This window comes from Salmo salar, chromosome ssa01 (assembly GCF_905237065.1).
Source record: "Salmo salar chromosome ssa01, Ssal_v3.1, whole genome shotgun sequence".
In the NCBI taxonomy this organism is placed as follows: domain Eukaryota; kingdom Metazoa; phylum Chordata; class Actinopteri; order Salmoniformes; family Salmonidae; genus Salmo; species Salmo salar.
This window is the reverse complement of record NC_059442.1, coordinates 59440546-59502332: the sequence shown is the minus strand read 5'-3', so window position 1 is coordinate 59502332 and position 61787 is coordinate 59440546. Positions and strand designations below refer to the sequence as shown.

The window sequence follows — 61787 nt, the reverse complement described above, 5'->3', positions numbered from 1 at the left end:
AACATACTAGGTACTGTCCTTGGAGTTAAATGGTGTGAGTAACTAGACTCTGATAAAGTGCTTTACCATCTCCTTAAGGTGCTGTTTATTCAGAGACGTTAAAGTAAACCTGTATCCATACGTTTACTTTTCAACACAATATATATTTTTATGGCTTGTAATGTCAATAGGGAAAGTGAATTATCTTCTACCTAAACATTGAGTCTTCAGATATGAGTCTTCGTTTTCCACACATTCAAATGGCTTACCAAAAGATATGTACACTTAAAAAAAAGCTAAACATGTTTCCTATGAGCTGTGGTATCATTTACAGTGACAGTCATTTGATTTATTAACTTGTTTTTTGTTTTGATGTGGGCAGTGAAACTGAGGATGGCATTGGAGTGATGGTGTTTTATGTGGTATACCATACAAGCAGTCAACCCAGGACAGTATTGGCTATAACAGCTTCTGGGGTATTGTCCTTTCAGTTCAGGTATTTCCTCAATTTAAAAATCAATCTCAATGTATAATATTTTTTTTTTTGGAATCAATTAAAAAGGACCATTTCAAGGTAAAATGTGGTTTGCCTTGTTAAAGCAGTAAAAAAAAATCTCATTACAAATGTATTGAGTAACTTGTATCTCTGTAATAGGCTACGTTATACTATATATATCTAAATAATTGACCAATTATACTCAACTAATAGAATGACCAACACTAAGCAGTGTTCTCAAAGTACCTTGTTCGAGATGTTGAATCTGACCCTAGGTCAGTTTCTACACAGAAGTAACTCTCTAAGTACATTTGTTTTGTTCGTACTGTTAAGGGCCAATAGGTGAATTATTAGGACAGGTTTGTACTCCTTGCCGACCTACAGTACAGAATTTGGTGATCAACAGTCGTGGCCAAAAGTTTTGAGAATGACATAAATATTAATTTCCACAAAGTTTGCTGCTTCAGTGTCTTTAGATATTTTTGTCAGATGTTACTATGGAATACTGAAGTATAATTACAAGCATTTCATTGGTGTCAAAGGCTTTTATTGACAATTACATGAAGTTGATGCAAAGAGTCAATATTGCCTTTTGCCTTATGGCAAGGTGCTCCATCATGCTGGAAAAGGCATTGTTCGTCACCAAACTGTTCCTGGATGGTTGGGAGGAGTTGCTCTCGGAGGATGTGTTGGTACCATTCTTTATTCATGGCTGTGTTCTTAGGCAAAATTGTGAGTGAGCCCACTCCCTTGGCTGAGAAGCAACCCCACACATGAATGGTCTCAGGATGCTTTACTGTTGGCATGACACAGGACTGATGGTAGCGCTCACCTAGTCTTCTCCGGACAAGGTTTTTTTCCAGATGCCCCAATCCCTGTACCTTTTGCAGAATATCAGTCTGTCCCTGATGTTTTTCCTGGAGAGAATTGGCTTCTTTGCTGCCCTTCTTGACACCAGGCCATCCTCCAAAAGTCTTCGCCTCACTGTGCGTGCAGATGCACTCACACCTGCCTGCTGCCATTCCTGAGCAAGCTCTGTACTGGTGGTGCCCCGATCCCGCAGCTGAATCAACTTAGGAGACGGTCCTGGAGCTTGCTGGACTTTCTTGGGCGCCCTGAAGCCTTCACAACAATTGAACTGCTCTTCTTGAATATCCTTGTCTGTTAAGCCGTTTGTATGCAAAGCAATGATGACGGCACGTGTTTCCTTGCAGGTAACCATGGCTGACAGAGGAAGAACAATGATTCCAAGCACCACTCTCCTTTTGAAGCTTCCAGTCTGTTATTCAAACTCAATCAGCATGACAGAATGATCTCCAGCCTTGTCCTCGTCAACACTCACACCTGTGTTAACGAGAGAATCACTGACATGTCAGCTGGTCCTTTTGTGGCAGGGCTGAAATGCAGTGGAAATGTTTTTTTTGGGGATTCAGTTAATTTGCATGGCAAAGAGGGACTTTGCAATTAATTGCAATTCATCTGATCACTCTTGATAACATTCTGGAGTATATGCAAATTGCCATCATACAAACTGAGGCAGCAGACTGTGAAAATTAATATTTGTGTCATTCTCAAAACTTTTGGCCACGAATGTATAATACCACCCTCATCTGAACTATTCAGTAAATATGACTCACAGCAGTCTGCTATTACGGCCCATGAAAACCCTGTTTTGACACGGCCCCACTTCCATTGGATAAGGCTGTTGGCTCAAAATAAACACAGGGCAATGACAACAACTTTGGTTTGCTCTAGTCGTACAATAACACAGAACAGTGAAGACTGACATTCACAACGAAACAGCTTTGCTGTTAAAAAAGAATAATCATTGTATCTCTGTTTTTGTACAACAAAATAGATCCTCTGGAAGGTAACACACATGTCTGGTGTCCATTAATACTCATCGTACTCTGTCTCCATCTCTTCATACTCTGTGTTCCCCTGTGTTGAGTATGATCGGGTCTTCATCGAGCAGTTAGAGTCCATCAAGATAGCCTGAGAAGATTACAATTGTATAGAGTCAGAATACAACCAACATTTACCAGAAATACTAAAAGAACAAAAATTGGCCACCAGTAATTTGTTATCAAGGATCAAAGTTTCAGAGACAAAAGATGGCTCTTGATTGAACACAAAGAGCTTGTACTGTGGTTACATTGTATACAGTCATGTAGCTTTGATTGAAGAGAACTACCAAGGCAAATTCATCAGCCTGTCTCGAGGCATACAGTGCATTCAGAAAGTATTCATTTTGTTACATTACAGCCTTATTCTAAGATGAATTAAATTGCTTTTTTTTTCTCCTCATCAATCTACAACCAATACCCATGATGACAAACCAAAAACAGGTTTTTAGAAATATCACATTTACATAAGTATTCAGACCCTTTAAATCAGTACTTTGTTGAAGCACCTTTGGCAGCGATTACAGCCTCGAGTCTTCTTGGGTATGACGCTACAAGCTTGGCACACCTGTATTTGGGGAGTTTCTCCCATTCTTCTCTGAAGATCCTCTCAAGCTCTGTCAGGTTAGATGGGGAGTGTCGCTGCACAGCTATTTTCAGGTCTCTAAAGATCTAGATCGGATTCAAGTCTGGGTTCTGGCTGGGCCACTCAAGGACATAGAGACTTGTCCCAAAGCCACTCCTGCATTGTCTTGGCTGTGTGCTTAGGGTCGTTGTCCTGTTGGAACATGAACCTTCACCCCAGTCTGAGGTCCTGATGACTCCGGAGCAAGTTTTCAACAAGGATCTCTCTATACTTTGCTCCATTCATCTTTCCCTCGATCCTGACTAGTCTCCCAGTCCCATGCTTAACCGTAGGGATGGTGCCAGGTTTCCTCCAGACGTGACGCTTGGCATTCAGGCCAAAGAGTTCAATCTTGGTTTCATCAGACCAGAGAATGTTTCCCATTGTCTGCGAGTCCTTTAGGTGCCTTTTGGCAAACTCCAGCGGGCTGTAATGTGCCTTTTACTGAGGAGTGGCTTCCGCCACTCTAGCATAAGGCCTGATTGGTGGAGTGCTGCAGAGTTGGTTGTCCTTCTGGAAGGTTCTCCAATCTCCACAGAGGAACTCTGGAGCTCTGTCATAGTGACCATTGGGTTCTTGGTCATCTCCCTGACCAAGGCCCTTCTCCCTCGATTGCTCAGATTGGCCGGGCGGCCAGCTCTAGGAAGAGTCTTGGGGGTTCCAATCTTCATCCATTTAAGAATGATGAGGCCACTATGTTCTTGGGGACCTTCAATGCTCCAATAAAATGTTTTGGCACCCTTTCCCAGATCTGTGCCTCGACACAATCCTGTCTCGCAGCTCTACGGACAATTCCTTCAACCTCATCAATTAGTTTTTGCTCCGACGTGGACTGTCAACCGTGGGACCTTATATAGACAGGTGTGTGTCTTTCCAAATCATGTCCTATCAATTGAATTTACCACAAGTGGGCTCTAATCAAGTTGTAGAAACATCTCAAGGATGATCAATGAAAACAGGATGCACCTGAGCTCAATTTCAAGTCTCATAGCAAAGGGTTCGAATACTTATGTAAATAAGGTATCTGTTTTTTTATGTTTAATAAATTAGCAAAAATGTCCAGTTTTCGCTTTGCCATTATGGGGTATTGTATTGATAAATACAATAATAAATAATAATTCATATATAGATTGATTGTGTATATATATATATATATATTTCATTTAATCCATTTTAGAATAAGGCTGTAACGTCACGAAATGTGAAAAGTGAAGGGGTCTGAATACACTAATTCTTTGATCCTTTGACCCAATATTTAGTTGCAGACATACGCATGGGCAATTTATAAAAGCATTTCTAACTATGTACAGGTACTGTACAGTGACTTGCAAAAGTATTCACCCCCTTTTCCCTATTTTGTTGCCTTACAACCTGGAATTAAAATATATATTTTTTTGGGGGGGGGGTGTATCATTTTATTTACACAACATGACTACCAGTTTGAAGATGCAAATTTGGTTTTTATTGTGAAACAAACAAGAAATAAGACAAACTGAGAACTTGAGTGTGCATAACTATTCACCCCCCCCAAAGTCAATACTTTGTAGAGCCACCTTTTGCAGCAATTACAGCTGCAAGTCTCTTGGGGGATGTCTCTACAAGCTTGGCACATCTAGCCACTGGGATTGTTGCCCATTCTTCAAGGCAAAACTGCTCCAGCTCCTTCAAGTTAGATGGCTTCCGCTGGTGTATAGCAATCTTTAAGTCATACCACAGATTCTCAATTGGATTGAGGTCTGGGCTTTGACTAGGCCATTCCAAGACATGTAAATGTTTCCCCTTAAACCACTCAAGTGTTGCTTTAGCAGTATGCTTATGGTCATTGTCCTGCTGGAAGGTGAACCTCTGTCCCAGTCTCTAAAACAGGTTTCCCTCAAGAATGTCCCTGTATTTATCGCCATCCATCATTCCTGCAATTCTGACCAGTTTCCCAGTCCCTGCCGATGGAAAAACATGGTTTCTCGGGTGATGGGTTTGCGCCAGACATAGCGTTTTCTTTGATGGCCAAAAAGCTCAATTTTAGTCTCATCTGACCAGAGTACCTTCTTCCATATGTTTGAGGAGTCTCCCAGATGCCTTTTGGCAAAAGTGTTTGCTTATTTGTTCTTTAAGCAATGGATTCTTTTCTGGCCACTCTTCCCTAAAGCCCAGCTCTGTGGAGTGTACGGCTTAAAGTGGTCCTATGGACAGATACTCCAATCTCCGCTGTAGAGCTTTGCAGCTCCTTCAAGGTTATCTTTGGCCTCTTTGTTGACTCTCTGATTAATGCCCTCTTTGCCTGCTCCGCGAGTTTTAGTGGGCGGCCCTCTCTTGGCAGGTTTGTTGTGTTGCCATATTCTTTCCATTTTTAATAATGGATTTAATCGTATTCCGTGGGATGTTCAAAGTTTGATCTTTTTTTATAACCCAATCCTGATCTGTACTTCTCCACAACTTTGTCCCTGACCTGTTTGGAGAGCTCCTTGGTCTTCATGGTGCCGCTTGCGTGGTGGTCCTGCTTGCTTTGTGGTGTTGCAGACTGTAGGATCTTTCAGAACAGGTGTAAATATACTGAGATCGTTTGACAGATCATGTGACACTTAGCACACAGGTGGACTTTGTTTAACTAATTATATGTATTCTGAAGTGTGTCTTCTGGCTGCACCAGATCTTATTTAGGGGCTTCATAGCAAAAGGGGTGAATACATATGCACGCACCCCTTTTATGTATTTCATTTTTTAGAAGTTATTTTTTTCATTTCACTTCACCAATTTGGACTATTTTGTGTATGTCCATTACATGAAATCCAAATAAAAATTGATTTAAATTACAGGTTGTAATGCAACAAAATAGGAAAAACGCCAAGGGGGATGAATACTTTTGCACGGCACTGTAACTGTCAAAATAAAGGAAACACCAAGATAAAGTGTCTTAATAGGGCCACCACGAGCCATCAAAAACAGCTTCAATGCGCCTTGGGATTGTCTGGAACACGATTGTAGGGATGCAACACCATTCTTCTATGACAAATTCCATAATTTGGTGTTTTGTTGATGCTATCTCAGGCGCTGCTCCAGAATCTCCCATAAGGGTTCAATTGGGTTGAGATCTGGTGACTGATACACACACACACACACACACCTTTTAAACCCCCATGCTCCTTTGAGACCCCTCTTTCAATGTCACTGAGATCTCTTTATTCTAGCCATGGTAGCTACAATAATGGGCAACTCGGCATTTTTATACATGACACTAAGCATCGTGGGATATTAATTGCTTAATTAATTTAAGAACCACACCTCTGTGGAAGCACCTGCTTTCAATATTTTGTATCCTCCTTTATTTTGGCAGTTACCTTTAGACTTACCACCATTCACCACCACCATCTAACACCAAAATGTCCAAAAGGGGAAACTTGATATAGTTCAAACACTTTAATCAAGCTGAATACCCTGCTATCTGTTCATGCATGTGGTGTATCTGTTACAGCAAACTGTAAACATTCACACAATCCATCCACCAATCCCGCCACCACAAGAGGCTGGAATGGAGTGAATGGTGTCGAATCATAGCTGTGTTCGAATACTCATACTAACTGCACTAACCGTAATATGTGACGTGAATTGAGTATATAGTATGCTTATTGGTCATAGTATGGATATAGTTAGTATGCCAAAAGTTCCCGGATGTCGTACTAAATTCGGAAAAATACGAAGTATACACGCAGAGGACACCATTTCCGTACTTTTAGTGCCCATAATGCAATTCTTCAGAAAATGGGTGTGGCTTCACAACGTTTTCAGATTTGAAGAAAATGGCGGAGAAAATGCAGCCAAAGTCCAACTAACTAATGACAAATGTTAAAAAAAATGTTGAGCAATGTAATAAAGTAATTACTTTTCAAATAAGTAACAATTTGCTAGCTACGCTATCCTTATGAACCGCATAGCATTACAGCAGTATGTACCGGTACGTTAGCTAGTTACCTAACGTTAGTTGGATACTAATACATCAAACTTTCCAGGCAGTATATTAACTATCTGCTATCTAACTAACTAACTAACCAACGTTTATTGACTTGATTATTCACATCATTCTTAGCTAAGCGGTATAGTCGTTGTGCGTTTCAATAGACATTGTTAATTCTGGCTATCTATTCTAGCGCACAGTTGAATATGGCCGGAGTCAGTAAATGTCGGCAAAAAAAAGCGTAATAAATTGTTGCAAGCAGCACAGTTACAGTCACCAACGCTCTAGATAACATGTAAACAGCCTAACCAGCTCTGCTATGGACGAGTAAAATGGTCAGAGAGAGGTGTTCTCTCATTTGTATCTAGAAGTAGCTAGCCAACGTTAGCCAGTTAGCATGGATGCTTGACTGCCGTTGAACGCTCGGGTCAACCCTTACTCCTTGGCCAGTGTCCAGTGTGCTCTCTGAACGCTCCGAATTTACAATCTGACAACGCTCTGGATTTACAAACGCCCAGAGCGCATTCTGGCACTGCAGATTGAATTTACGAACTCACCCGAAATTATAAAATGTTTAGCTAGTCATTTGTTATGCTAACAGGCTGGCAAGAGGTTGCATAGCAACAGCATCTACTTCCGGTAGACAGGCGAAGCTCTAGTATGCTCAACTGAAACGATACCATTAGTTTACAGTATACTAGAATGAACTAATAGTATGTAGTATATACTCATTAAGTATGCAGTACGTTAGTATGGGTATTTGAACACAGCTCATGTGTTTGATACCATTCCATTTATTCCATTCGCCTATGAGCCTGCCCTCCCCAATTAAGGTGCCACCAGGCACCATGTGCACAATCTATCCACCTATCCCTCCCCCATGTACACAAATAAGCCATCCTCTTCTACCTACCCATACACAGCTTACTCATAGTCTAAATCAATTTAGTCTAGGGAACCAAAAGCAGGTGGAAGGTGGGGTGGGATGGGGGTGGCCAAAAGCAGTAGAATGCATTGCACCGCGATGAGACCTGAACTGGTCAACTTAAACAGACAGCCAATTCAAAGTGTGTCTCATGATCAAAGTGTGTCTCGAGTTCCTCTCTCTCCGTTTCACCTGGTAGTACTGCCTATAAAAGATGGTAATAGTTTGAGCCAGTGGGGACGGCAATGGATAGTTCTCTCTGCATCAGATGCAGCTTTACAAGTAACCAGTATTCAAACGCATACCTCCGTGTAAGTGTGTGTAGTATGTTTGTATGTGTGTGTGTACGTGCGTGCGTGTATGCACGCTTGTGTGTGTGTGTGTATATATAGGTGTGTGCGTGCGTGCACACTTCTGTGCGTGTGTGTACGAGGTGTTCAGTGTCTCACCATTTTCTCTTCCCTCCCAGGAGGACTCCTGAGGAAGTAGCAAAGGGGAGCGAAGAGGATGTCCACGATGCCGATGATGGTCATGAGCCAGGGGAACCCAATGCTCTTCGCTATGGCGCCTCCGGCGGATGGACCTTCATCAGCAAAAGGAAGGTTAGTGAGCTTATAGAGGAGTAGAATATAGATTATTTCCCCCAAGTTGACATATTGTGATGCTACTCTTACCGTGCCACATCTCAAAAGAAAACATACATAAGAACGTGTGACAGAAATGTATTAAAACTATACTATGGGACTGGGTTATTTTCAAGCATCTGATGGTAATTTACCTAAAGCAAAGCCCATACAGAAAGCCACATCAGCAATGGCGTACACAGTGCCATAGACTGACACATGTCTCAGGTCCACCAAATATCCCATGATTGGCATCATAGAGGAATCCACCATGCCTGACAAGACAATGAGAAGTTCACTAATATTTGTTACAAACCAGATGCTAATTTCATCATTTGTTGTTTCTCTATACAATGCAATACAAATTGACTTACCAATTGCAAAACCAACACCAAAATTCGGAAGTATCAGTCCATAGATGTCCTTAGCGAAAGGGACCTATGACACGACATAGTCAAGGTAAAGAGTGGAAGAGGATTTGTATTGATCAAATGTTTACCGTGTAATCCAGAATACTATCTTTATGTGGTCTAAGGACTTGAGGAGCTTTGTTCTTGCACACACACACACACACACACACACACACACACACACAAACACAACCATTGCATAAAGAACTACAATGAAAATGTAATTATCTGTGTCCAGAGAATTCGCTGTTTTCTGACTGGCTTTCGAGTTGACTTCTGATTGAACTCCCCTTCCCTTTGTAGACTCAAAATGTGATTTGGAGACTAATGAGATACAGTAGGACATTAAGACAGTAGGCCTGTTCCAATACTTAGAAAATGAATCCTTACTTCCTCCCTTCTTGTATGTAACCCCTGATCTGACATGACTGGGTTGGTAAAACCCTAGCTTTCACCTACACTACATGACCAAGAGTATGTGGACACTTGCTCGTCCAACATCTCATTCCAAAATCATGGGCATTAATGTAGAGTTCGTCCTCCCTTTGCTGCTATAACAGCCTCCACTCTTCTGGGAAAGCTTTCCACTAGATGTCATGCTGAAACAGGAAAGGGCCTTCCCCAAACTGTTGGCACAAAGTTGGAAGCACATAATTGTCTAGAATGTCATTGTATGAGTGTAGCGTTAAGATTTCCAATCAGTTGAACTAAGGGGCCTAGCCCGAACCATGAAAAACAGCCCCCAACCATTATTCCTTCTCCACCAAACTTTAGAGTTGGCACTATGCATTGGGGTAGGTAGCGTTCTCCTAGCACTCAGGGCTCCCGAGTGTCGCAGCGGTCTATTATAAAAAAAAGAACAGATTCGTCCGTCAGACTGCCCGGTGGTGAAGCGTCATTCATCACTCCATAGAACTCGTTTCCACTGCTCCAGAGTCCAATGGCGGCGAGCTTTATATGACTCCAGCAGACGCTTGGCATTGCGCATGGTGATCTTAGGCTTGTGTGTGGCTGCTCGGCCATGGAAACCCATTTCATGAAGCTCCCGACGAACAATGATTGTGCCGGCACAAGAACTGTTTGAAACTCGGTAGTGAGTGTTGCAACCGAGGACAGATGATTTTTACGTGCTACACACTTCAGCACTCTGCGGTCCCATTCTGTGAGCTTGTGTGACTTCGCAGCCGAGCCGTTGTTGCTCCTAGACATTTCCACTTCACAATAACATTTACAGTTGACCGGGGCAGCTCTAGCTGGGCAGAAATTTGACGAACTGACTTGTTGGAAAGGTGGCATCCTATGACAGTGCCACGTTAAAAGTCACTGAGCTCTTCAGTAAGGCCATTATACTGCCAATGTTGCATGGCCGTGTGATATTATTTTTCTACACCTGTCAGTAACCAGTGTTGCTGAAATAGCCGTATCCACTGATTTGAAGGGGTGTCCACATACCCCTGTATTTATAGTGCCTTGGAAAGTATTCAGAACCCTTGACTTTTTCCACATTTTGTTACATTACTGCCTTATTCTAAAATTGATGAAATTGTTTATTTCCATCATCAATCTACACACAATATCCCATAATTACAAAGCAAAAACAGGTTTTTAGAAATTTGAAATAAAATCTGAAATATCACATTCACATAAGTATTCAGACCCTTTGTTCAAGCACCTTTGGAAGCAATTACAGCATCAAGTCTTCTTGGGTATGACGCCACAAGCTTGACACACCTGTATTTGGGGAGTTTCTTCCATTCTTTGCTGTCAGGTTGGATGGGGAGCATTGCTACACAGCTATTTTCAGGTCTCTCCTGAGATGTTGGATCGGGTTCAAGTCTGGGCTCTGGCTGGGCCACTCAAGGACATTCAGAGACTTGTCCCGAAGCCACTCCTGCGTTGTCTTGGCTTTGTGCTTAGGGTCGTTGTCCTGTTGGAAGGTGAACCTTCACCCCAGTCTGAGGTCCTGATTACTCTTTGAGCAGGTTTTCATCAAGGCCCTTCTCCCCTGATTGTTCAGTATGGCCGGGTGGCCAACTCTAGGAAGAGTCTCGGTGGTTCCAAACTTCCATTTAAGAATGATGGAGGCCACTGTGTTTTTGGGGACCTTCAATGCTGCAGAAATCTTTTGGTACCCTTCCCCAGATCTGTGCCTCGACACATCCTGTCTCGGAGCTCTACGGACAATTCCTTCAACCTCATCACTTAGTTTTTGCTCCGACGTGGACTGTCAACCGTGGGACCTTATATAGACAGGTGTGTGCCTTCAAATCATGTCCAGTCAATTGAATTTACCACAGGTGGACTCCAATCAAATTGTAGAAACATCTCAAGAATGATCAATGGAAACAGGATGCACCTGAGCTCAATATTGAGTCTCATAGTAAAGGGTCTGAATACTTATGTAAATAAGGTACATTTCAAAAAACCATTTTTGCTTTGTCATTATGGGTTATTGTGTGCAGATTGATGAGGAATTTTTATTTAATCAATTTTAGAATAAGGCTATGTAACATAACAAAATGTGGCAAAAGTGAAGGGGTCTGAATACTTTCCGAAGGCACTGTATAATGTATACCCAATAGTGTTACCCAATATCCTTAGATGGACCCCCTGATTCTGATGATGCCACCAGGACAAACAGGTACATTAATGTTAGCATTGTGTTGAGCTGGATGCTAAAAGCTACCTGATAAAGATGTGTCTAGTACTCACACAGAGGATGCTAACCCCCACGAGGACCATCCCGATGAGAGAGCACAGCCATCTGGGAAAAGAGGAAAGAGCAGTTCAGGGTCTGCCAATGACAACAGTCAATGTCCCTCTCCCCTCCCTTCACTGTTGTTTTGTACCGCAAGCCCACGAAATCTGATTTATTACAATAATAAACTTAAAATAAATGAACAGAGGAAGCAAATGGATCACAATCGGTTTTCTTTGAGACAGGATTAGGACATTTTGAGAAACAAATTTTAGATTTTTTTTCAAACTTTCTAAAACAATACTTCCATGACTACAGGCAATATTTGAGCCCTGAAACACATGTATTTTCATAAAGTGTGAGGTAAAAATCTATTGATTTAAAATGTGACTGTGCACACACAACTGTGGTAAACAAACAAACGTTAGCCAAGCGGTTATAAACACACTGTCACACTGTAGACTTCAATAAACAGCAAATACCCAACCTGCCTGAGAAATCTAATTTAGAGTTGCTCAATAGCACAGGAAACAGATACCAACGCAGGAAAAGATAAGGAGACGGAAAAAAACGGGAGTCATTTCCCTCCCTACCTCCCCATCTTGTGCGCGAGGACGCCAAAGATGTTAGTTCCAATAAGGTAGGAGATGCTGGCTGGCACAAAGGCAACGCCTGGCAGAGAGAAAGAGAGACAGAGATCAGTTGAGAGAGAGCAGGTTAGAGAGAGAGAGAGAGATAGCAGGGTAGAGAGCGAGAGATAGCAGGGTAGAGAGCGAGAGATAGCAGGGTAGAGAGGGGCCCAGATAAGCAAGCACATTATCCGTCTCTATCATAAGGCTCCAGCATATCTCCTAGACACAGTAATGAGCACTCCCACTCCCACTCGCCCGCAAATGATATCCTACCCTAATATCCTGTCCCCTGCCCCCCCCCCCATGTCCCGCCATCCTCTCTCTCATCCCCCATTTATCTGTGCGAGTCCTCATAGTCAATGCCACTAATAAAAATAAGTAATAATGGCGGGAAAAGAAAAAGAGTGATTCAGTTTCACTAAAAACGGGAGGTTCAATGAGGTGGAGAACGACTACAGATCAGTTTCAATGAGCATCTAGATACTGTATGAAGTTTTTGTGAATCCACAGTTATCCACAGTTACATTATTCTAAGTACATTCAGCAAGCAGAGTGGTTTCATGTGCAGCATTGTCAATAAGGGAAACAGGGTTGTCAAGAGGGACAAAAAGGAAAAGAAATGTCAAAATACCTAGTTGCCATTTTCTTGGACACATGGTCTCCATCATCCAAATAGGCAACGCTGGTTCTAACATGGCGATGGCCATGTTTGCAAAACAAATGGATCCTGGAAAAGAGAATGTGATTGAGGATAAGTGGACCTTGGGCCTGTTATCCTCCATCTTTACACATTTTGTATGTCCCTGTCAGCAGCAGCAGCCCCCCCCCCAGACATAATACCCAGTATTAGGCCGCCCTGGCCAAAGGGCCTGGTAATTGAAGTGGTGGGGAGTCTCACTGACACATAGATGCCGTTTCCCCAACACTTCAGCATCACACATACTCCAACACACACGAGCAAGTGTGCACGCACGCACACACATACACAGTCTATTCTGATGCGGAGATGACCCCTTCTAACATGCAGTGCTCGCTCCCTCTCAACACTCTTTCTGGCAATAATACTGTTCTTAACCAAGAAATCAATTGGTAGGCACAATGTTTGTCTTTTCCTAGTTCAGGGCACAAATTCAACCACTGGAATACAATTTGATCGAACATCTCAGTCAGTTCTTCTTCCACATCTTTGCTCCCACCTAGTTGCTTTTCGCTTAGTGTGACTGAAATGGGAAATGCCACAGCGGGTACTTCAGAATGAAGTAATAATATGACTAACAATAATAAATGATGAATTCTTACCTGCAGCAATCAGTATGTATGGATCTTTAATAAGGCTCCATAGTGAGGACCCTTTCTGGCTCTGTAGAGAGAAAAGGGGCAGGAAATGTAGAGCTAAACAGACAGCTATCAGTTTCATGTCAAAACTGATTAATACAAAAAGGCAGCCGCGAATAATTATGTGGTACCTAGTTACTACAGTGCTGTCTGTGATTCCACAATGATGTACGGTTACTATCTGTGCTTTCAGTGTGCAAAGTATTTGTTATTTCCTCTCTATTCTGAGGGTCCCTGCTCTTACAGTAATGAATAGGAAATGTCCACACACAGCCATTGAATTCACTAATGACTGGCACATGTGTGACAATAACCTCTTGTTAGTTACTCTGACACCATCTCTAAGCTTAATGATCATGTATTCACATCACTGTTAGAAATCTCAGAAACAGAGATATTTTATTTTAACTAGGCAAGTCACTTAAGAACAAATTCTTATTTTCAATGACGGTCTAGGAGCAGTGGGTTAACTGCCTTGTTCAGGGGGCGGAACCACTGATTTTTATCTTGTCAGCTTGGGGATTTGATCTTGCAACCTTTCGGTTACTAGTCCAACGCTCTAACCACTAGGCTATCTGTCGCCCCACAGTGATGTACTAATAGTGAGGATTATGTCATGTCCCCTTCCTTTTTTAATATTCTTCATCCACAACTAAACAATGTATAAGCGCCATTGGTCTGATAATCACAGCCACCATCTGATTGGGTCTCTGTCCCTACCTCCTTGGTATCCATGGTGACTGATACGCATCAGCCCCATCGATCAAAGTCAGAGGGGCTGTGATAGGAATATCCATCCCAGGCACACGTCTCCTCTAACTGGGATGGTAACCCGTCATACCAGAGACCTACACAGCACACAGCCCAGGCTGCCGCTCTGATATAAAAACCTGGCTGGAAGACGCTTCCAAACAGATCATCACTCATGGCTGTCACTGTGAGCGGCTGAAGTTTATTTCGCTGCTTATCTGTTTGCATAGCAGAAGAGTTCTGACAGAGAAAAGTGTATTTATTCAGTGCACTATTGCCTGTGCACTATTTGTATTCCCTCAACAGTGTAAAGCACTTTAAGCATCTGGAAAGACGCTGTATCAATCCAATCAAATCACTTATAATAATCTATTGTGGTGATTGTGAACACATTCTTACACAATTCCAATGAATTTACATCAATAATCACAAAAAGAGCTGTCAAATCTATAGCCATACACTCACCTCTGGTTCCACCTTTGAGGGCTGGAGGATGAACAGTTGCAGTGCTGTTGGGAGACAGAGGATGAACTTAGTTAGCATCCCTAACAGGTGACTCCTGATTAGAGAAAACAGAATATCTGCATTATGATAGAGAGAAACATGGCCACATTAGTTACCTCCATCCAGCACAGCCAGAACAGCCAGAATGAGGAAAGGCGCCGTTTTCCCCACAAACTCATACATGACACTGCCGAATGGTGGCCCCACTGGGTGGAAGAAAGTAAAGATGGTCAATGATTTTGGCCAACTGTTGCATGTTACAGTAGTCTACAAAGAGCTCAAATACATCATGAATTGTGTACATACCCAGCACACCCATGGCCAGACCACCCAGTGCTATCCCGATGGCATTTCCCCTCTCCTCGTCATCTGTGTACACACTGGCAAGCATCCCCATCCCTAGAAGAAGAACAGAACATGTAAGCTCTTATATACACAGGTACTCTTGACCTGGCCAAATCTATATAGTTGGTTAGAGCAGTCAGGGTAATATACAGTGCCTTGCAAAAGTATTCAGACCCCTTGTATTTCTTCACATTTTCACAGGATTAAAATGGATTTAATTGTCTTTTTTTTTATTTTATTTTTTTAACATACACAGTACCAGTCAAAAGTCTGGACACACCTACTCATTCAAGGGTTTTTCTTTATTTTTACTATTTTCTACATTGTAGAATAATAGTGAAGACATCAAAACTATGAAATAGCACATATGGAATCATGTAGTAACCAAAAAAGTGCTAAACAAATCAAAATATATTTTCTATTTGAGATTCTTCAAAGTAGCCACCCTTTGCCTTGATGACAGCTTGCACACTCTTGGCATTCTCTCAACCAGCTTCATCGGGAATGCTTTTCAACAGTCTTGAAGGAGTTCCCACATATGCTGAGCACTTGTTGGTTGCTTTTCCTTCATTCTGCGGTCCGACTCATCCCAAACCATCTCAGTTGGGTTGAGGTCAGGTGATTGTGGAGGCCAGGTCATCTGATGCAGCACTCCATCACTCTCCTTCTTGGTGAAATAGACCTTACACAGCCTAGAGGTGTGTTGGGTCATTGTCCTGTTGAAAAACAAATGATCGTCGCACTAAGCCCAAACCAGATGGGATGGCATATCGACGGGGCGTATCGATGGGGTGAAGAATCACAAATATAAACTATATTTTGTTTAACAGTTTTTTGGTTACTACATGATTGTGTTATTTCATAGTTTTGATGTCTTCACTAGTATTCTACAATGTAGTAAAATAAAGATAAACCCTTGAATGAGTAGGTGTTCTAAAACTTTTGACCGGTAGTGTCTTTCTTTTACCCTTTTTTCTCTCCAATTTCGTCATATCCAATTGGTAGTTGTCTTGTCCCATCGCTGCAACTCCCGTACGGACTCGGGAGAGGCGAAGGTCAAGAGCCATGCGTCCAGCCAGCTGTGACACAGCCTGGGATCAAACCCGGGTCTGTAGTGATGTCTTTAGCACTGCGATGCAGTGCCTTAGACAGCTGCACTACTCAGGAGGACTAATTGTAATTTTTTTTGTCAACAATCTACACAAAATACTCTAACGTCAATGTGGAAGAAAAAGTATAAAATGTTTAAAAACATTAATAAAAATGTAATAAATAAAATATAGTCGTTGCATAAGTATTCAGCTCCCTGAGTCCATACATGTTAGAAACACCTTTGGCTGCGATTACAGAGGTGAATCTTCTTGGGTAAGTCTCTAAGAGCTTTGCACAGCTGGATTGCGCAACATTGACCTATTATTATTTTCTAAATTCTTCAAGCTCTGTCAAGATGTTGGTGATCATGGCTAGACAGCAATTTTCAAGTCTTGCCATAGTATTTCAAGCAGATTTAACTCCAGTGTAGATTTCTCTCCCAGTGTCTGGTATAAAGCAGACTTGAAGCAGGTTTTGCTCTAGGATTTTGCCTGTGCTTAGCCCTATCCTGTTTTTTTTTTTTTATCTTGAAAAACTCCCCAGTATTTGCTGATGTCAAGCATACCCATACCACAATGCAGCCACCACCACGCTTGAAAATAGGAAGGCAGTTACTCAGTGATGCGTTGTATTGGATTTTCCCCAAACATTAGGATTGCATTTAAGCCAAAAAGTGTATTCCTTTGTCATGTTTTTCTTGCAGTATTACTTTAATGCCTTGTTGTATACAAGATGTATGTTTTGTATATTTGTGTTCTTCTTGTCACGCTGTCATTTAGGTCATTATTGTGCAGTCACTACAATGTTGTTGATCCATCCTCAGTCCTCTCCCATCACAGCCATTGAAACCACTTTTAAGACCACCAATGTCATTAAGGTGACATCCCTGAGCAGTTTCATTCCTGTCCTGCAGCTCAGTTCAGAAGGGCGACTGTATCTTTGAGGTGTCTGGGTGGTTTAATACATAATGCACAGCATAATTATAAATTAGACCATGAGGCAAGAGATATTCAATGTCTGATATTTATTGTTACCTATTTACCAATCACTGCCCTTTTTTTATGAGGCTTTCGAAAAGTTCCCTGGTCTTTGTAGTAGAATCTGTGCTTGAAATTCAATACATGACTGAGGGACTTTACAGATGTATGTATGGGGGACAGAGGAAGGGTTAGCTGTTAAAATCATGTCATGTCCATGTAACTTTTTATGTGATTTCTTAAGCCAAATTTTACTCCTGAACTAATTTAGGCTTGCCTAAACAATGGGGCTGAATACTTATGCAACAACCATATTTTTGTTATTTAAATTTATCTTTAATTCTTCCACTTTGACATTAGAGTATTTTGTGTATATTGTTGACCGAAAAATGACAATTACATCAATTTTAATCCAACTTTGTAACATAACAAAATGTAAATCTGAATAATTTTGCAAGGCACTGTATTTCTTTATAGCATACTACATACATTATTATTAGTTCTTGAAACACTGCTCTTCATTTATCCCAGGGCTGCTTGCACAAAACAAATCCTATGTGACTATTTGAATAGACACTTACCAGCGTTAAATTAGGAGTATTTGTTGTTCCCCTTTCCACAGCACCTTTCAATAACTCAACTAGAGCTGTGTATAATAAATGCCTCATTGTTCAACTCGAGAGACATAAAGATGCATACCAAGGTAGGCCTACTGTAATAAAAAGGGTGAAGGTTCTGGAGAAACTCTATGTGCTTGCTGCAGCTGTCTCAAAGTGAAGCTAATCCTGAAAGCATCTATAAATGTCAGGGGTAATGCCAAGGACCTTACCAGCCACGGAGGAGCAGGAGGAGCCCACACCCTGCAGGGATCTGGCCAGAAACAGCAGAGTGTAGCTCGATGAGAAGGCGAACACTTGACAACAACGACAATAGAAATTCAGACCAAAAAAAAAACCCGAAAGAAAACATCAATCATGAAAAAATATAATTGAAACACGGTGTGAGATCTGGAAACGGGTGTGGATGTGACAGGTGTGGATGTGGGTAATACTTACTAATGGTGGACAGGAACATAATACAGAACCCGGCAAACATGGGGATCTGATATCCTATTCTGTAAGCATATTGAGACATCCTTTCTCAATACTGTAGAATGTAATGCAATACTATATAAAACAGAACACATAACTACAGCTCATCTAACATTAGGCAGTCTAGTAGATGTTGGGCAGAAACACTCTTTGGCCTCGTTCACACTGCGTTTGACACAATGGTTGTGATACAACTGATATTTGGGTGATACACATCTGGGAGTTGGTCTGCACAAAAATGACACGGTGTGGTGTCAATGCTTTTGGAAATATGCATTGTGTGTCCTTAGAGCCTTGTTCCATGTACCTAACATGCATGACTTGCCTTGTGCTGTCCTTTCCCACACGGAAGGTGACTATGGGTAAATAATAGGATTCTATTGTTTGCTTCAATTACAGAATATTGTGGTGCCCGACTGAGATGGTAAATATTAGCCTCGATGCATTCGTCTATAACTGGGCAGTGAGCACTGCTAGAGCTCAAACCTTGACTGACTTTACCCATGTGAGCATTCCATAAGAAAATATTTCACAGTAATATCTCAGACAAATTGGTCTTTCCGAATAAGTGCGCTAACATACAGATATGTCTACAAAAGTATTGATCCATAGTATAATCGACATTGACTCATTTCAGAATACACTAGGTAGTTCAAAACAATAACTACACGTGCTTGTAAAGCACTACAAGCAGGGATCCATACTGAATGCATGCATGCAGAGATGCATAAATCCAACACAAACCACTAAACAGGAATTTAGCTATATGGGAACAGGCTAGATTAGATCTAACTGACATGACATTTGGTCTCAAAATAGCAATATACAAATGGCAGCGTTTGATTTTACTCCCTGTCACTTGAAAAGAGTTTGTTCCTGGTCTTTCTCTCCATGGACCTTTAACTGATTACCCAAACGCCGGGCCAAGCTGAGCCACCATTTAGCTCTGGGCTAGCAGGAAGCCCTGGCAGGCACCCACACTGCATGTGGCTTCACACTGAACTCTGAGGATACACATTGGCCTAACCTGCATGCCATCTCATTTTAGTGTCATTCAAAACTACTTGTCTTAATTATTAGCCAAATCAAGTCATAACTGTATGAAACAACCCCTTTATAACCATAATTAAAACATTTTTGCAACCAGGGAATCATTTTAAATGCTAAAACTCTTCATAAACTAGGGCAACATAAATAGACAGGTTATACAAAACCTGAATTATAGTTGCCAAGCAAGCCAGTTCACAGCTGGCATTTCATTGAAATAATCTAGAAATAAGTATGAAAATAAGATAACAGAAAACACACCAACCAGTGTGATCATGTCATTCACCCACCTGTTGGTGAGAGGCCCAATAAAGGGGTTGGTGATGAGCTGTACGGTGGCCTTGGAGGCAAAAAGTAGTCCCACTTTCACATTCTCATTGAGAAGCTGGTCGTCTGCTTTGGGGCAGTCAGGCTCTGTGGAGTTGTGGGGTGTGAGAGCCGAGGTGGAAGAAGAGACCGCCTGCGTCTGACCCAAGGGTATGGGTGTGGAGTCCATTGGGCCCCCGCTGGTTACCCTGACAGAGTTGTCATAGAGGGACACGATGGTCTGGAAGGTTCCAGAAGGGGTGTGTGGGGAGGCCGTAGTGTGATTCTTGGCCATGTTGGCTGCTGCATCATCAACTGTGTATAGGTAGCTGGGGATGATGGGGACTACCAGGAAGAAAGGAGCAGAAAAACAGATGGTGAAAAGTGTTATATCTACTATAGTATATTCCGATATAACCTCATCATCCAAAGAAGTCTGTGTGGAATTTATTTCATATTTATTCGATTTTTTTTAGCGGGTAGGACATTAGGACACACTCCATTTCTTTCAAAGGTTAAGAAAAGATTGATTTGTTTTAACTCATGGAGCTATAAATGTGCCAGATAACACAAGATGGTTTTAGCTTATTATTTTCATATTATTGTAACGGGTGTCGTAATGATCAAACCAAAACGCAGCGGGAACGTGTATACTCATCTTTTTAATGTGAAGAAGGAAAAACAAACAAATCACGTATACAGAACAAACACCACTAACAGTCCTATCATGTACTCAGACACTAAACAGGAGACAACTACCCACAAATACCATAGAACAAACACCCCTCTTAAATAAGACCTTCAATTAGAAGCAACGAGGAGCAGCTGCTTCCAACTGAAGGTCAACCCCATTAACTAAACATAGACATAGAACTACTAGAACTAACATAGAAATAAACTAACAAGAACATAGCCCAAAAACCCCGGAACACTCTAAACAAAACACCCCTCTTACATAATAACCCAACAAACCCCGAACCACATAAAACAAACACCCCCTGCCACGTCCTGACCAAACTACAATAACAAATAACCCCTTTACTGGTCAGAACATGACAATTATTGTTATTATTATGTTTTTATCATATTAATTGTTATTCATACCTTTGCTGTTTATAGATTTGGCTCCAATCACGTATGAGCATATACAGCTACTCTAGAGTGATTTCTGACTGACATATTCTGACATTCTTCCAATAAGCATCTGTATCCATTGCTCAATGGACATGTCCGGGAGACGTGTCCAGCACTGACGGCACAATCTCACGCAAAATAACAGCATTCATGTGCACGTCAATGTCATCCATAATCTATCTGATACAACTGGGAGATTCATTGGTAATGGCAATGCTGATGCTTTCAAGGAAATCAAGTGAGCTGGGGACCTTGGGACCAAAAATATATAATGGGTGTCGATGGATGAATTCCATGCCCTAATAATCTGTAGCAGGCCCACCATCCCGGTCCACCATAGTTTTCATTTACTAATTACTATTCACTTGGCCACGTGAAAGGCGATATAAATGATGACCAATTATTAACAATTAACCTCCCTGTGAAACTTTACACTAAAGGCTACATTCAGCTTTTGAAAATGCCTAAGGTTGTAAACAACATGAATAATCGACAGAGGAAATGTTTAGGGAAAAACATTGTAGCACATAGGCCACTTACTAATATAGATTATGGGTATATTCACATTTTAATTCACAATCTGTTTGATTTATGACACATTTTATTAATTCATTCTCAACTTAGACTCAGGGGTAGACGTAACATAGTAAAAGTAAATCTGGGACGTTCCAATTATTTATTTAAATTTTATTTCACCTTTATTTAACTAGGCAAGTCAGTTAAGAACAAATTCTTATTTACAATAACGGCCTACCTTGGCCAAACCCGGACGACGCTGGGCCAATTGTGCGCCGCCGTATGGGACTCCCAATCACGTCCGGATGTGATGCAGCCTGGATTAGTATGATATGTTACATTTGGTATGTATGTATTCATTTGTGGATATCCATCATCCATTTCGTATGATATGTTAAGAATCGCAATTCGTACAATATGTAACGAATTTGCAAAATATGTTACGAATTCCAATATGTTGTTGCTAATGTTAGCTAGTTGGCTAACACTAACATGTTAAGTAGTTGCAAAGTAGCTAAAAAGTAGTTGCAATGTTGCTAATTAGTTAAAATGCTAGTTGTCTGTGATGAGATTCAAACACGCAACCTTTGGGTTGCTAGACATTCGCGTTATACACTCACCCACCTTACTTTCGGTTTTGCCTTAAGTAACCTTCTGTTTTATGTATCATACCACACCTAACATATAATACACATTTGTATATCCATGATTTACGTTTACTATGTTTAGTTTAGTCTATGAGACCAGGCTGTCATTCTTACTCATTGTGCGATCTAATATTGGATATCGGATGAAAACCAATGTGTATCTTATTTGAATAAAATTTAACAACTGAAGTAGCTAGTGTCTAATTTCGTATATAATTAAAAAGCTTCATGCAAGGTAAAATTATAACCAAATCATAGGCTTTAGACTAGGCAATGTTTTTTTTGGGGGGGGGTAATAGTCAGGACGGAATAACTTTTGTTCCACACCAAAAATTATAATTGAATTACTGTAAATAAAGAGGAGAATACAACCTTCTTACAAGTGAAACAACAAAACATTGCATGGTTCAAAAGAATATCTGTCAGTTGTCCACATTGTTGATGGGTTAGTTTGGCTAGCAACAGACTCGAACTGTCCTTTAGAAAGGCATTGATACGTTTCAATGGGTGAAACAACAGGTGTGAAAAGAATTTTTCTAAAGTTGCACCTACCGACCACCGTTAATAGCATATTATCCAGCAGCAAGGCGATGAAAACGATGACCAGGGTCAACTTCCTCGATTGTCTTTCCTCTCTCATCCATGACAATAAATTAAATTCTCTCAGAGTGTCTAATCTTCCCATTTTTTGAGTCCACAAAGGAGCGAGCGAAAAAAGATTTGCTCTGGGGAAATAAGAAACGTTATGGACACCAGAGAGTGCCAGTCCTAAAAATGTACTTTAGCACAAGAAGCCTAATGGCAAATTAAGCATTCATACAAGGCAATGTAAAATGACCTGATGTTGATTGGAGAAGACTCAAATAAATCGCATATGTGCCATTAAAATAAAGCAGAAATTGGGACATCTGCTTCAATAAATTGTGACCTGTAATTTGTTAAAAGTGACATAATGGTTGAAATCTTACCTTAGATGCACATTAGCAAAAATCACTTTCTGGCTGCAAACCGTGGTGAAAGAAACGATATGTGCAGGGCGTTTTAGTTGCTTGACTGGTCCTTGACGTCATGCAACTTTTATCATGAACATCCTCACCTAGAGCATAGCAGTGTCTCGAGAAGGGTGCAACTGCAGCCCGCAATTCGGGGGCGTTCCTACATGTGGGCATTTCTGCATCGGCAGGAACCACTCTTTCTACTTCTATTGATCCATTTTAAGCTCTTACTCCAGTACATAGGCAGGGGCGCTCCAGTACAGTAGAATGCAGGAATGCAAGATAATGTTGGATGCCATAAGCTGAGAAACCTCACAAGCAGAAGAGGCGGGGTGACAACGGTAGCTAGCTATAGCTAGTACACACCGATAGTGTCCTTTGCCCCTGTTCTGTTAACGAAGGCGAGGGCAGGAGGGAGTCGTTTCGCTAATGTCATCTGTGTTTATCATGGCTAAAAAGGACAATTTGTTTTCATGAATTTTTATGATATGGCCAATTTTGACTTTGTGGCTGTGGAATACAGTGAAAACCGTTTAGCACTGCCTTCTCCCAATCCTGATTCGTCAAAATAATCAATGATGAAAACCCAAATCCAGGAAATACTGCTGCTCGTAATCACATAATTCTACGTAAGCCTTGACAGATTCTCGCTGTTTCATCTGTCCACGAGAATCTGTCCACTAGAGGTTACGTTGAAGACAAAGTCGAAATAGTGAAAGTCTGTGTTTTGATGATGTTCATGATATGAAATCAACACAATTCCATGTTACATAAAGTTACACTACATGGTCAAAAGTATGTGGACACCCCTTAAAATAAGTGGATTTGGCTATTTCAGCCACACCCGTTGCTGACAGGTGTGTAGCCAAGCAATCTCCATAGACAAACATTGGCAGTAGAATGGCCCGTACTGAAGAGTTCAGTGACTTTCAACGTGGCACAGTGATAGGATCTTTTCATGGCCGTGTAGCCGCACACAAGCGTAGGATCACCATGTGCAATGCCAAGTGTCGGCTGGAGTGGTGTAAAGCTCACCGCCATTGGACTCTGGAGCAGTGGAAACGCGTTCTCTGGAGTGGTGAATCACACTTCACCATCTGTCATTCTGACGGACTAATCTTGGTTTGGTGGATGCCGGAGAACGCTACCTGCCCGAATGCATTGTGCCATCTGTAAAGTTTGATGGAGGACGAATAATGGTCTGGAGCTGTTTTTCAAGGCCCCTTAGTTTCAGTGAAGGGAAATCTTAACACTACATCATACTGGACTATTCTGTGCTTCCAACTTTGTAGCAACAGTTTGGGGAAGGCCCTTTCCTGTTTCAGCATGACAATGCCACCGTGCACAAAGCGAGATTCCTACAGAAATGGTTTGTTAAGATCGGTGTGGAAGAACTTGACTGACCTGCACAGAGCCCTGACCTCAACCCCATCAAACACCTTTGGAATAAATTGGAACGCCGCCTGTGAGCCAGGCTGAATCACCAAACACAGTGCCCGACCTCACTAATGCTCTTGTGCCTGAATGGAAGCAAGTCCCTGCAGCAATGTTCCGACATCTAGTGGAAAACCTTCCCAGAAGAGTGGAGGCTGTTATAGCAGCAGAGGGGGAATCAACTCCATATTAATGCCCATGATTTTGGAATGAGATGTTCAATAAGCAGGTGTCCACAAACCTTTGGCCATGTAGTGTGTTCTTTTTTTTCACTTCTGATGGTCATCATTATAATTTCTTATCAACTACAGTCTATCTGTGTAAGACTGACAATCTAGCCATTTTTTTTTATCAAATTGGGTAGCCCAATAAGAAGGCTACACTCCAATTTATTCATAATCATACATAGGCAACAGCCTATCACAAGGTGTACAGTAGGTGTGTGTATGTGCGTGCTTGTGCTTGTGGAACTCATTTAAAAGAGATTTCTCATGGGGCTGTGAACCAAAAGCTGGAGCATGAACACACACACTCCTTTGTAATTTCCCGTACATGACCGATATACATCCTGTGGGTGCGAGGTAAAACTACTGGAGCTTTTGTAAACTGTCAACTGTCACAAAACCTTTATTTTGATCCACTCATACAGGAGTAATAGGAAAGGGGGGATTCCTAGTCAGTTGTCCAACTTAATGTATTCAACTGAAATGTGTCTTCTACATTTAACCCAACCCCTCTGAATCAGAGAGGTGCGGGTGGCTGCCATAATCGACATCCATGTCTTCGGCGCCCGGGGAACAGTGGATTAACTGCCTTGCACAGGGACAGAACGACAGATTTTTACCTTGTCAGCTTTCGGTTACTGGCCCAACCCTCTAACCACTAGGCAGGCCTAGTTCAATAATGTTGTGTAGAAAAAAAGTATATTTTAATTTTTTTATACATATTTGTTTTCATTTCAATATATCAGAGGTTGCTGCAGCACCCTCAGCACCACTTACTTCCTGTGGCTTTGTAAAAAACTATACTCTTGTCTATTTTGAAAAGGACTCGTCATTAGGCGTACTTCATTTCAGTAAAGGGTGGCAATGGCACCATCTTGTGTTATATGACGTCTCTTGCATCTTCATGAGAATGCGAAACTGACACTTAGTAAGCCTATGTGTTGCCATAAACAGGGAACCACCTACAGTATCTGTGCGAATTCTGTGGCGACGTAAAGATGACGTAGCTGTTATCTGTCTACACTTCACGCGACTGTCAGTGTGATCGCATTGCATTTTATTGTCCCCGGATTTATCCACAACCTTCATCCAGTTAAACTGAAGCAAATCTTAACTATACTGACATATTCAAACTATCATGTCACCCACCAGTTTACAGATCATTTAATCCACATCTGAAGGATGTTGACCAAGAAGGCTCGTATTATAAAGATGGAAAAATATGACCTTCACTCTTTCTGCAACCCATGATGTTTTACCCATTGTGGCCTATTCACCTCCTTGATCTACTGTATGAGATCTCTAGCTCATTGAGTAACCATAGCCTCTTGCCCCTTCGGTTGGACAGCTGACAACAAGTTTATCAATAACTTTTCTTACATTAAGTGCATTTTTTTCATTTTTTGTGATTTATTAGTATGTTGCTGCTGTGGGAGTAGATCAAATATTTTGTTCTATTGGTTACCTCAAGATACACTAAGGGGAAATTGCTTCTGTCTGAAATAACACAGTTGCTTTCCTGAATTGTAGTTGGCCCATGTTGTTGCTACTGGGGTTTTATGAGATGCTGGTACGGTATGTTGGTTGTGGTCTCCTGTGATTGGCCATTGACAACACCCCCCACTTTACAACATTGTTCTTCAGGTTGAGCTGTCAGACATCACTTTCAACCTGTCTTTTTTCTCTCTGCTCTCTGAGAATTTGCTGCCATACTAAAAGGATATAAGCATATCATATTTTGCTGTTCGGAATTTGCTGTTTGAGTCTGATTTAAACAAGTTTTGATGTGTCACGATGTCTCACGTTGTTTCCTTCATGAAAAATGTAGACACCACACATTGAGTTGAACGTGTTTTAATGGTGGCGTAAAAGCAGGATATACAGTTGGCTGGAGACAGCATGAGCTTATACATGCAGGGTGATTAAGATAACATATTCTCTGAAATATGCTGTTCTCTCTTCTCCATTACAATTTTGAACAAACAATTTAAGTAAACTACCGTATACATGTTAGTAGTTACTGCTGGCACATACAATACACACAGTCAAATACTAGCTCAATGAACACAGAAGGCAAGTTAAACATTTTTGATTGGTAGTATTTAATTTTACTTTACCAAGAATTTATACATGATAAATGATAATTACACAATAATAACCATTTGGTACCAGGTACTATAGTTACTAACCTAATTGTGTTAAATTAAGTAAATACCAGAAAAAATACATTGATAATAAATACAAGGTAAATACAACGACCATATGTTTTTTATATATACAGTGAGGGAAAAAAGTATTTGATCCCCTGCTGATTTTGTACGTTTGCCCACTGATAAAGAAAGGATCAGCCTATAATTTTAATGGTAGGTTAATTTGAACAGTGAGAGACAGAATAACAACAAACAAATCCAGAAAAACGCATGTCAAAAATGTTATAAAATGATTTGCATTTTAATGAGGGAAATAAGTATTTGACCCCCTCTCAATCAGAAAGATTTCTGGCTCCCAGGTGTCTTTTATACAGGTAACGAGCTGAGATTAGGAGCACACTCTTAAAGGGAGTGCTCCTAACCGCAGCTTGTTACCTGTAAAAAAGACACCTGTCCACAGAAGCAATCAATCAATCAAATTCCAAACTCTCCACCATGGCCAAGACCAAAGAGCTCTCCAAGGATGTCAGGGACAAGATTGTAGACCTACACAAGGCTGGAATGGGCTACAAGACCATCGCCAAGCAGCTTGGTGAGAAGGTGATAACATTTGGTGAGATTATTCGCAAATGGAAGAAACACAAAAGAACTGTCAATATCCCTCGGCCTGGGGCTCCATGCAAGATCTCACCTCGTGGGGTTACAATGATCATGAGAATGGTGAGGAATCGGCCCAGAACTACACGGGAGGATCTTGTCAATGATTTCAAGGCAGCTGGGACCATAGTCACCAAGAAAACAATTGGTAACACACTACGCCGCGAAGGACTGAAATCCTGCAGCGCCCGCAAGGTCCCCCTTCTCAAGAATACATATACATGCCCGTCTGAAGTTTGCCAATGAACATCTGAATGATTCAGAGGACAACTGGTGAAAGTGTTGTGGTCAAATGAGACCAAAATGGAGCTCTTTGGCATCAACTAAACTCGCCGTGTTTGGAGGAGGAGGAATGCTGCCTATGACCCCAAGAACACCATCTCCACCGTCAAACATGGAGGTGGAAACATTTATGCTTTGGGGGTGTTTTTCTGCTAAGGGGACAGGACAACTTCACCGCATCAAAGGGACGATGGACAGACCTTAATCCCATAGAAAATCTGTGGAGGGAGCTGAAGGTTCGAGTTGCCAAACGTCAGCCTCGAAACCTTAATGACTTGGAGAAGATCTGCAAAGAGGAGTGGGACAAAATCCCTCCTGAGATGTGTGCAAACCTGGTGGCCAACTACCGTAATTTCCGGACTATTGAGTGCACCTGAATATAAGCCGCACCCACTGAATTTTTTTAAATTTTTTATTTTGAACATAAATAAGCCGCACATGTCTATAAGCCGCAGGTGCCTACCGGTACATTGAAACAAATTAACTTTACACAGGCTTTAATGAAACACGGCTTGTAACAAAAATAAATAGGCTTTAACGAAACACGGCTTGTAACAAAAATAAATAAGCTTTAACGAAACACGGCTTGTAACAAAAAATAAAAAATTAGCAGTAAGCTTTAGTTGTCAAGCTTTAGAGTCAATTCCTCACGCTGTTGTTTCCAAAGTCTTATCATCAACTCATTAAGACCAAGCTCCCGTGCAGCAGCTCTATTTCCTTTTCCAACAGCCAGATCAATCACCTTCAACTTGAAAGCTGCCTCATATGCATTTCTCCATGTCTTTGCCATGATGAGGGTGACAAAATGACTACCGTAATCAGAATGATGGGAAGTTTGAGAGCGCTCGATTTAATCTAAACAGTAAACAAAAAAGTTGTTTGACCTTAACCCGTTCGGCAATTTCATTGGTCTAATGAAAACTTCATGCCGCCAAAAAACTGAGCACGTCACAGAATGTGTTTATTTTATTTTTTTAAATTGAAAGCGGGAAAAATCCATATATTAGCCGCGTCATTGTTTAAGCCGCGAGGTTCAAAGCGTGGGAAAAAAGTTGCGGCTTATAGTCCGGAAATTACAGTACAAGAAAAGTCTGACCTCTGTGATTGCCAACAAGGGTTTTGCCACCAAGTATTAAGTCATGTTTTGCAGAGGGGTCAAATACTTATTTCCCTCATTAAAATGCAAATAATTTTATAACATTTTTGACATGTGCTTTTCTGGATTTTGTTGTTGTTATTCTGTCTCTCACTGTTCAAATAAACCTACCATTAAAATTATAGACTGATCATTTCTTTGTAAGTGGGCAAACGTACAAAATTAGCAGGGGATCAAATAGTTTTTTCCCCCCACTGTAAACTGCTACCACATTATTCCCTATAGAGAAGGCACTGAGAAATGCAGATACAAGCTTTATTGTGCACTTATTTCACAACTTCATCAAAGACTCACCAAAGCATGTCATTGCAGCTTCAGTCAAGTCTGGGATGTCCCTATCCTAAATCAAAGATAGAGTAGTGGAACAACAGGTTGAACTGAAGACAACATGCATTCCATTGATAATATAAGTAACTCTTTGGATAAATATATCCATCACAGGAGGTTGGTGGCACCTTAATTGTTGGGGGGGTTACTGCTTGCCATGCTGTAGCAGACAGAACAGTCTATGATTTGGGTGACTGGAGTCTTAGACAATTTTTGGTCCTTCCTCTGACACCGCCTAGTATATAGGTCCTGGATGGCAGGAAGCTTGGCCCCAGTGATGTACTGGGCCGTACACACTACCCTCTGTAGCGCCTTACGGTTGGATGCCAAGCAGTTGCCATACCAGGCGGTGATGCAACCGGTCAGGATGCTCTCAATGGTGCAGCTGTATAACTTTTTGAGGATCTGGGAACCCATGCCAAATCTTTTCAGTCTCCTGAGGGGGAAAGGCGTTGTCGTGCCTACTTCACGACTTTTGGTATGTTTGGACCTTCAATCAGTGTAGATGAAGGGGAGCAGGCATGTTAAAGATTGATTTTTACGCCTAGAGACAATTGAGACATGGATTATGTATGTGTGACATTCAGACGGTGAATGGGCAAGACAATATATTTAAGTGGTAGTAGGTGCCAGGCACGCCGGTTTGAGTGTGTCAAGAACTGCAACCCACCTGGATTTTTTACACTCAACAGTTTCCCGTGTGTATCAAGAATGGTCCACCACCCAAAGGACATCCAGCCAACTTGACACAACTGTGAGAAGCACTGGAGTCAACATGGGCCAGCATCCCTGTGGAATGCTTTTGACACCTTGTAGAGTCCATGTCCCAACGAATTGTGGCTGTTCTGAGGGCAAAAGTGGGTGCAACTCAATATTAGCAAGGCATTCCTAATGTTTTGAACAGTCGTGGCCAAAAGTTTTGAGAATGACACAAATATTAATTTTCACAAAGTTTGCTGCTTCAGTGTCTTTAGATATTTTTGTCAGATGTTATTATGGAATAGTGAAGTATAATTACAAGCATTTCATAAGTGTCAAAGGCTTTTATTGACAATTACATGAAGTTGATGCAAAGAGTCAATATTTGCAGTGTTGACCCTTCTTTTTCAAGACCTCTGCAATCCACCCTGGCATGATGTCAATTAACTTCTGGGCCACATCCTGGCTGATGGCAGCCCATTCTTGCATAATCAACACTTGGAGTTTGTCAGAATTTGTGGGTTTTTGTTTGTCCACCCGCCTCTTGAGGAGTGACCACAAGTTCTCAATGGGATTAAGGTCTGGGGAGTTTCCTGGCCATGGACCCCAAATATCGATGTTTTGTTCCCTAAGCCACTTAGTTATCACTTTTGCCTTATGGCAAGGTGCTCCATCATGCTGGAAAAGGCATTGTTCGTCACCAAACTGTTCCTGGATGGTTGGGAGGAGTTGCTCTCGGAGGATGTGTTGGTACCATTCTTTATTCATGGCTGTGTTCTTAGGCAAAATTGTGAGTGAGCCCACTCCCTTGGCTGAGAAGCAACCTCACACATGAATGGTCTCAGGATGCTTTACTGTTGGCATGACACAGGACTGATGGTAGCGCTCACCTTGTCTTCTCCGGACAAGCTTTTTTTCCGGATGGCCCAAACAATTGGAAAAGGGATTCGTCAGAGAAAATGACTTTACCCCAGTCCTCAGCAGTCCAATCCCTGTACCTTTTGCAGAATATCAGTCTGTCCCTGATGTTTTTCCTGGAGAGAAGTGGCTTCTTTGCTGCCCTTCATGACATCAGCCCATCCTCCAAAAGTCTTCACCTCACTGTGCGTGCAGATGCACTCACACCTGCCTGCTGCCATTCCTGAGCAAGCTCTGTACTGGTGATGCCCCAATCCCACAGCTGAATCAACTTTAGTAGATGGTCCTAGCGCTTGCTAGATTTTCTTGGGCGCCCTGAAGCCTTCTTCACAACAATTGAACCGCTCTCCTTGAAGTTCTTGGCGATCCGATAAATGGTTGATTTAGGGACAATCTTACTGGCAGCAATATCCTTGCGTGTGAAGCCCTTTTTGTGCAAAGCAATAATGACGACACGTGTTTCCTTGCAGGTAACCATGGCTGACAAAGGAAGAACAATGATTCCAAGCATCACCCTCCTTTTGAAGCTTCCAGTCTGTTATTCGAACTCAATCAGCATGACAGAGTGATCTCCAGCGTTGTCCTCGTCAACACTCACACCTGTGTTAACAAGAGAATTACTGACATGATGTCAGCTGGTCCTTTTGTGGCATGGCTGAAATGCAGTGGAAATGTTTTTGGGGGATTCAGTTCATTTGCATGGCAAAGAGGGACTTTGCAATTAATCTGATCACTCTTCATAACATTCCGGAGTATATGCAAATTGCCATCATACAAACTGAGGCAGCAGACTTTGTGAAAATGTATATTTGTGTCATTCTCAAAACATTTGGCCACGTCTGTACACCCAGTGTATATTCAGGCAACAGACATGTAAGATGAATCTCACACAGATAACATCACACAATTTTGCTTAAAGTGGCACTCCAGTCTCATTTTCACCTCATTTAATACCAGATTTACTTAACAAAAGGAACATCTCAATAGGTGGTCGAGGTGAGTCATGACATATCACAAGTGGTGAGGTGAGCCTTTCCACTTTTGTTCTCCTTTGTTCCTCTATTGTTCCTCAGGCAAGCAGGGAGGGTGATGACATCACGACTTCCCATCAGACCAACTCCTTGAATGCCCTATTCCTTGAAGTTTGTAATTGTGTCTAAAAAACACTATTTTTCGCAAAACTTTTTGGTTTTACCCTTGAGTGTGTGTACTTACTGTATTTATACTTGGGATATCACTTTTCAACAGGAACATTTTAAAAATCACTGGAGGATGTCTTTAAGCTTTGGCCACATGCACCTTTTCATTTGCTCATGCTAATGATGAGGGGTCAACTTAAGGGTTATCTTTGCACTGCCCTGAGCTAGACACTGTTCCCAAGTCAGTCGTACAGAACTTCAACTCCACTCTTAGTGCTTTTTGGACCCACAGTGCAGGGCCTTATATCCCTAGAACTCTTGAGCTGCCTGATGGGGGCCAAAACTCTTCGATTCAGTCGCTCCCCAACTCGTCATACCTCTCCACCTTCCCCCCGCTGATAAAGAGCATGCACTGGCGGTAACAGCTGACGATGCGTGACTGGCCAAGCTTGAAGGCCATGGACATGATGGCCATGCCCGTGATGATGAAGATGAAGGTGAGCATGAAGTACTTGGGGTGGTTGGGCACGATGTCACCGAAGCCAATGGTGGTGAGGGTGATGAAGCAAAAGTAGTAGGCGTCAAAGGTGTCGAACTCTGTCTCCCACAGGGGCAGGATGAGGCCTCCAAACAGGATGTAGGCAAACACCACCACCAGGATGAGGAGCAGCGGGACGTTTAGCTTGTCCATACTCTCCCCGATGCCTGTGAAGTCCCAGATGGCAAAGTCCTTGGGCAAGGGAGGCATGCTGTCCAGCTCATGGCAAGAAAGGCTCCTCACCAGTGGGCCCTGCCTGTTGAAGTTCTCCCGTGCAATGATGCAGTCAAAGATCTTTGTGTTGTTCAGCAACTGGTTGGACTTGCGCTTCACAGACTGCTGGCTGTGAAGGACCTGTCGGATGTCGATGGGCTCCCGGACCACCACCTTGTGGCTGAATGTGTAGGTTCCGTCCTGGAGGCCCCCCTGGCCCCCGTCCCCTGGCTTCTCTGTGTGATGGGAGGGGAACCAGCGGCCAAATTGACGCAATCTGCAGAAGAGAGTGTGCAGGTGGATGTAGGCCCTGGACAGGAGCATGGCCATGAGGTCTCCCACATCTGTGATGACCAGGAGCATGAGGGGGATACCCACCATGGCATACAGGATACAGACCACCTTACCATTCAGGGTCACCGGATAGATCTCTCCATAACCTGAGACAAGACGAGCAGCAAGGTATTCATTATTTCTCCCTCATATCCAAATATAATATTTTGTGACAACAACAATTTTGTGTCTAACTTCAAATTATATTGTAAAAATTATATGTACACTACCAACATACAACAAAGATGTGTAGAAGGTTGAAATAATACATTTTTTAAACGATGGTTTGTGATCTACAGTGCCTTGCAAAAGTATTGGCGTTTTCCTATTTTGTTGCATTACAACTTATAATTTAAATAGATTTTTATTTGGATTTCATGTAATGGACATGCACAAAATAGGTCAAATTGGTGAAGTGAATTGAAAAAAATAACTTGTTTAAAAGAAAAGTTAAAATAAAAAAAATGAAAAGTGGTGCGTGCGTATGTATTCACCCCTTTTGCTATGAAGCCTCTAAATAAGATCTGGTGCAACCAATTACAGTCAGAAGTCACATAACTAGTTAAATAAAGTCCACCTGTGTGCAATCTAAGTGTCACATGATCTGTCACATGATCTCAGTATATATACACTTGTTTTGAAAGGCCCCAGTGTCTGCAGCTCCACTAAGCAAGGGGCACCACCAAGCAAGCGACACTATGAAGACCAAGGAGCTCTCCAAACAGGTCAGCGACAAAGTTGTGGAGAAGTACAGATCATGGTTGGCTTATAAAAAAAATATCAGAAACTTTGAACATCCCACGGAGCACCATTAAATCCATTATTAAAAATGGAAAGAATATGGCAACACAACAAACCTGCCAAGAGAGGGCCGCCCACCAAAACTCACGGACCAGGCAAGGAGGGCATTAATCAGAGAGGCAACAAAGAGACCAAAGATAACCCTGAAGGAGCTGCAAAGCTCCACAGCGGAGATTGGAGTATCTGTCCATAGGACCACTTTAAGCCGTACACTCCACAGAGCTGGGCTTTACGGAAGAGTGGCCAGAAAAAAATAAGCAAACATGTTTGGTTTTTGCCAAAAGCCATGTGGGAGACTCCCCAAACATATGGAAGAAGGTACTCTGGTCAGATGAGACTAAAATGTAGCTTTTTGGCCATCAAGGAAAACGCTATGTCTGGTGCAAACCCAACACCTCTCATCACCCCGAGAACAACATCCCTACAGTGAAGAACGGTGGTGGCAGCATCATGCTGTGGGGATGTTTTTCATTGGCAGGGACTGGGAAACTGGTCAAAATTTAAGGAATGATGGATGGCGCTAAATACAGGGAAATCCTTGAGGGAAACCTGTTTCAGTCTTCCAGAGATTTGAGACTGGGACAGAGGTTCACCTTCCAGCCGGACAATGACCATAAGCATACTGCTAAAGCAACACTCAAGTGGTTTAAGGGGAAACATTTAAATGTCTTGAAATGACCTAGTCAAAGCCCAGACCTTAATCCAATTGAGAATCTGTGGTATGACTTAAAGATTGCTGTACACCAGCGGAAGCCATCCAACTTGAAGGAGCTGGAGCAGTTTTGCCTTGAAGAATGGGCAAAAATCCCAGTGGCTAGATGTGCCAAGCTTGTAGAGACATCCCCCAAGAGACTTGCAGCTGTAATTGCTGCAAAAGTTGGCTCTACAAAGTATTGACTTTGGGGGGGTTGAATAATTATGCACGCTCAAGTTCTTTTTTTGTCTTATTTCTTGTTTGCTTCACCCCAAAAAATATTTTGCATCTTCAAAGTGGTAGGCATGTTGTGTAAATTAAATGATGCACTCCCCCCCCAAAATCAATTTTAATTCCAGGTTGTAAGGCAACAAAATAGGAAAAATGCCAAGAGGGTGAATACTTTCGCAAGCCACTGTATTGCTGCCATCTGTTGGTCATATCTATAAGCTGCCTTTGCTGATTCTTCTCTCGGGGCATTCAGGGACATATGCTCATTGCGCAGGTATTGCTATTATTATTATTATTGCCTTATTATTCAGTTCTTTCAATTACAGTCAGTGCAACATTATGCTGAAAAATTACTATTAGTGGTTAAATGGGGGAATCTGCAGTCAAACAATAACCAAGTGGAAACACCGCCACTGTTTTGGTAAAAAGCTGAGGGATAAGGCTGAAGAAATGGAACCACTCTCAAATTCACAGACATATCTATGGAAGCGATGACTGGCCATCCATGATATACAAATATAGTTTTAACCATGCTTTGAGGCTATACAGTGTTTGTTTACAATTACATTATTTACAAGAAATGTAATAATACAAGCTTATATTTTTGGTTCTGGGGGGTACGACAGTTGAAGTAAGCTCAATAGGCATTTATTAGGGGTTCACAGCCTGTTGTTATTCTTAGATGTTTTTTTTCCCCTTGACATGGTCAAATAACTCAAGCATTGATTAGTAACTTTTTTCTAATTTGGCACACAGAAACTAGAGGCCATCAGTAACTTGTTCAAAAAGATGGCACTGCCGTTATGAGCAGTCTCACTTAAATCATCATATTGGACGCCACATTTGACATATCTCTTAACATAGTTCAAGGAAAGTAAAGGGATTAGTTATGAAATGGCTGAGTTATTGGTAAATCAGGAAATCTGATTTTTCATGTCCATTTAAATCCTTTGAAAAATCCACTTCACAACGGACTATCAACTTGAAACCTTTTAGGGTCATCAAATAATTACCATAATGAACCATGTTTTTGCACTGATATCTTAAAAAATAAGGAAACTATTAACAATTCACTTATTTGACTATGTGATGCTAATGCTTAAAATAATCATAACATTTTTTTGTCATGTACTCAAAGTCAGATTCACTACAAATGTTGTTTTTGGGCTCATCACAATGGTCCCTAAAGAGATGGAGAAAATAACGTTGATGCATTCAAAGATGGCCACACTATACCAGTGCTAAAATATGCTTCTCATGAACCATAGGACCAAATTACACCAAATGTGGAATCTAGATCCGTGGTTCATATCTTAAAGATGCACTATGCAGAAATTGTTCCTCCATTTCCTGGTTGCTAAAATTGTAATTGTTTGCCTAATTTCAGTTAATGTGACAAAACAAGCAAATATAGTGTAGAGAATCATTGTACGATCTAAACTGCTGTGAAATATATTTTTCACAACAAAAAATATTGTATGTTCAGCTATGTGAAGCTGGTGTACAAAAACACATGTGAAAGACGCAGAAACAAAACTTAAGAATGGGAAGCATAGAAATAGTGCACATAGAACAGATCTACCGCTTATTAGACTTGAGTTCAATGAGAATGGCAGATCTATAACATAGATTTCAACGTGAATTTGGTCATATGGCAGCTATAACTTAGTTTAAGAAAAGCTAAGGGATTGGTCAAAAGATGGCTGAGAGTAATTGACAAATCCAAAATCAGATTTTACATGTAATTTTAAGCCACTGTAAATCCACTCCACAGTGGCCTGTCAACTTGCAATGTGTCATCGCTGTCATGGAATTTATATCTCAAAACACAAGGAAAATATTAACAACTCATTCTTTGCATATGTAATGCTAATGCTCAAAATTATCCTCATGAACCATATGTCAGATTCACTCCAGATTGTGTATTGAGACTCATGATTGAACATCAAGGAAGATGTTTGCTTTGATAAAATGCTTGCTTTAATATCCAACTGATATGTGGTCCTTTCTGTCATCCTGTGAACTCCGTTAATATATTCTATTAAATGAAAAGTAAACATTTGATGTAGCAATCACAGATTGCCCCTTTTAAAGTACTGTTCAAAAGCAGCTGTTGGCTGACTTTTATGAGAGACAAGAAAATGTATCTCTGACTTATTAAAAGATATGTACTGTCACTGAGGGGGGTGATGCTTATTAGCGTTACTCCCATAACATAGAATGGAAGGCATGCATGGATTACCATGCATTTTCTCTCACTTGAGAGTGTCCCTGGAGATGATGGTGACATGATGTAGCACTAAATTAATAACAGTGAAATCTCTCACTATAGACACACATCATTGCCTCATCGACACATGCACAATAACAATCTCATACAAGCTCAATAATTGACAATTTTGACTACTATGGGATAAAGATGGGAAATGGTTGATGGGATCCGTTGTGGCTTTTTAGTAGCGACATGAGGATACAATTGAAGTCGGAAGTTTACATACACCTTAGCCAAATACATTTAAACTCAGTTTTTCACAATTCCAGACATTTAATCCTAGTAAAAATGTCCTGTCTTAGGTCAGTTAATGTGAAATGTCAGAATAATAGTAGAGGGAATTATTTATTTCAGCTTTTAGTTCTTTCATCACATTCCCAGTGGCTCAGAAGTTTACATACACTCAATTAGTATTTGGTAGCATTGCCTTTAAATTGTTTAACTTGAGTCAAACATTTTGGGTAGCCTTCCACAAGGTTCCCACAATAAGTTGGGTGAATTTTGGCACATTCCTCCTGACAGAGCTATTTCTTTAGTTTTTCCCATGATGTCAAGCAAAGAGGCACTGAGTTTGAAAGTTTGCCTTGAAATACATCCACAGGTACACCTCCGATTGACTCAAATGATGTCAATTAGCCTATCAGAAGCTTCTAAAGCCATGATGGAATTTTCCAAGCTGTTTAAAGCCACAGTCAACTTAGTGTATGTAAACTTCTGACCCACTGGAATTGTGATACAGTGAATTATAAGTGAAATAATCTGCCTGTAAACAATTGTTGGAAAAATGACTTGTGTCATGCACAAAGTAGATGTCCTAACCGACTTGCCAAAACTATAGTTTGTTAACAAGACATTTGTGGAGTGGTTGACAAACGAGTTTTAATGACTCCAACCTAAGTGTATGTAAACTTCCAACTTCAACTGTATATTGTGGTGATCTTGGAGACTAAAACCTAGCAAACAATACTTGTCAATAAAGTGGAAAGACGTATGTCTTAGGACCACTAATCTCATTTGGTGATGGGAAATGCATCTTGCTCTTCGAGGGTATTTTTTCAGTAATTTGTGGCCTTCCTGTTTGCCAACCAAGCTATTATCCATTAGCCACAATAGCCATGGACCACAATAACTATCATATATCAGACCTTAACAGACTTTCTAATTTATTAATGTTAACAGACTTCCCAATGTATTAATGGCTCATTAGACAATCATCCTGTTGAATATTTTATTGCCTGCAAACTGTACAGTGTACACTAAAAGTTGCCAGATTCAGAACAATGCTAAACAAGATTGACATATTATTCATCAGCAGGTAGCCTATCGATTAAGAGCGTTGGTCCACTAACCGAAAGGTTGCTAGTTCGAATCTCCAAGTCGACTAGGTGAAAAATCTGTCGGTGCCCTTGAGCAAAGCACTTAACCCTAATTGCTCCTGTAAGTCGCTCTGGATAAGAGTGTCTACTAAATGATTAAAATGTCAAATCTGCAGTTGATGGGATGGCACATTAACAATCACGTCTAGTCACTTATGCTGTAGCTTACAATGGCTTTTGAGTGAAGTCAAGACTGGTGGTGAAGCCAAGTCAGTGATCTGTGATCTCCACTAGAAGAGAGCTGAAAGAGAAGGCTAACCAATATCTTATCTTATAACTTTAAATACTGGACATACACTACATTGTCCTCACACTCCCTCAATATAGTAGTAGTTGTCGTGTCTATGATCACATCTATCATTGACAGTTACGGTAAATTATTTGACTAACAAAATCAATAGGGGCCATTTGGAGGTCAAGGCCCCTGGGCACGTGCCCTGCATGCCTGGTCGGTATTCGGCCATGATTACTACAAGATTAGATAGCTAGCTAGACTAATTTACCCAATCTAAAAATTGTTAGCTGACATGGCTAATTTAGTGACTCAGTGACTGACATAACAAGAGAAAAACTGCTGATGCACAAACAAATTTCGACCTTGCACCTTGTGTATTCTACTATTCTAACTCTCAACAGTAAGTTGAGACCCTGACTGGTCCCCCCCAAAAACCAACTGTTTAAGTCGCTTATCCCGGCCTTGCTAAACACAATAGAAATGTTTGTTTCCTCTGGGAAATAATTGTTAGGGAGGGGGGTCATTTAGAATGTGGTAATGTCTATGTATGTGCTAGATACAAGTCAATGTCAACCATTTTTTTAACAATTCATTTGAAAAAGCGATATGAGTTGAATGAATATAAATTCATATTACAGTCCAAACTTTTTGGAAAATGTTTACAAATCAGTCGCCCTATAAATAATACTGATAACTTTGTCCATGAAATGATCTAACGTGCACAAATGTGTAACATTTATTATACTGTATTACCATGTAATGACAAACTATGTATCAGAAAGCTAATGTAGAAGTCAAGTTGGCTATGGTAGGAATTACAGAGAGACAAATCACCAAAATGTCACAGATTCAATCCCTGTTGGCCAAACATGTTGTTTCATGGTTGACTGCTGATGGATGGAGAGCAGGTCCTCAATTTTCTACAGCACTGCACATAGCCACTAAGACCAAAGTACATCAAGCCTCAGGCAAACAACATGAGCCAATGTGGTGGAAATCTCAGTGACCAAAGAGATGAGAGAGACAGTCCTATTTGTCTTAAGGTTAATCTTTTTAAAAGATTTACATTGATATTGTACTAACACATCATATATGGTGTTCGAAATCCATGTATATGTCTTTCAAGCATGCTCATTTATTTTTACAGGAAAGCCATTGTTGCTTAGAGGCTGTCAATCTGTGAGTGACAGTAGGCTTGTGCAGATTGTGCAGATTGAAAATGTGCCAGCCTGAATGGCATGATGCGCTGTTCCAAGTTGTCAAATGATATATTAAAAAAGTATATATCAGCCATTATCGGAATGACCCTTCAGTGCATGTCTGTGGTGCTGCGTGTGTGCCATTGCAACACGCCTGTGAGAGTGGGCCATTGCCCAAGGAGAGAGAGCAAGGGCGCAGCCAAGGATTTTGGGCCCCATGAAAAGATATCACATTGGGCCCCACCACCACAGGCCACACCAACCCTGCGCAATTGTTGTAACCACACACCTCCAGAACCCAATCGACCAATTCAAAGCTTTAAATAACTCTACCATTGCAGGCTTGCAAGTCTCTTGTAGTCCAATATATACTGTACGATATTTACTGACAGTGAGCTGTGAAAATATAACACTGTGTGTGTGTGCAGCATTCTGCATACAGTGGAATTCACTATTTGATGCAAGACTGATACCCTCTATAAGAAATGTGCTAAAGGCCATCTTTTACAGTCTAAATGTCATTTTAATGGGAAAATTCTCTTAACATTATTGAATAACTTAAAATAAATAACGTAAATATACATGAACCTCTTCAATTAAAATAAATTAACATTATCATCTATAGAATGATATAACAAACATAATTAGAAAATCAGAAGCAGATTTTTGAACTAAGCATACATACCAACTAGAAAATAAGCAGCTGTAAAAGTGGATATGGGAAATGGAAAACAAAATGGAAATGAAAAGGCCTGATGGTGGCGCTAGAGGAAAGGTCAAGTGGTCACCAAATCAATAGGTTTATTCCACTTGGGGTCTTGATTGTGTACAACACATTTTATGACAATCCAGCCATTACTTTGAGATATATATTTTTCTCAGTCTTGTTCTCAGCCTGTGGGCATCATGCGTGTAGTGATCCAATATCCATAACCATGCCATTTAACAGTTATCACTGGCCCTTGCTCAGTCTTACTCACCAAGAGCCCAGCGCCGAGCCTTCTTGCTAGCAAAGTCACTGATCAAGTCTTTGAAGTCCAGCTTTCTAGCTAACTGACTTTCAGTGGACAGCATGGCAAGACTGCAAAGCCTGTCCTGGGACATAGTGGACCTCAAATAGCTTATCAGTTTTAGCTTACTGAAAGCTCTTTTGCCACCAGCAAGTCACAGGCAGTTTGCAAAATATACATAAAGCTATGCACACTTCTCCAAAAATGCTTTGCAGCTGCATCTTACAAATTGCTTTCAGGAAACAAACAGGGGACAAGTTAGGGGGGAAAGTGGCAGCATATACAGTGTTCAGGTGTCTTACTTCATTATGAAACTCAGGTGTAAGATCTCGGGAGTACTTCATGATCAGTGGTTGGCACACAGAAGGGACTTTATCCTCACTAATCTGCCCAACTTTCAGGACAGCAGACATTTCTTCTACAAGAGCTGGGCTGAAACATCTCCATTTTGGAGCTGCCTTACTCAAGAAAGAGACTATGTTTTTATGTTGTTTAACTCAATGTTTTTGATTCTTTTTACATTGTTTGCAAACTGATATGTGACACGAAATAATGAAAAAATAATTTGCAAAACAGGCACACAAAAAAATTATAGACGGGTTGCAACTGCTGCAATGCAGGACTGTTTAAAATGTTGCTTTAAAAAGGCTTCTGAAGTTTGTAATTTGTACTTTTAAATTTTGTACTTGATATCCGCATATGAAAATTAATCAACCCCTACAAAAATGTCCATTAATTGTAACTATCCACATAATAATTTCCTGCAGTAGCAAATTCAAATCCTACACCTGCACACCAGTATTGTAGTATAGGCCTAAAGTGTTGTCTTTATTGGGAATATTTTGTGTTTGTTTTGCATGTCTTTTGAAATGTAACTTATGTTTGTGCATTAGATGACTTACCCACGGTTGTGAATACAGTACAGCAGAAGAACAAGGATGCTTCATATGTCCATCGCTCTGGACGTTGAAGCCATATGGACTTAAACCCCCTGTTGATTTCTTTCTCTAGTTCTTTCACCAAATCTTGTTCTTGAGTAGAATTGCTGGACGAATTAACTGCAAGTAAAATGCTATTATTTGAATAAAAGTAGCCTACAGTTAAAAAACAAAACAAATTTACACCACATTTTCACCCCATCAATAAAGACTTTACAACTCACACGTATTACAAAAACAAAATATATACTGGTGTTATCAACATAGATCTAGCTTTCTGGTATTTCACCTTACCTGGATAATTCTGAATTGTGCGCACCAGTTCACCCAGAAACTCACGATATTCCCCTTCTGTTTTGTACACACGCCCTCCCTCTATGTACCAGAATAGCACCGCTCCCAAGGCTGCATATCCAACGAGTGAAAGTATGAGAAAAACGTGAGGAAACAGCTTCCATAGATTCCACTTTTTTGACTTCTCTATCGAACTTTGTGCCTTTCCCTCTGCCAACGACATCTTCCAGTCTCTGAAGAGCTATTGTATCGCAATTCCAAATTATCTCTCCACGGTAAGGCTGTCAAGACGGTCCGATGGCAAGAAGCGCAGGACCTGGCCAATCCTCTGCATTAAGCAAACCCTGACTCAAAGTCCCCCAGGAGACAAGGGCTATTGACTCCAACAAATTATCCCTCCATTTGTAGTCTAACCATCCACAGACACGGCAGAAATATGTTGTCTCTTGGAAGGCATCCAACAATTAAGATGCATCTTAATGCATCTTCATCTCAGGATGAAACTCCACAAAAGAGGACACTTATTCGTTTGGTACTTGATTTCACATTAAAGCCTCCTAAACGGGATAATGCAATTGCCATTTTAATCAGTTAACACAATTTGATCTTGCCCCCTTGCCTTTTTGTACATTGAGCAACAGGTGTTGATCTGTATTTAGCTAGCCCATATGCCAGTGTGGTTTCAGAGGAACAACTCCAGGCTTCTCAAATACCAGGCAGTAAAAGAGACAATACAATGCACAGGGACAAAACGACCTTAAAAACATCTTACAACCATTACAACTAACTTCTGCTGCCATAAATCACAATGAAAATCATTGAGTGAATCATGACCATTGCCTACTGAAAATAGGCCTACTGTTTTACTGGCCTACTCTTTTACTGTTTTGTGATATTTATCGTACAAAGAGCCTGCTGTGAGGCAAGAAAGATGCATCTCTTTAAATGTTAGAATTTTGCTTTAAATGTATTTCCCGTTTAATCCAACGAATCACGTTAAAAGGAGCACAATGTCAGACGGTCCATTTAAAGTATTTTCAGACTGTTGCCAAGATCCAAATGGGTGTAAGTCTGACAGTGGCAATTGTTAAGGGAGTCAACTCAGGGAGGATGTTTTAGGCTCTCAAGCTAAGCTTTGCATCGTGTGAGCGTGGTTCACCGAAACACATGTAATGAAACTAACCTACCAGGTTGTCCAATTTTGTGAGAGTGGCAATAAAGAACCTTCTGTGCCAGGTGCATCAAAGCTGGGACCGAGAGATTGAGAAACAGCTTCTATCTCAAGGCCATCAGGCTGCTAAACCGCAATCACTAACTCAGAGAGACTGCTGCCCACATTGAGACCCAAGCACTGGACACTTTAATTAATGGATCACTAGTCACTTTAAATAATGCCACATTAAGAATGTTTACATATCTTACATTACTCACATCACATGTATGTACTGTATTTTATACTATCTACTGCACCTTGCCTATGCCGCTCGGCCATCGCTCATCCATATACTTATATGTGCATATTCTCATTCACCCCTTTAGATTTGTGTGTATTAGGTAGTTGTTGGGGAATTGTTAGATTACGTGTTAGATTTTTGTGTATTAGGTAGTTGTTGGGAATTGTTAGATTATTTGTTAGATATTACTGCACTGTTGGAACTAGAAGCACAAGCATTTCACCACACTCACATTAACATCTGCTAACCATGTGTTACGTTCCCCAGTTTCTGTGTTGTTTTGGGTTTGTTTGTGTATATGTATGTGTGTACTTCAGGAAATGGCTTCCTGGATTCGAAGCAGCTGATTGGTCTGCCCCATCGAAGATTGGAGGTCTGATCCCGCTGTCATGACGTTGGCCTGTGGGTAAGGGTTATGACCCCCCCCCCATAAATACCTTTCTCCCTTCCCCTCTCTTACTGACCCTACTGAAGGACTGCTGTCCTGTTAAATATAGAGAGTCTGGGAACATCAAACAAATGGGGAAAGGAACCATATTTTGGTAATAAAACCAGTTGGAAATATGCTTGATAACGTAATGAGTATGTATGTCAGTTCGCTTGTCATCTGAGACATTATGACTGATGACAGGACGACATAAACGGTACCTGAGAAAGTATACACTCTCTAGTTATCAGAGTAACATGGAATTGTTATGCAATTGAAACGTTTGATATTGAAATTGTTTGTTAGGAGATTAAATGTAATTTTAGCTTCCAAATGAGAGAATTGGGTTTTCATAAGGAAAGTGCCCTGCTTGATCAGTGGCCCACCCCTGTGAAGAGGAGGGGTTATAAACGATGAAACACATCCTTCCCCCCCTCTCCACTATATAAGCCTTTGACGAAAAGATAACCAGGTTGTTCCAGTACGGGAGGTCTGCAGCCTCTACGTTAGAAGGACACACATGTCAAGGACAGAACTAAGCCAACCTCGGCGTGAGCTATGGTATGAACTGGTATGAACTTTGAGCTTATTCACTACAGAAGTGCTACTTCCTAGCCGTTGAGTTAGCAGCGGCCGCTGTCGACGTGGGCTAGGAAAGGACGGACGATGGATCCAGTCTAACAGACAGACGAAGATACCACCACGTATCCAATTTACCACCAGAGACATTCTTGCGAGGACAGGAAGGTCTGTTGGCCAACCCGGCCAGCATCTACGACCAATCTACCGAAGCGCAGCTCAGAGTAAATATTTATTGCATTTTCCTTTTCCAAATGGGCGGTAATTTAGAATGCATAAGATAATGTATTTACGATAGCATAGCTGCTGTTTGTGGTTCCTAAGTCTTCCCGCTCTTTCATTCAAGCCCAACCCCCTTTCCTTTGTGTAACCAGGTTCCGTCCACCGGGACGTTTTCTGTATGACATCATTTGTATTCTGTGTATTTGTAATTCTGTGTGATTAGTTTAGGTATTTAGTAAATAAATAATTAAACCCAATTTTGTATTGCTGATTCAACTTGTTAGCCAGGGTTCGTGAAGATAGCCAAGAATTTACAACTTTCATTATGAGACTGAAAATAAGATAAGGGTTAATATTGACTGCTATCGATGTAAAATATTACTAAGTATTTTAAGAGTTTATTCGGAAGATAACGGCTCTATAAACGTTCTTCCGTGGAGCCCTTGACTTTCTAGTTAATTACATTTACATGATTAGCTTAATCAGGTAATATTAATTACAGAGAAATCATTTTATAAGTTAGCATGTCATATCACTTAATCCGGCATAGCCAAAGACACGACACCGCCCTCTCGTCAGGGGTACAGCTGTCTACAATTACAGACTCCTGCAGCTTGAAAAGCCAGTGTTCCTTTGTTAGAAAGAGAGCTTCTTGGATGTCCTGTGTTGGTTGTTGGTCAGAGACAGGTTTGGTAAAGTATGTTGTAGCCGCTACTTCTGAGGTACGTGTGTGCCAATAAGACTCAGTGTTTTTGATTTTTGAAATGGTTCACTTTAAGTTTGTATTATTCTGTTTCATTAGTTCCCAGGGGTGGAAGGGGACGGCACCTTGGGAGTGCTTAGGCAAGAGGCCTGCAGGCATACATATACCCGTAGTGCGTACTCTGTCTATGCACACTAGGTAAGACCTGGGCAGACCACCCTCTGTATTTTGGTTAGCACGCCAGGTGGCGTTAAGGTTAGGTAAGTAGTGGGTAGGCAGGTAAGGTAGTAGAGAGGACTCTTTAACTTTTACTTTATTTGCTTTGGTTTCGTCCAGCCCATTTTCCCCACATTACCATGTTAAGGAAATAAATTCCCAGTAAACGGTAATATTCTCTCCCTATGTCATCCTTACCTGCACCTACAATCACATACCTCTTTCACTCCCCGGGGAGTTGAGTGTAGCAGGGTGTTGCGTTCCCTCCTCCAAGAGGTGTGCGTAACACATGCGTATGTGAACAAAAACATTTGTTTTGATGGGCAACTGGCCCGCAGCCTCCCTTTTGTAGGCCCGCAGACAAATTTAAACAAAACATAATTTTTTTTAACTCAGTTGGTCTCAATTTACTGTTGAGAGTAAGAATAGTAGGATACACAAGGTGCAATTTTGAAATGTGGTTGTGCATCAGTAGTCACTCAATTTACCCATGTCAGCAATTTATTTTTAGATAATGGTAAGTTAGTCTAGTGGCCAACTATCTAAACTTGTAGTAAGCATGGTTGAATTACCGACCGGGGTGGGGCCCATTGATCATCAGTTATATTAAAAACTACAAATATTTGCCTCCACCCTATGGCAAAATGTGTAGAATTGCAGGATATTACCTGTAAAATAGCACATTCTTTCTGCCCTATGGCAAAATGAGTAGAACTGCATGAAATGAGTTATAAAATTGTAAAATGTTCTCTTCGCCCCATTGTGCAGGATTGCAGGAAATTAACTTTAAAACGTAAATGTTTTCCCTTCGCTGTCACAAGGAGGGAGGCTAAAATGTTTTGCTCGCAAGGTGGGGAGAGTATGGATGTGGGCATGCAGACGCATGAGCCACTGCGGCCCCTAATTATGAGGTTTTTTTTGTGTCCCCCACCCCCATCAGTTGCCCATCCCTGTTCTATGGGTAGGGGCCTTTGTTGCTGCCCTATGCGCCAGCCAGCGCGATGGGAGTGAGTATGGGTACGAGCCAACAAGCGGTTTATTTTCAGACTAGTTGTAAGATCTGAGCCTGACCATATAGGCTATTCTCTAGGCGAGTACCAAACCATTAGAAATTAGACCCTGTCGCACCACTTCTGCAAAATGTCCTACAATACATGTACTGTGGATATATAAATAATTCAAATGAGGATGGGACTGCACTATCCGTATGGTCATCACATCCATTTGAGCAATCCACATTTGAACATCATACAATGATCACATTAATAATGATCAATTGATAGTGTCACAGTACTGTCTGTATGTGACCCTGTCACACTACGTCTACAATCACAATTGATAAATCTGGTGAATAATTAAGTGGTAATGCCTGAAAAGACGGTGTTTGGAGGATATATTGGGACGGGTGTTATACCTTCCAAACACCGGTTTCTCGAGCATTATCAAATTTATAAAGCCCTTCTTACATCAGCTGATATCTCAAAGTGCTGTACAGAAACCCAGCCTAAAACCCCAAACAGCAAGCAATGCAGGTGTAGAAGCACGGTGGCTAGGAAAAACTCCCTAGAAAGGCCAGAACCTAGGAAGAAACCTAGAGAGGAACCAGGCTATGAGGGGTGGCCAGTCCTCTTCTGGCTGTGCTGGGTGGAGATTATAACAGAACATGGCCAAGATGTTCAAATGTTCATAGATGACCAGCAGGGTCAAATAATAATAATCACAGTGGTTGTCGAGGGTGCAACAGGTCAGCACCTCAGGAGTAAATGTCAGTTGGCTTTTCATAGCCAATCATTCAGAGTATCTCTACCGCTCCTGCTGTCTCTAGAGAGTTGAAAACAGCAGGTCTAGGACAGGTAGCACGTCCAGTGAACAGGTCAGGGTTCCATAGCCGCAGGCAGAACAGTTGAAACTGGAGCAGCAGCACGGCCAGGTGGACTGGGGACAGCAAGGAGTCATCAGGCCAGGTAGTCCTGAGGCATGGTCCTAGGGCTCAGGTCCTCCAAGAGAGAGAAAAAGGGAGAGAATTAGAGAGAGCATACTTAAATTCACACAGGACACCGGATAAGACAGGAGAAATACTCCAGATATAACAGACCCTAGCTCCCTGACACAAACTACTGCAGCATAAATACTGGAGGCTGAGACAGGAGGGGTCGGGAGACACTGGCCCCATCCGACGATACCCCCGGACAGGGCCAAACAGGCAGGATATAACCCCACCCACTTTGCCAAAGCACAGCCCTAACACCACTAGAGGGATATCTTCAACCACCAACTTACCATCCTGAGACAAGGCTGAGTATAGCCCACAAAGATCTCCGCCACAGCACAACCCAAGGGGGGGTGCCAACCCAGACAGGAAGATCACATCAGTGACTCAACCCACTCAAGTGACGCACCCCTCCTAGGGATGGCATGGAAGAGCATCAGTAAGCCAGTGACTCAGCCCCTGTAATAGGGTTAGAGGCAGGGAATCCCAGTGGAGAGAGGGGAACCGGCCAGGCAGAGACGGAAAGGGCGGTTCGTTGCTCCAGTGCCTTTCCGTTCACCTTCACACTACTGGGCCAGACTACACTCAATCATAGGACCTCCTGAAGAGATGAGTCTTCAATAAAGACTTAAAGGTCGAGACCGAGTCTGCATCTCTCACAATGGTAGGCAGACCATTCCAGAAAAATTGAGCTCTTTCTAAGCGACTTGCTTAGAAATTCTAGGGACAGTTAGGCCTGTGTCTTGTGACCATAGCGTATGTGTAGGTATGTACGGCAGGACCAAATTGGAAAGATAGGTAGGAGCAAGCCCATGTAATGCTTTGTAGGTTAGCAGTAAAACCTTGAAATCAGCCCTAGCCTTAACAGGAAGCCAGTGTAGAGAGGCTAGCACTGGAGTAATATGATCACATTTTTTTGGTTCTAGTCAAGATTCTAGCAGCCGTGTTTAGCACTAACTGAAGTTTAGTTAGTGCTTTACCCGGGTAGCCGGAAAGTAGAGCATTGCAGTAGTCTAACCTAGAAGTGACAAAAGCATGGATTAATTTTTCTGCATCATTTTTGGACAGAAAGTTTCAGATTTTTGCAATGTTACATAGATGGAAAAAGCTGTCCTTGAAATAGTCTTGATATGTTGGTCAAAAGAGAGATCAGGGTCCAGAGTAACGCCGAGGTCCTTCACAATTTTATTTGAGACGACTGTACAACCATCAAGATTAATTGTCAGATTCAAAAGAATATCTCTTTGTTTCTTGGGACCTAGAACAAGCATCTCTGTTTTGTCCGAGTTTATAAGTAGAAACTTTGCAGCCATCCACTTCCTTTTGTCTTAAACACAGGCTTCCAGCGAGGGCAATTTTGGGGCTTCACCATGTTTCATCGAAATGTACAGCTGTGTGTCATCCGCATAGCAGTGGAAGCTAACATTATGTTTCCGAATGACATCACCAAGAGGTAAAATATATAGTGAAAACAATAGTGGTCCTAAAACAGAACCTTGAGGAACACCGAAATTTACAGTTGATTTGTCAGAGGACAAACCATCCAGACAAACATATCTTTCCAACAGATAAGATCTAAACCAGGCCAGAACTTGTCCGTGTAGACCAATTTGGGTTTCCAATCTCTCCAAAAGAATGTGGTGATCGATGGTATCAAAAGCAGCACTAAGGTCTATGAGTACGAGGACAGATGCAGAGCCTCGGTCTGACGCCATTAAAAGGTCATTTACCACCTTCATAAGTGCAGTCTCAGTGCTATGATGGGGTCTAAAACTAGACTTAAGCGTTTCATATACATTGTTTGTCTTCAGGAAGGCAGTGAGTTGCTGCGCAACAGCTTTTTCAAAATTTTTTGAGAGGAATGGGAGATTCGATATAGGCCAATAGTTTTTTATATTTTCTGGGTCAAGGTTTGTCTTTTTCAAGAGAGGCTTTATTACTGCCACTTTTAGGGAGTTTGGTACACGTCCGGTGGATAGAGAGCCGTTTATTATGTTGAACATAGGAAGGCCAAGCACAGGAAGCAGCTCTTTCAGTAGTTTAGTTGGAATAGGGTCCAGTATGCAGCTTGAAGGTTTAGAGGACATGATTATTTTCATCGTTGTGTCAAGAGATATAGTACTAAAACACTTGAGTGTCTTCCTTGATCCTAGGTCCTGGCAGAGTTGTGCAGACTCAGAACAACTGAGCTTTGGAGGAATACACAGATTTAAAGAGGAGTCCGTAATTTGCTTTCTAATGATCATGATCTTTTCCTCAAAGAAGTTCATGAATTTATCCCTGCTGAAGTGAAAGCCATCCTCTCTTGGGGAATGCTGCTTTTTAGTTAGCTTTGCGACAGTAACAAAAATAAATGTTGTATTGTTCTTATTTTACTCAATTAATTTGGAAAAATAGGATGAAATTCTTGTGCTTCTAGTTCCGACAGTGCAGTAATATCTAACAAGTAATATGTAACAAATTACACAACATATACCCAATACCCACAAATCTAAGTAGGAATGAATTAAGACTATAAACATATGGACGAGCAATGTTAGAGCGGAACACACATATGTAAAGAGATGAATAAGATTATGTACATATAAATATATGGATGAGCAATGGCATAGGCGGTATAGAATTTTTTTATTTTTATTTTTCCATTATTTTACCAGGTAAGTTGACTGAGAACACATTCTCATTTCCAGCAACAACCTGGGGAATAGTTTCAGGGGAGAGGAGGGGGATGAATGAGCCAATTGTAAGCTGGGGATGATTAGGTGGCCGTGATGGTATGAGGGCCAGATTGGGAATTTAGCCAGGACACCAGGGTTACCACCCCACCGATAAGTGCAATGGGATCTTTCATGACCTCAGAGAGTCAGGACACCCATTTAACGTCCCATCCAAAAGACATCACCCTACACAGGGCAGTGTCCCAATCACTGCCCTGGGGTATTGGGATATTTTTTAGACCAGAGGAAAGAGTGCCTCCTACTGGCCCTCCAAAACCACTTCCAGCAGCATCTGGTCTCCCATCCAGGGACTGACCAGGACCAACCCTGCTTAGCTTCAGAAGCAAGCCAGCAGTGGGATGCAGGGTGGTATGCTGCTGGCAAATATAGTGTATACATATGAGATGAGTAATGTAAGATATGTAGACATTATTAATGTGGCGTTATTTAAAGTGGCTAGTGATACCTTTTATTAAATCCATTTATTAGATTTATTAAAGTGGCCAGAGATTTGAGGCTGTATGTTGGCAGCAGCCACTCTATGTTAGTGATGGCTGTTTAACAGTCTGATGGCCTTGAGATAGAAGCTGTTTCACAGTCTCTCGGTCCCAGCTAGTGTGGATCAAGTTTATAACTTCCCTGCCTGGGCTGATGAGACAGTGGATTGTGCAGTCAAATGGAACAGAGTAAATACACATTTTAATGTCATAGATTCAGCCGGTGGTAACTTGTGGAATAGACGCCGGCTGGAATGCTCTTTTAACCAATCAGTATTCAGGATTAGACCCACCCGTTGTATAACTGATCTCAATCAACATAAAAGGGTTTAATTTTTACTCAATATTGAATTACTTCATTATATTGTGTATTGTTTCTTTGCTTTTCATATTCTTAACACCAATAGCTTGTCCCTCAACCATTCTCAGTCTGTTCAATAAAAACCCTGCACTGTGTGTTTTGTACATACTGTCTGAACACAGCACACTATGTGAGTAGCAAACGTGGAGAAAGATACAAGTCAGTGCACATAACAACACGTTGTGTTAACGCTTGATGTCTGGTCAATATTAACTTTGTAAGTATTTAGCTGAAATGAAGGCTTGTATAAATAGATATCAGTGAGTCTCAGAATCACAAGGCTCTGATAGGTGACTTAACTACCAAGTCAGGCGGCAGTCGGATTGCTCACGTTCTTGTCAGGAGAAGACATACTCTCAGACAACTCTTTAGTGAAGTAGCTCAGCTGTTGTTTGAATTAAGGTGACATCAAAAGTTTGAATAATTAAACAATATTTCTATTGTTGAGAATGTGGGAGTGGTTCGTAGACACTTAAGGGAGAGTCGTGATGAGTGTGTTTCATTTGATGATCTCATGAAGGACAGGAAACCCACATTGCTGTATCTCTGTTTGTGTACACTTTTCAGTTATCAGATTTACATTTAGATGTTGGATAAAATGTGATGTTAACCTCCTAAATGAGAGTATGGATTTTCACATGAAGTTTAACTAGTCAGTGGCCACACACCCGTGAGACCAGACATCACATTAGGTATCATAGAACCGCCCCTTCTTTCACAGAGTATAAAACCCACTTCCTACAAAATGTACATTAAGTCAGAGAACGCTGGGACAGAGTTCCCGCGTTGGAATGGCTACAATTCTATAGGCCATTAGACCAGAAAATATGGAGCTGATGCTACATGTTGAAATGGTTAAGAACTAGTACTTCATAAACCACGGAGGCCATACAGCGTGTAGCGTTGGCTACATGGCTGGAAATAGTTCAACTCTAAGACTATCATCACTACAGAATAAGAGCAAATCCTAGACGTAGAATTGCTAGTCTAGTACGAGAATACCAACAACCGCGGAAGCATCTATGCAACGACCATCTGTACTCCTGACGTATCCATTACAACTGACACTATCCAGAGCCGCTGAGAAAGCGACAACTGCGAAAGACATTGTGACTTCTGAGGAAGTTAACCAGAGACTCTGATGAACTGACTTTCCAGCAGACGGACCGGCGATTCCAACAGAGAAGACAACGACATACAAGCGTAAATATATACATTGCAATTATTCTCGAATGAGCGGCTGTTCATGTGCAAAGGATTAGCAATTCAATGAATATAATTATCAACTGTGTATAGTGATTCCATTTTGTCTTTCCCGCTCTTTTCCTGTCCCCACCCCTTTCCATTGTCTACCAAGATGTCATACTGGTTTAGCCCACTAGGGACTTATCAATGCATTGTGTTAGTAACCAATAACTACTGTTTGTTTGTTATGTATTTCTGTGATTATTTAGTTAGTTAGTAAATACATAATTAAGCCAATTTGTATATCGCTGATTCATCATTTAGGCTCGTGCAGATATCCAAGGGTTTGCGACGTTCAGTAATGAGAACTGATGAGGTAATAAGTATACATTAATAGAAGACTAATCGATAAGATATGAAAATATCTGAAGAGTCGATTTGGGAAATAGACTCTAAACATTTTCCCATGGTGCCCCGACTTCCTAGTTAATTAATGTGTACATGATTAGTTTAAACACGTAATAATAATTACACATTGAGAATTGATTTGATAAAATAAGTCTTCACATTTAATGATAGTCCAGACACGACATCTGATAACAAGCAATAACAAGTTTCTCTGAAAATACATAAATCATAAAACATACAAGGCAAAAACTCATATCAAAATACTGAGATCTTTATGATCTAAAAAATGAAACCAAGGCCCCTGAATTGAAGACACAATTCATGAAATACATTCACAATGTCAAGTCAGCAAGCTGCTGATGCTGTCTTCACACTGTCTTCCTCTCTACATTACTGTCTCAAATGGACAGTGTAACCAGACTGGACGTCCCACCAAGAAATTGCAGTTAGAATTGCTCCTCTCAGTGTAAAGACTGTGATCTGATTGCATGTTGTTCTCAATCTTCCTCCATGGAGGGGCTCATGTCAATGGCATGCGTGCTGCTCATGGTGGTCCTATTCCTCCACAGGCACCTTCCTTTCGAGGACCTTCCCGAGAGCCTGGATGATCTTCTCCTTGTTGTTCTGGATGTTGTATGAGGCAAGGTCTGTCAGTGCCCGGAAGTCCTTTGCTGCGTAGGTCAGGTGTTTGGTGAGGTAGGGGGAGCTGCTTGTGCTAACGTCAACATCCCCTGCCTTCATCTCCTCCTTATCCTCACGTGCCACACCTAAAGAATGAGAACATAACAATACCGTCAGCTTTAAACATCAAACAACCTTAAAGTCAAACTATAGTTTGATCAATAATATCAACAAAGTGCAATCCAATACAAAGTTTGAAGGCAATGATCTTTGGCTCTGATCCCTAAAACGCATATGAACCATTTTCTATTGACAGAATATTGATTTGATTGACAGGCACAGAGCCAATGGCTTATTGACAGGTTGAACCATAAGCTAGCTACAGTAGCTCATTGACTACCCCTATACTCTGCTTCTTTTAAAATGACCATCATCTTGACAGTGCTTACCAGGGGCCTTGATCTCCTTGAATGAGATGTTGACGAAAGGGAAGTGAAGCACTGTGGGAGCCTTGGGGTTCTTCTCATCCTCAAAGATCTCTGTCAGAGGCTGTCCCTTCAGGCTGCTGAAGTCAATGCGGGGGAAGGGGATGCTGTGGTCTTTGCAGTAAACCTCAGTCCTCTTTAGGACCTGGTAGATCGATTACAGAGACGTTAGTCAGAAAATTCAAACACTGTGTATGGCCACTACGCAAGTCATTTGTACCTTCTAGCCTAGTGTGTGTGTGCAGACCTCTGTGCAAAATGTTGATCTAGCAAATTATCAAGTAAACTGCTCTGTTCATCTTTCAACACATTCACTCTTGTATAATTCATAAATTCAACCCATTTACTTTGAATTGGTCCTCGCACCATGAATAGTTGAGGGACATGATGACATCAACACCCCTCTCTGGTCTCAAGGCAGGGGGACAGCCTGTGTTGATGGAGAACCCAGAGTCTGCCAGGTGGAGTGTGGAGTCAGCTGGAGTCAGTCTGTTGGGGAAGGCATCTGGATGCATATCTGCAGCAACATTGGGAGAAAAACTTCAGAAAACATGATCTTAATCTACATAAAGTAATAATACAATACATAAATAGACTGTTGGTGCCACACACACACATATTGTACAACAGTATTTGAGTAAATCCATGTTGAATTTGTTTTAACAGTAATAGTTAGGGGAAGTTCATGCATGGTACCTTTCCAGGCAGTAAAGTTGCTGTTGTCATTGTAGTTCCAGTGCAGGAAGAACCCACGCATAAAGTTGTAGATCTTAGTGATGACTGGCCAGGTGGTAATGAAGCTGGTCAGCGCTGAGGCAGTGTTAGTGACAGGCTTGAAGAGGTAGGTCTCAAATGGACAGTGTAACCAGACCAGGGTGATTGGTTCATTGTCAGTTTCTTTGGAGGAAGAATTTGAGGTGTGTCAAATAACAGAAATATTGCCACAGAGTTTGGCTGTAGAACAGTATACTGTACATGTATGAGTTAGAGACCCTAGCCGCATCCTCCGAGCATGTGCAGACCAGCTGGCTGGTGTGTTTACGGGCATATTCAATCTCTCCCTATCCCCGTCTGGTGTCCCCACATGCTTCGAGATGGCCACCGTTGTTCCTGTACCCAAGAAGGCAAAGGTAACTGAACTTAATGACTATCGCCCCATAGCACTCACCTCTGTCATCAGAGGCCATCCCTGTGGCTCAGTTGGTAGAGCATGGTGTTTGCAACGCCAGCATGGTGTGTGCAACGCCAGGGTTGTGGGTTCGATTCCCACAGGGGGCAGTACAAAAAAAAATGCATTAAATGAAATTAAATGTCTGCATTCACTACTGTAAGTTGCTCTGGATAAGAGTGTCTACTAAAATGTAAATGAAGTGCATTGAGAGACTAGTCAAGGACCATAATCACCTCTACCTTACCTGACACCCTAGATCCACAGATGATGCCATCACTCTGCACACTGCCCTATCCTATCTGGACAAGAGGAATACCTATGTAAGAATGCTGATTATTGACTATCAACACCATAGAACCCTCCAAGCTCATCATTAAGGTTGAGGCCCTGCGTCTGACAGGTCAGCCTATGAGGAGGGGAGGGCTCTGGGAGTGTTATGCCTGGAAAACAACCTCACTCAATGTCAACAAAGGAGATGATCGTGGACTTCAGGAAACAGCAGAGGATGCACCTATCTCCATCGACGGTACCGCAGTGGAGAAGGTGGAAAGCTTCAAGTTCCTTTGCGTACACATCACTGACAAACTGAAATGGACCACCCACACAGACAGTGTGGTGAAGAAGGTGCAACAGAGCCTCTTCAACCTCAGGAGGCAAAAGAAATGTGGCTTGTCACCTAAAGCTCTCACAAACTTTTACAGATGCACAATTGAAAGCATCCTGTCGGGCTGTATCACCGCCTGATACGGCAACTGCACCGCACCGCAGGGCTTTCCAGAGGGTGGTGCGGTCTGCCCAATGCATTACCAGGGGCAAACTACCCGCCCTCCAGGACACCTACAGTGAGGGGAAAAAAGTATTTCATCCCCTGCTGATTTTGTACGTTTTCCCACTGACAAAGAAATGATCAGTCTATAATGTTAATGGTAGGTTTATTTGAACAGTGAGAGACAGAATAACAACAAAAAAATCCAGAAAAACGCATGTCAAAAATGTTATAAATTGATTTGCATTTTAATGAGGGAAATAAGTATTTGACCCCTCTGCAAAACATGACTTAGTACTTGGTGGCAAAACCTTTGTTGGCAATCACAGAGGTCAGACGTTTCTTGTAGTTGGCCACCAGGTTTGCACACATCTTAGGAGGGATTTTGTCCCACTCCTCTTTGCAGATCTTCTCCAAGTCATTAAGATGGTGAGGAAATTACTTTAAAAGAGCAACCAGGCATCCTCTACTGATGGGATGAGGTCAATATCCTTCCAGGATACCCAGGCCAGGTCGATTAGAAAGGCCTGCTTGCAGAAGTGTTTTATGGAGCGTTTGACAGTGATGAGGGGTGGTCGTTTGACCACGGACCCATTGCGGATGCAGGCAATGAGGCAGTGATCGCTGAGGTCCTGATTGAAAACAGCAGAGGTGTATTTGGAGGGCAAGTTGGTCAGGATAATATCTATGAGGGTGCCCATGTTTACAGATTTAGGGTTGTACCTGGTGGGTTCCTTGATAATTTGTGTGAGATTGAGGGCATCTAGCTTAGACTGTAGGACATAGGACATATCCCAGTTTAGGTCACCTAACAGAATGAACTCTGAAGATAGATGGGGGGCAATCAATTCACATATGGTGTCCAGGGCACAGCTGGGAGCTGAGAGGGGTCTAAAACAGGCGGCAACAGTGAGAGACTTATTTCTGGAGAGATACATTTTTAAAATTAGAAGCTCAAACTGTTTGGGCATAGACCTGGAAAGTATGACAGAACTTTGCAGGCTATCTCTGCAGTAGATTGCAACTCCTCCCCTTTTGATGGTTCTATCTTGATTGAAAATGTTGTACTTGGGGATGGCAATCTCAGAATTTTTGATGGCCTTCCTAAGCCAGGATTCAGACACGGTAAGGACATCAGGGTTGGCGGAGTGTGCTAAAGCAGTGAGTAAAACAAACTTAGGGAGGAGGCTTCTGATGTTAACATGCATGAAACCAAGGCTTTTTCGGTTACGGAAGTCAACAAATGAGAGTGCCTAGGGACACACAGGGCCTGGGTAAATCTTCACATCACCCGAGGGACAGAGGAGGAGTAGGATGAGGGTACGGCTAAAGGATATCAAAACTGGTTGTCTAGTGCGTTGTCTTTGTCACGGAAATTTGGCTGTTGTATACATCGTCATTGTAGTCACATTAGCGCATGTTAGCAACAACCATCCCGGTTTAGGGACACGGATCCCGTACAGGTTTTAATACTCCGTAATTTACAAGCAACAAGAACGTAAACAAACATTGTGGAAAAACAAATGGATTTCTGGTTTCTCGAGTTTGACATGCCTGAGCCTGAAAACAGTGGGTCCTCCCATTTTGCCTCCCCTACATAGTGTTTATACCTTCCACTCTGCAAGAAGGATTCACAGCATCTGAATCCTTCAGTCTATGCTCAAACCGCAACCAGAGCACTCCGTTCTGCCACATTTGGTCTCTTGGCCCTCCCACCCCTATGAGGCGCCAGTTTTCCCTCATCCCAGTCAAAGCTCTTCTGTCCTGGCACCTAAATGGTGGAACAAGCATCCCCCTAATGTGAAGCATCCCCCTAACAGCTGAGTCCCTGCCCTTCTTGCACTAACACTTGCCCTGGTCTTTTCTTACCAGCACTGAATTTGTTAGCTGTTTTATTGAGGAAAAATGTATTATGACTTCGATATGTAGTTGTCTCCCCTAGCTACCTTAAGATGAATGCATTAACTGTAAGTCGCTCTGGATAAGAGCGTCTGCTTTAAATGCAAAAATGTAATGTGAATGTATAGCTCCAGAATATGGTTGAAACTATGTCTTGGATGTCATGGACTGTCAGTCCTTGTCTCTAGAATGTTGTTTGAGGATAATTTAAGAAGGGTTACATTTCCTTACATGCTCCACCCCTCAGTTGTATACCAAAATACAAATACAAATGTCTTTACCAATAATCTGTAAATACTTTGTAAAAAGTCTCTATTACACTTATCTTCGTTCACAGTTGTGATATTCTATTTCAGATAAATCAATTATGAAGGACCCCCCATGTAAATTCCTAATCATCACCACAGGGCATGGGGATGGCCACAGGAGGGTGACAGAGCCTCACTAGTCAGAGACCTCCAGATGCTGCTGCAGCTATTACGCCATGATCATTGAAAACCATTGCCATATTTTATCGTCTGTCCTTGATCCCTTTCTGTCAGGTCTTTGTCATGGTTTGTTTGAGGCTCACCTTACCTCTTAAAAAAAAAACATTACATTTGAGATGTATTGTATACCAAGGCAACAAATTCACCTTCAACATGTAAAATGAAATAGTCTGATTGACCTATAGCAAGCATGAACCATCAGCCAGCATGTTAGTTAGTGTTATTTCCACATGAGCTCTTTGGGAATACGGGGCAGTGGTGAGCATTTTGGGTATTCTACCCAAAGAGTAGTCCAGCTTAGATGTAATTTTTCTCACTTGCATTCACAGTGGTCCATGAAAGAGCATTTTGATGGAGCTACATTAATCATCACATTTTCTAAAGATTTGTTGTTCTAAAGTAGGCATGCCAGTTAAAAATGTAATCTAAAACTGTGAAATAGCCCACATCCAGACTGCTTTAATTTCCAAATCAGTGTCTGAAAAAAAGTAGTTCTTCCCCCTAATTTCCCCCATTAACTCATTTTAGCGCTAAATGGTAAGAAGCTACCAGACGAGTTTAAATACCTTGCAAACAAATTGGAGTCTTTAGGATATTCCTACAAGCAGAGCTCTGAGGATGATTTTTTTCACCTTTTTTATTTATTCCCACCAAAGAAAACAAGTGAAAGACATAACAGTATAGATTTTAAACTTCAAAAAATGCTGTGCAGGTGAGGTTGGAAACTCAAAAGGGCTTATATGAAAGCCACACCACAAAACCAATATACAAATCTAAATACAACAAAATGTGTTGAATCAGTTAAACAGAGCATATAAATGTACATGATATACTCAGTATACAAGAAATAACATTTGTGTGTGAGAGTTAGGCTACACGGAGGAGACTACTGGGTAGTCACGATGACCCCTTGTCTTTGCTCAAAGTTAGTGAGGGATGATGATGTTTTGGCAATCTGAAGATTCATAGAGTATTTACTATATGAGGTGCAGCAGTGAGGAGGGTGAAGGGTATCACAGTGTGTTGTATGTATAGATTTGGGAATTAACCTGGAAGAATCCGTTGAAGGGTTTAGGTAGGCTGTCTGGGAGGTATGTGCGTTTTGTGGATGAATGTGCATAATTGGAGTATATTAATGTTGTAGATAGACAATATATTGAGTTTCTTAAAGAGGGGCAGATGAAGCCAGTAGTTAGAGGAGCTGGCTAGTCTTACACAAATGACTCAATACATCAGAAATGTGCAAGTAGGAGGCAAATGTACTAGCCCAGACAATATTGCATTAAATGATATATGGGTAAATTAAGCTGTAGTATAGTCTTGAGAAGCAAGCCTGATGAACCAAACCATGAATGTTTCTGATGATATCAACGGACTTCACCACTTTGCTGCAGACAAAGTGAATATCTTTCCAGGACAACCTTTCATCAACTAGATCACCTACAAATCTAGTGGATGAAACCTGGTCCATTTCATTTCCGCCAATTGAGATTCTGTCTCTTTTAAAAAATTATATATTTTTTCAACAATATTTCTTGGTCTTACTAGTGAATACAATGACATTGGATTTCTCATTTAGAAACTTGGCCATGCTTGAGTTGGCTTCATTGATTCGTGAACCGAAATTCTTGTGTGATAAAATCAAGTTGGTATCATCAGCAAAAAGAATGGGAAGTACTGTAGAAGACACGGCAGCAAGGTCATGGGGGTGGGTGGAGGAGGGGATACTAATCTAGAGACTTAAACGTGGCTGGTTGCACCACACATCTCAGTCTATGTGCATAGACAAGCATTTGAAACCTAGAAGCATCTCATCTTTGACTAGTATACCCTGTATAATTATATGAATGTTAGTGTATAATCATTCTAAAACGAATGGTTATACACTAACATTCATATAATTATACAGGGTATACTAGTCAAAGATGAGATGCTTCTAGGTTTCAAATTGTGACTGTATAGAGGTTATGGTGGCTGTATTGGATACAGTAATGAGGCCCAACACCCAAAATCTCATATAGCTAAGGTAATACGTCTCTAGACACTGTTGTCTAAATGTTGACTATATTGTCAAACTAAAGATGAATGAAGTTGACAATGCAAGACTATCACATTTCATAATTGCAGCCATTGAATAGCTACTGTATGTAAACACAAATACTAAATAATTCTTCAAATACTGAATGTTTTCTCCTGTAAAAACATTTAAATGCCCAAAATGTTACAGTTAAGACACTAGTTCGATTCATTGTTTTATGCTTCAGTGTTTGAATAGGAAATACTGAAATTGAATAGGAGATTCAACTAAACATAAACACATTTTATAATCTCTGACAGTGTTGTGTGTGAAAGCAATCTGGACTTTATGTACATTAAATGTATTTTAGATGGTTTATTTAAAGTGTTTGGTCTTAAATGCTTTACATGCTTTACGGGTCAAAGGATTTTAGCATTAAGCATTACCCTTAAACATTACTTTTTAATTGATGCCATGTTGGGCAACGGTACAAGCAAAATTGAATTGATGTATTTCCTTACAAATATATGGTACTACAAATGTATACGTTTTATCAAGTTATTGATCACTCTCAGCACAGTAATCCGTTTTCCCTTTCCTCTATCAACCATTGCCAATGTTGGAAAGATTCTGTTTCTCCTGACTGTTCCAAACGGAATGTGTTTTCCCCCTTGATATTGGCTTCAGGAGCCTCCAATGAAGAGAGCACTTACAATCCTGTCTGATTAGGAAGTTCAGGCCATACACTTGACAAGATTATCACCCCAATAGAGAAAGACTAAACACACAGTAATGGGGACATATTTTAAAAGAGCTGAATTTATCCAGCTATTCTTTGTTGTGCAGACGTGGTTCACTTCACTGGTTTGTTCAGTGAAGAAGTACTTATGAAGGTATTGATTTTCTTTGTAGACCGAATGATCACATATGGCTACAGATCCAGATGAAATGCTGTTTGATGATTGAGGAAATGCTTCAGCGTTTACAAATGGTTTGGAGGACGTTTGTAACAATTCTTCACTTAAAACTGCCAGGCATCACTATTATTATAGTTTTTTCCCCCTAACCTTGAACGGAGTGTGTTCATTTTGTCTGGTGATAGTGATAGACGGGGACAATGACACACATTAAATGAAAACAATACACGTCATTTACAATAAAGGGGCAATCTGCAGTTGCAAAATACATTTTTGGACAGTTAAACTAATGATATATAGCCATTGATTCTTGAAGAATATAACTTATAAATGCCTCATGAGCTTAGTTCAACTGTCGTACCCCATCAGAACCCCCGAATATATTCTTGTTTTACTCCAATGTTTGTAAACAAAGTCCATGTAAACAAACACTGTATAGATTCAAAACATGGTTAAATCTATAGTTAAGGGCCTCTATTCAATCCGTATCACGGAAGTTCAGCATTACAGCGTGACTGAAATTCAAAGGCAATGTTACATTTCTTCAATTCTATCGCTTTAGTG

The 61787-nt window shown here is 41.3% G+C and overlaps 2 protein-coding genes across 2 annotated transcripts; both read right to left on the bottom strand.

Moving 5' to 3' along the window:
- Positions 1 to 2229: 2229 nt before the first annotated feature.
- On the bottom strand, positions 2230 to 23114 carry LOC106606532 (synaptic vesicular amine transporter). Its single transcript, XM_014202805.2, has 16 exons — positions 22954 to 23114; positions 22538 to 22710; positions 19673 to 20033; positions 18300 to 18358; positions 18074 to 18157; positions 15137 to 15229; positions 14947 to 15036; positions 14792 to 14835; positions 13541 to 13601; positions 12873 to 12968; positions 12203 to 12281; positions 11624 to 11675; positions 8876 to 8939; positions 8657 to 8776; positions 8328 to 8461; positions 2230 to 2470 (listed from the first exon to the last, which is right to left on the bottom strand). Exons 2-16 carry the CDS (start codon positions 22668 to 22670, stop codon positions 2369 to 2371), a joined length of 1572 nt encoding a protein of 523 aa, XP_014058280.1. The 5' UTR covers positions 22671 to 22710; positions 22954 to 23114; the 3' UTR covers positions 2230 to 2368.
- Positions 23115 to 31767: 8653 nt separating this feature from the next.
- LOC106608681 (potassium channel subfamily K member 18) lies at positions 31768 to 42323 on the bottom strand. Its single transcript, XM_045695900.1, has 4 exons — positions 42296 to 42323; positions 42101 to 42211; positions 41771 to 41899; positions 31768 to 33157 (listed from the first exon to the last, which is right to left on the bottom strand). Exons 1-4 carry the CDS (start codon positions 42321 to 42323, stop codon positions 32319 to 32321), a joined length of 1107 nt encoding a protein of 368 aa, XP_045551856.1. The 3' UTR covers positions 31768 to 32318.
- Between the last annotated feature and the right edge of the window lie 19464 nt (positions 42324 to 61787).

Excerpts from the sequence above, each read along its gene's own strand:
- LOC106606532 (XM_014202805.2), bottom strand. The coding sequence starts at position 22,670 with ATGGGAAGATTAGACACTCTGAGAGAATTTAATTTATTGTCATGGATG. Across the intron at positions 8,940-11,623 it reads TGGGGGTTAGCATCCTCTGT|GTCCCTTTCGCTAAGGACAT; the intron begins GTGAGTACTAGA and ends GTCGTGTCATAG. Across the intron at positions 8,777-8,875 it reads TGGTGTTGGTTTTGCAATTG|GCATGGTGGATTCCTCTATG; the intron begins GTAAGTCAATTT and ends TTGTCTTGTCAG.
- LOC106608681 (XM_045695900.1), bottom strand. The coding sequence starts at position 42,323 with ATGTCGTTGGCAGAGGGAAAGGCACAAA. Across the intron at positions 42,212-42,295 it reads GGCAGAGGGAAAGGCACAAA|CCTTGGGAGCGGTGCTATTC; the intron begins GTTCGATAGAGA and ends TTGGATATGCAG. Across the intron at positions 41,900-42,100 it reads CACAATTCAGAATTATCCAG|AACAAGATTTGGTGAAAGAA; the intron begins GTAAGGTGAAAT and ends ATTCTACTCAAG.